We start from the raw sequence: 72,089 nt of genomic DNA, 5'->3' as shown, positions 1-72,089 counted from the left end.
TAACTGTTTATAACCTTCATGATAACTAGTCTAACTGTTTATAACCTTCATAATAACTAGTCTAACTGTTTATAACCTTCATATTAACTAGTCTAACTGTTTATAACCTTCATAATAACTGGTCTATTTATAAATGTATTTATCTATTTAAACTTTTATTTAACTAGGCAAGTCAGTTAAGAACAAATTCTTATTTACAATGACGACCTACCCCGGCCACAGCTGGACGAAGCTGGGCCAATTGTGCGTCGCCCTATGGGACTCCCAATCATGGCTGGATGTGATACAGCCTGGATTCGAACCAGGGACTGTAGTGACACCTTCTTCACTGCCTTAGACCACTGCGCCATAATAACTAGTCTAACTGTTTATAACCTTCATAATAACTAGTCTGTGTATAACCTTCATATTAACTGGTCTAACTGTTTATAACCTTCATAATAACTAGTCTGTGTATAACCTTCATATTAACTGGTCTAACTGTTTATAACCTTCATAATAACTGGTCTAACTGTTTATAACCTTCATAATAACTGGTCTAACTGTTTATAACCTTCATAATAACTAGTCTAACTGTTTATAACCTTCATAATAACTAGTCTAACTGTTTATAACCTTCATAATAACTGGTCTAACTGTTTATAACCTTCATAATAACTAGTCTAACTGTTTATAACCTTCATAATAACTAGTCTAACTGTTTATAACCTTCATATTAACTAGTCTAACTGTTTATAACCTTCATAATATCTAGTCTGTGTATAACCTTCATAATAACTAGTCTAACTGTTTATAACCTTCATAATAACTAGTCTAACTGTTTATAACCTTCATAATAACTAGTCTAACTGTTTATAACCTTCATAATAACTAGTCTAACTGTTTATAACCTTCATAATAACTAGTCTGTGTATAACCTTCATAATAACTAGTCTAACTGTTTATAACCTTCATAATAACTGGTCTAACTGTTTATAACCTTCATATTAACTAGTCTAACTGTTTATAACCTTCATAATAACTAGTCTAACTGTTTATAACCTTCATAATAACTAGTCTGTGTATAACCTTCATAATAACTAGTCTAACTGTTTATAACCTTCATATTAACTAGTCTAACTGTTTATAACCTTCATAATAACTAGTCTAACTGTTTATAACCTTCATGATAACTAGTCTAACTGTTTATAACCTTCATAATAACTAGTCTAACTGTTTATAACCTTCATAATAACTAGTCTAACTGTTTATAACCTTCATAATAACTGGTCTAACTGTTTATAACCTTCATAATAACTAGTCTGACGGTTTATAACCTTCATGATAACTAGTCTAACTGTTTATAACCTTCATAATAACTAGTCTAACTGTTTATAACCTTCATATTAACTGGTCTAACTGTTTATAACCTTCATAATAACTAGTCTAACTGTTTATAACCTTCATAATAACTAGTCTGTGTATAACCTTCATATTAACTAGTCTAACTGTTTATAACCTTCATATTAACTAGTCTAACTGTTTATAACCTTCATAATAATGTGAATCTGTTTGTTCCAGGTATAATATATCTGAGCTGCTGGTCTGGAAGGATGAAGGACTTGTATCAGTGAGGTATTTGCTCTGATCATCATCATTGTGGTCGGTATAATACATACATTACTGTTCACGTTTACATTTTGGTCAGACACTCCACGGCGACATATACTTAGTGCTATATGATGAAGTGTATCTCGTGGTTTAGACTCAGAGGTGAAACTCAGCACGAGACAGGAACAATCGCTAGAGGCTGTTATGTAGAGGCTGTTCTGTAGAGTCTGTTCTGTAGACGCTGTTCTGTAGAGGCTGTTCTGTAGAGGCTGTTCTGTAGAGGCTGTTCTGTAGACGCTGTTCTGTAGAGGCTGTTCTGTAGAGGCTGTTCTGTAGAGGCTATTCTGTAGAGGCTGTTCTGTAGAGGCTGTTCTGTAGAGGCTGTTCTGTAGACGCTGTTCTGTAGAGGCTGTTCTGTAGAGGCTGTTCTGTAGAGGCTGTTCTGTAGACGCTGTTCTGTAGAGGCTGTTATGTAGAGACTGTTCTGTAGAGGCTGTTCTGTAGAGGCTGTTCTGTAGAGGCTGTTCTGTAGAGGCTGTTCTGTAGAGGTTGTTCTGTAGAGGCTGTTCTGTAGAGGCTGTTCTGTAGAGGCTGTTCTGAGGAGGTTCTGTAGAGGCTGTTCTGTAGAGGCTGTTCTGTAGAGGCTGTTCTGTAGAGGCTGTTCTGTAGAGTCTGTTCTGTAGTGGCTGTTCTGTAGACGCTGTTCTGTAGAGGCTGTTCTGTAGAGGCTGTTCTGTAGAGGCTGTTCTGTAGAGGCTGTTATGTAGAGGCTGTTCTGTAGAGGCTGTTCTGAGGAGGTTCTGTAGAGGCTGTTCTGTAGAGGATGTTCTGTAGAGGCTGTTCTGTAGAGGCTGTTCTGAGGAGGTTCTGGCAGCCATGTTTCAAGTTCCTCAGTTTTAATGTCACGTGCAGCGAAATGCCTTTCAGTTCTAACCCCAACAACTCACTAATCAATAACAATGTAGTATAACAAGGTAGAACAAAAAACACACAATGACTACAAATAAGAAAGTAAGTAAGCTATATACAGGGACAGTTCCAGGGTCAGTAGCTATATACAGGGTCAGTTCCAGGGTCAGTAGCTATATACAGGGACAGTTCCAGGGTCAGTAGCTATATACAGGGACAGTTCCAGGGTCAGTAGCTATATACAGGGACAGTTCCAGGGTCAGTAGCTATATACAGGGACAGTTCCAGGGTCAGTAGCTATATACAGGGACAGTTCCAGGGTCAGTAGCTATATACAGGGTCAGTAGCTATATACAGGGACAGTTCCAGGGTCAGTAGCTATATACAGGGACAGTTCCAGGGTCAGTAGCTATATACAGGGACAGTTCCAGGGTCAGTAGCTATATACAGGGACAGTTCCAGGGTCAGTAGCTATATACAGGGACAGTTCCAGGGTCAGTAGCTATATACAGGGTCAGTAGCTATATACAGGGACAGTTCCAGGGTCAGTAGCTATATACAGGGACAGTTCCAGGGTCAGTAGCTATATACAGGGACAGTTCCAGGGTCAGTAGCTATATACAGGGACAGTTTCCAGGGTCAGTAGCTATATACAGGGACAGATTCCAGGGTCAGTAGCTATATACAGGGACAGTGTCCAGGGTCAGTAGCTATATACAGGGACAGTTCCAGGGTCAGTAGCTATATACAGGGTCAGTAGCTATATACAGGGACAGTTCCAGGGTCAGTAGCTATATAAAGGGACAGTTCCAGGGTCAGTAGCTATATACAGGGACAGTTCCAGGGTCAGTAGCTATATACAGGGACAGTTCCAGGGTCAGTAGCTATATACAGGGACAGTTCCAGGGTCAGTAGCTATATACAGGGACAGTTCCAGGGTCAGTAGCTATATACAGGGACAGTAGCTATATACAGGTCAGTAGCTATATACAGGGACAGTTCCAGGGTCAGTAGCTATATACAGGGACAGTAGCTATATACAGGGTCAGTAGCTATATACAGGGACAGTAGCTATATACAGGGTCAGTAGCTATATACAGGGACAGTTCCAGGGTCAGTAGCTATATACAGGGTCAGTAGCTATATACAGGGTCAGTAGCTATATACAGGGACAGTTCCAGGGTCAGTAGCTATATACAGGGACAGTAGCTATATACAGGGTCAGTAGCTATATACAGGGACAGTTCCAGGGTCAGTAGCTATATACAGGGACAGTTCCAGGGTCAGTAGCTATATACAGGGACAGTTCCAGGGTCAGTAACTATATACAGGGACAGTTCCAGGGACAGTAGCTATATACAGGGTCAGTAGCTATATACAGGGTCAGTAGCTATATACAGGGACAGTTCCAGGGTCAGTAGCTATATACAGGGTCAGTAGCTATATACAGGGACAGTAGCTATATACAGGGACAGTTCCAGGGTCAGTAGCTATATACAGGGTCAGTAGCTATATACAGGGTCAGTAGCTATATACAGGGTCAGTTCCAGGGTCAGTAGCTATATACAGGGTCAGTAGCTATATACAGGGACAGTAGCTATATACAGGGTCAGTAGCTATATACAGGGTCAGTAGCTATATACAGGGTCAGTAGCTATATACAGGGTCAGTAGTTATATACAGGGTCAGTTCCAGGGTTAGTAGCTATATACAGGGTCAGTAGCTATATACAGGGACAGTTCCAGGGTCAGTAGCTATATACAGGGACAGTAGCTATATACAGGGTCAGTAGCTATATACAGGGTCAGTAGCTATATACAGGGTCAGTAGTTATATACAGGGTAAGTAGCTATATACAGGGTCAGTTCCAGGGTTAGTAGCTATATACAGGGTCAGTAGCTATATACAGGGTCAGTAGCTATATACAGGGTCAGTAGCTATATACAGGGTCAGTTCCAGGGTCAGTAGCTATATACAGGGTCAGTAGCTATATACAGGGTCAGTTCCAGGGTCAGTAGCTATATACAGGGACAGTAGCTATATACAGGGACAGTAGCTATATACAGGGTCAGTTCCAGGGTCAGTAGCTATATACAGGGTCAGTAGTTATATACAGGGTCAGTTCCAGGGTCAGTAGCTATATACAGGGTCAGTAGCTATATACAGGGACAGTAGTTATATACAGGGACAGTAGCTATATACAGGGTCAGTAGCTATATACAGGGTCAGTAGCTATATACAGGGTCAGTAGTTATATACAGGGTCAGTAGTTATATACAGGGACAGTATCTATATACAGGGACAGTAGCTATATACAGGGTCAGTAGCTATATACAGGGTTAGTAGCTATATACAGGGTCAGTAGCTATATACAGGGACAGTAGCTATATACAGGGTCAGTAGCTATATACAGGGTCAGTAGCTATATACAGGGTCAGTAGCTATATACAGGGTCAGTAGCTATATACAGGGTCCGTAGCTATATACAGGGTCAGTTCAGAACCATATTAACAATGTACAGGGATACTGGAGTGATGGAGGTAGATATGTATAGGGGACAGGGATACTGTAGTGATGGAGGTCGATGTGTATAGGGAGAAGGAGACAGGGATACTGGAGTGATGGAGGTAGATATGTATAGGGGACAGGGATACTGGAGTGATGGAGGTAGATTTGTATAGGGGGAAGGGGACAGGGATACTGGAGTGATGGAGGTAGATATGTATAGGGGGAAGGAGACAGGGATACTGGAGTGATGGAGGTAGATATGTATAGGGGGAAGGGGACAGGGATACTGGAGTGATGGAGGTAGATATGTATAGGGGGGAAGGAGACAGGGATACTGGAGTGATGGAGGTAGATATGTATAGGGGAAGGGGACAGGGATACTGGAGTGATGGAGGTAGATATGTATAGGGGACAGGGATACTGGAGTGATGGAGGTAGATATGTATAGGGGGAAGGGGACAGGGATACTGGAGTGATGGAGGTAGATATGTATAGGGGACAGGGATACTGGAGTGATGGAGGTAGATATGTATAGGGGGAAGGGGACAGGGATACTGGAGTGATGGAGGTAGATATGTATAGGGGGAAGGAGACAGGGATACTGGAGTGATGGAGGTAGATATGTATAGGGGGAAGGGGACAGGGATACTGGAGTGATGGAGGTAGATATGTATAGGGGTACAGTGACTAGGCAACAGAATATAAGATAGACAGAGTAGCAGCAGCTTGTATGATGATTGTATGTGAGTGTGTGTGTGTGTGTGCCAATCCTCGTGAGAGATGCGGACTCGGTCTCAACCTTTAAGTCTCATCTCTTCAGTAGGTCCTATGATTGAGTGTAGTCTGGCCCAGGGGTGGGAATGTGAACGACAAGGCACTGGAGTGACGAACCACAATTGCTGTCTCTGTCTGACCGGTTTCCCCTCTCTCCACTGGGATTCTCTGCCTCTGACCCAATTATGGGGGTTGAGTCGCTGGCTTACTAGTGATCTTCCATCTATTCCCATCCTCGGGCTCGTTTCGGTGGAGGAGATCTTTGTGGGCTATACTCAGCCTTGTCTCAAGGTAGTAAGATGGTGGTCTGTTGATATCCCTCTAGTGGTGTGGGGTCTATACTCAGCCTGGTGGTCTGTTGATATCCCTCTAGTGGTGTGGGGTCTATACTCAGCCTGGTCTGTTGATATCCCTCTAGTGGTGTGGGGTCTATACTCAGCCTGGTCTGTTGATATCCCTCTAGTGGTGTGGGGTCTATACTCAGCCTGGTGGTCTGTTGATATCCCTCTAGTGGTGTGGGGTCTATACTCAGCCTGGTCTGTTGATATCCCTCTAGTGGTGTGGGGTCTATACTCAGCCTGGTCTGTTGATATCCCTCTAGTGGTGTGGGGTCTATACTCAGCCTGGTCTGTTGATATCCCTCTAGTGGTGTGGGGTCTATACTCAGCCTGGTCTGTTGATATCCCTCTAGTGGTGTGGGGTCTATACTCAGCCTGGTCTGTTGATATCCCTCTAGTGGTGTGGGGTCTATACTCAGCCTGGTCTGTTGATATCCCTCTAGTGGTGTGGGGTAATACTCAGCCTGGTCTGTTGATATCCCTCTAGTGGTGTGGGGTCTATACTCAGCCTGGTGGTCTGTTGATATCCCTCTAGTGGTGTGGGGTCTATACTCAGCCTGGTCTGTTGATATCCCTCTAGTGGTGTGGGGTCTATACTCAGCCTGGTGGTCTGTTGATATCCCTCTAGTGGTGTGGGGTCTATACTCAGCCTGGTGGTCTGTTGATATCCCTCTAGTGGTGTGGGGTCTATACTCAGCCTGGTCTGTTGATATCCCTCTAGTGGTGTGGGGTCTATACTCAGCCTGGTCTGTTGATATCCCTCTAGTGGTGTGGGGTCTATACTCAGCCTGGTCTGTTGATATCCCTCTAGCGGTGTGGGGTCTATACTCAGCCTGGTCTGTTGATATCCCTCTAGTGGTGTGGGGTAATACTCAGCCTGGTCTGTTGATATCCCTCTAGTGGTGTGGGGTCTATACTCAGCCTGGTCTGTTGATATCCCTCTAGTGGTGTGGGGTCTATACTCAGCCTGGTCTGTTGATATCCCTCTAGTGGTGTGGGGTCTATACTCAGCCTGGTCTGTTGATATCCCTCTAGTGGTGTGGGGTCTATACTCAGCCTGGTGGTCTGTTGATATCCCTCTAGTGGTGTGGGGTCTATACTCAGCCTGGTCTGTTGATATCCCTCTAGTGGTGTGGGGTCTATACTCAGCCTGGTCAGTTGATATCCCTCTAGTGGTGTGGGGTCTATACTCAGCCTGGTCTGTTGATATCCCTCTAGTGGTGTGGGGTCTATACTCAGCCTGGTCTGTTGATATCCCTCTAGTGGTGTGGGGTCTATACTCAGCCTGGTCTGTTGATATCCCTCTAGTGGTGTGGGGTCTATACTCAGCCTGGTGGTCTGTTGTTATCCCTCTAGTGGTGTGGGGTCTATACTCAGCCTGGTCTGTTGATATCCCTCTAGTGGTGTGGGGTCTGTACTCAGCCTGGTCTGTTGATATCCCTCTAGTGGTGTGGGGTCTATACTCAGCCTGGTCTGTTGATATCCCTCTAGTGGTGTGGGGTCTATACTCAGCCTGGTCTGTTGATATCCCTCTAGTGGTGTGGGGTCTATACTCAGCCTGGTGGTCTGTTGATATCCCTCTAGTGGTGTGGGGTCTATACTCAGCCTGGTGGTCTGTTGATATCCCTCTAGTGGTGTGGGGTCTATACTCAGCCTGGTGGTCTGTTGATATCCCTCTAGTGGTGTGGGGTCTATACTCAGCCTGGTGGTCTGTTGATATCCCTCTAGTGGTGTGGGGGGCTATACTCAGCCTGGTCTGTTGATATCCCTCTAGTGGTGTGGGGTCTATACTCAGCCTGGTCTGTTGATATCCCTCTAGTGGTGTGGGGTCTATACTCAGCCTGGTGGTCTGTTGATATCCCTCTAGTGGTGTGGGGTCTATACTCAGCCTGGTCTGTTGATATCCCTCTAGTGGTGTGGTTCTATACTCAGCCTGGTGGTCTGTTGATATCCCTCTAGTGGTGTGGGGTCTATACTCAGCCTGGTGGTCTGTTGATATCCCTCTAGTGGTGTGGGGTCTATACTCAGCCTGGTGGTCTGTTGATATCCCTCTAGTGGTGTGGGGTCTATACTCAGCCTGGTGGTCTGTTGATATCCCTCTAGTGGTGTGGGGTCTATGCTCAGCCTGGTCTGTTGATATCCCTCTAGTGGTGTGGGGTCTATGCTCAGCCTGGTCTGTTGATATCCCTCTAGTGGTGTGGGGTCTATACTCAGCCTGGTGGTCTGTTGATATCCCTCTAGTGGTGTGGGGTCTATACTCAGCCTGGTCTGTTGATATCCCTCTAGTGGTGTGGGGTCTATACTCAGCCTGGTCTGTTGATATCCCTCTAGTGGTGTGGTTCTATACTCAGCCTGGTGGTCTGTTGATATCCCTCTAGTGGTGTGGGGTCTATGCTCAGCCTGGTCTGTTGATATCCCTCTAGTGGTGTGGGGTCTATGCTCAGCCTGGTCTGTTGATATCCCTCTAGTGGTGTGGGGTCTATACTCAGCCTGGTGGTCTGTTGATATCCCTCTAGTGGTGTGGGGTCTATACTCAGCCTGGTCTGTTGATATCCCTCTAGTGGTGTGGGGTCTATACTCAGCCTGGTCTGTTGATATCCCTCTAGTGGTGTGGGGTCTATACTCAGCCTGGTGGTCTGTTGATATCCCTCTAGTGGTGTGGGGTCTATACTCAGCCTGGTGGTCTGTTGATATCCCTCTAGTGGTGTGGGGTCTATACTCAGCCTGGTCTGTTGATATCCCTCTAGTGGTGTGGGGTCTATACTCAGCCTGGTCTGTTGATATCCCTCTAGTGGTGTGGGGTCTATACTCAGCCTGGTCTGTTGATATCCCTCTAGTGGTGTGGGGTCTATACTCAGCCTGGTCTGTTGATATCCCTCTAGTGGTGTGGGGTCTATACTCAGCCTGGTGGTCTGTTGTTATCCCTCTAGTGGTGTGCGGTCTATACTCAGCCTGGTCTGTTGATATCCCTCTAGTGGTGTGGGGTCTATACTCAGCCTGGTCTGTTGATATCCCTCTAGTGGTGTGGGGTCTATATTCAGCCTGGTCTGTTGATATCCCTCTAGTGGTGTGGGGTCTATACTCAGCCTGGTCTGTTGATATCCCTCTAGTGGTGTGGGGTCTATACTCAGCCTGGTCTGTTGATATCCCTCTAGTGGTGTGGGGTCTATACTCAGCCTGGTGGTCTGTTGATATCCCTCTAGTGGTGTGGGGTCTATGCTCAGCCTGGTCTGTTGATATCCCTCTAGTGGTGTGGGGTCTATACTCAGCCTGGTCTGTTGATATCCCTCTAGTGGTGTGGGGTCTATACTCAGCCTGGTGGTCTGTTGATATCCCTCTAGTGGTGTGGGGTCTATACTCAGCCTGGTGGTCTGTTGATATCCCTCTAGTGGTGTGGGGTCTATACTCAGCCTGGTGGTCTGTTGATATCCCTCTAGTGGTGTGGGGTCTATACTCAGCCTGGTCTGTTGATATCCCTCTAGTGGTGTGGGGTCTATACTCAGCCTGGTGGTCTGTTGATATCCCTCTAGTGGTGTGGGGTCTATACTCAGCCTGGTGGTCTGTTGATATCCCTCTAGTGGTGTGGGGTCTATACTCAGCCTGGTCTGTTGATATCCCTCTAGTGGTGTGGGGTCTATACTCAGCCTGGTGGTCTGTTGATATCCCTCTAGTGGTGTGGGGTCTATACTCAGCCTGGTCTGTTGATATCCCTCTAGTGGTGTGGGGTCTATACTCAGCCTGGTCTGTTGATATCCCTCTAGTGGTGTGGGGTCTATACTCAGCCTGGTCTGTTGATATCCCTCTAGTGGTGTGGGGTCTATACTCAGCCTGGTCTGTTGATATCCCTCTAGTGGTGTGGGGTCTATACTCAGCCTGGTCTGTTGATATCCCTCTAGTGGTGTGGGGTCTATACTCAGCCTGGTGGTCTGTTGTTATCCCTCTAGTGGTGTGGGGTCTATACTCAGCCTGGTCTGTTGATATCCCTCTAGTGGTGTGGGGTCTATACTCAGCCTGGTCTGTTGATATCCCTCTAGTGGTGTGGGGTCTATACTCAGCCTGGTGGTCTGTTGTTATCCCTCTAGTGGTGTGCGGTCTATACTCAGCCTGGTCTGTTGATATCCCTCTAGTGGTGTGGGGTCTATACTCAGCCTGGTCTGTTGATATCCCTCTAGTGGTGTGGGGTCTATACTCAGCCTGGTTGTCTGTTGATATCCCTCTAGCGGTGTGGGGTCTATACTCAGCCTGGTCTGTTGATATCCCTCTAGTGGTGTGGGGTCTATACTCAGCCTGGTTGTCTGTTGATATCCCTCTAGCGGTGTGGGGTCTATACTCAGCCTGGTCTGTTGATATCCCTCTAGTGGTGTGGGGTCTATACTCAGCCTGGTCTGTTGATATCCCTCTAGTGGTGTGGGGTCTATACTCAGCCTGGTGGTCTGTTGATATCCCTCTAGCGGTGTGGGGTCTATACTCAGCCTGGTCTGTTGATATCCCTCTAGTGGTGTGGGGTCTATACTCAGCCTGGTCTGTTGATATCCCTCTAGTGGTGTGGGGTCTATGCTCAGCCTGGTCTGTTGATATCCCTCTAGTGGTGTGGGGTCTATACTCAGCCTGGTCTGTTGATATCCCTCTAGTGGTGTGGGGTCTATACTCAGCCTGGTCTGTTGATATCCCTCTAGTGGTGTGGGGTCTATACTCAGCCTGGTGGTCTGTTGATATCCCTCTAGTGGTGTGGGGTCTATACTCAGCCTGGTGGTCTGTTGATATCCCTCTAGTGGTGTGGGGTCTATACTCAGACTGGTCTGTTGATATCCCTCTATTGGTGTGGGGTCTATGCTTTGGCATGTAGAGTCCTGTCAGTGTGTAGAGAAGCTGTTCAGGAGACTTTGTGCACCGGTACCGCTTGCCGTGCGGAAGCACAGAGAACAATCTATAGTCTATGGTTTTGGTGGCTGGATTCTAATGATTTTTCCAGGCCTTCCTTGCCTGATATAGAGGTCCTGGATGGCAAGGAGCTCAACCCATTTTTACATTACATTTTAGTCATTTAGCAGACGCTCTTATCCAGAGTGACTTACAGTAGTGAATGCATACATTTCATACATTTTTTTTTTTTTTGTGCTGGCCCCCCCGTGGGAATCGAACCCACAACCCTGGCGTTGCAAACACCATGCTCTACCAACTGAGCCACAGGGAAGGTAACCCCAGTGATGTACTGCGCCGTACGCACTACCCTTTGTAGCGCTATGCAATCGAGGTCGGTGCTGTTGCCATACCAAGCAACTTTTTGAAGATTTGAGTGCCCATGCCAAACTTTTTTCAACCTCCTGAAAGGGGTGAGAGGCACTGTTGCGCCTTCTTCACGACTGTGCGTGCGCGTGTGTGGACCATTTTAAAGTCCTTAGTGATTTGGACACCGAGGAAGTTGAAGCTCTCGACCAGCTCTCGTCCAGTGTGCCCATGACCATATAGAATGTTGGATCTATGCTTGGATCTATGTTGTGAACCTTTTCTCAGTGCTCGATACTTAACAATGGTATCACTATTGTCACGTCATGACCATGGTAAGCTGTTATTTTCTATTGTAGAGTAGGTCAGGGCGTGACGGGGGGAGGGGTTTATTCTATGTGTTCTATTTCTATGTTCTTAGAGTCTAGTTTTTGTATTTCTATGTTGGTTTGTTTGGGGATGATCTCCAATTAGAGGCAGCTGGTCCTCGTTGTCTCTAATTGGAGATCATACTTAAGTAGGGTTTTTTTCTTCCTGGGTTTTATGGGTGATTATTTTTGAGTAGTGTTTTGTTTCTCCTCTGCTTCACGGTTTGTTGTTTTGTCGATTCAGTTTATTTATATTTATTGCAAAGTTTTCACAGATTAAATAAAATGTGGAACTACACACATGCAGCACTCTGGTCTTCTACTCCTTTCGACAGCCGCGACAACAATTACTCAACCATATTTAATGAATCTCTAACACCAGTGATCTGAGGGGGACTCTGTGTCTATAGCAGGTCGGATTCAATGGGGAAATACTTCCACATACACAGCCTATCATTGGCCCCAGGCTCTGAGTGACACCTGGGTTGGCCAATAAGGGCCTCTCTAGCCTCGGCTGTCCCCGCCTCTCTGGCAAATGCTGACCTTTCACTTCCTGACGCAGCAGTTGTATTTAACACAGCCACGTGCCCCCCTCCACGACCTCACTCTCTCTCTCACTCTCTCTCACACACACACACGCACGCACACACACACACACACACGCACGCACGCACGCACGCACACACACACACACACACACACACACACACACACACACACACACACACACATACACACACACACATACACATACACACAAACACACATACACACACACACACACACACAAACAGGTACGGACACATGCCTGAGCTGTAGAATCAGGTGATGGTGTATTGTAGAATCAGGTGATGGTGTATTGTAGAATCAGGTGATGGTGTATTGTAGAATCAGGTGATGATGTATTGTAGAATCAGGTGATGGTGTATTGTAGAATCAGGTGATGATGTATTGTAGAATCAGGTGATGGTGTTGTATTGTAGAATCAGGTGATGATGTATTGTAGAATCAGGTGATGGTGTATTGTAGAATCAGGTGATGGTGTATTGTAGAATCAGGTGATGGTGTATTGTAGAATCAGGTGATGGTGTATTGTAGAATCAGGTGATGGTGTATTGTAGAATCAGGTGATGGTGTATTGTAGAATCAGGTGATGGTGTATTGTAGAATCAGGTGATGGTGTATTGTAGAATCAGGTGATGATGTATTGTAGAATCAGGTGATGGTGTATTGTAGAATCAGGTGATGGTGTATTGTAGAATCAGGTGATGATGTATTGTAGAATCAGGTGATGGTGTATTGTAGAATCAGGTGATGATGTATTGTAGAATCAGGTGATGGTGTATTGTAGAATCAGGTGATGGTGTATTGTAGAATCAGGTGATGGTGTATTGTAGAATCAGGTGATGGTGGTATATTGTAGAATCAGGTGATGGTGTATTGTAGAATCAGGTGATGGTGTATTGTAGAATCAGGTGATGGTGTATTGTAGAATCAGGTGATGGTGTATTGTAGAATCAGGTGATGGTGTATTGTAGAATCAGGTGATGGTGGTGTATTGTAGAATCAGGTGATGGTGTATTGTAGAATCAGGTGATGGTTTTGTATTGTAGAATCAGGTGATGGTGTATTGTAGAATCAGGTGATGGTGGTGTATTGTAGAATCAGGTGATGGTGTATTGTAGAATCTGGTGATGGTGTATTGTAGAATCAGGTGATGGTGTATTGTAGAATCAGGTGATGATGTATTGTAGAATCAGGTGATGGTGTATTGTAGAATCAGGTGATGGTGTATTGTAGAATCAGGTGATGATGTATTGTAGAATCAGGTGATGGTGTATTGTAGAATCAGGTGATGATGTATTGTAGAATCAGGTGATGTTGTATTGTAGAATCAGGTGATGGTATATTGTAGAATCAGGTGATGGTGTATTGTAGAATCAGGTGATGGTGTATTGTAGAATCAGGTGATGGTGTTGTATTGTAGAATCAGGTGATGGTGTATTGTAGAATCAGGTGATGATGTATTGTAGAATCAGGTGATGGTGTATTGTAGAATCAGGTGATGGTGGTGTATTGTAGAATCAGGTGATGGTGTATTGTAGAATCAGGTGATGGTGTATTGTAGAATCAGTTGATGGTGTATTGTAGAATCAGGTGATGATGTATTGTAGAATCAGGTGATGGTGGTGTATTGTAGAATCAGGTGATGGTGTATTGTAGAATCAGGTGATGGTGTATTGTAGAATCAGGTGATGGTGTTGTATTGTAGAATCAGGTGATGGTGTATTGTAGAATCAGGTGATGGTGTTGTATTGTAGAATCAGGTGATGGTGTATTGTAGAATCAGGTGATGGTGTTGTGTTGTAGAATCAGGTGATGGTGTATTGTAGAATCAGGTGATGGTGTATTGTAGAATCAGGTGATGGTGTATTGTAGAATCAGGTGATGGTGTATTGTAGAATCAGGTGATGATGTATTGTAGAATCAGGTGATGGTGTATTGTAGAATCAGGTGATGGTGTATTGTAGAATCAGGTGATGGTGTATTGTAGAATCAGGTGATGGTGTATTGTAGAATCAGGTGATGGTGTTGTATTGTAGAATCAGGTGATGGTGTATTGTAGAATCAGGTGATGGTGTATTGTAGAATCAGGTGATGGTGTATTGTAGAATCAGGTGATGGTGTATTGTAGAATCAGGTGATGGTGTATTGTAGAATCAGGTGATGGTGTATTGTAGAATCAGGTGATGGTGTATTGTAGAATCAGGTGATGGTGTATTGTAGAATCAGGTGATGGTGTGTATTGTAGAATCAGGTGATGGTGTATTGTAGAATCAGGTGATGGTGTATTGTAGAATCAGGTGATGGTGTATTGTAGAATCAGGTGATGGTGTATTGTAGAATCAGGTGATGGTGTATTGTAGAATCAGGTGATGGTGTATTGTAGAATCAGGTGATGGTGTATTGTAGAATCAGGTGATGGTGTATTGTAGAATCAGGTGATGGTGTATTGTAGAATCAGGTGATGGTGTATTGTAGAATCAGGTGATGGTGTATTGTAGAATCAGGTGATGGTGTATTGTAGAATCAGGTGATGGTGTATTGTAGAATCAGGTGATGATGTATTGTAGAATCAGGTGATGGTGTATTGTAGAATCAGGTGATGGTGTATTGTAGAATCAGGTGATGGTGTATTGTAGAATCAGGTGATGGTGTATTGTAGAATCAGGTGATGGTGTATTGTAGAATCAGGTGATGGTGTATTGTAGAATCAGGTGATGGTGTATTGTAGAATCAGGTGATGGTGTATTGTAGAATCAGGTGATGGTGGTGTATTGTAGAATCAGGTGATGGTGATGTATTGTAGAATCAGGTGATGATGTATTGTAGAATCAGGTGATGGTGTATTGTAGAATCAGGTGATGGTGTATTGTAGAATCAGGTGATGGTGTATTGTAGAATCAGGTGATGGTGTATTGTAGAATCAGGTGATGGTGTATTGTAGAATCAGGTGATGGTGGTGTATTGTAGAATCAGGTGATGGTGTATTGTAGAATCAGGTGATGGTGTATTGTAGAATCAGGTGATGGTGTATTGTAGAATCAGGTGATGGTGTTGTATTGTAGAATCAGGTGATGGTGTATTGTAGAATCAGGTGATGGTGTATTGTAGAATCAGGTGGTGTTGTATTGTAGAATCAGGTGATGGTGTATTGTAGAATCAGGTGATGGTGTTGTATTGTAGAATCAGGTGGTGTTGTATTGTAGAATCAGGTGATGGTGTATTGTAGAATCAGGTGATGGTGTTGTATTGTAGAATCAGGTGATGGTGTATTGTAGAATCAGGTGATGGTGTATTGTAGAATCAGGTGATGTTGTATTGCAGAATCAGGTGATGGTGTATTGTAGAATCAGGTGGTGTTGTATTGTAGAATCAGGTGATGGTGTATTGTAGAATCAGGGGTGATGGTCAATTTTAAATAGCCCGGTGGCCATTTGAGTAATTGTTCAGCAGTTTTAGGGCTTTGGGGTAGAAGCTATTTTTGGACCTAGACTCGGCGCTCCGGTACCGCTTGCCGTGCGGTAGCAGAGAGAACAGTCTATGACTAAGGTGGCTGGAGTCTTTGACAATGTTTTGGACCTTCCTCTGACACCGCCTGGTATAGAGGTGCCCGGTTTGCAGGAAGCTTGGCCCCGGTGATGTACTGGACACAGAGACAAAACAAACGCTACTCACAAGACCTCAACTTTCAGCTTTTATTTCAAAATAATGTTTTTCCCCCAGGCAGGCTGGAACTCTGTCTGGAAGCCACAGCGTTCCAGAACAGAAACACCACTTGTTATTGCTATGCCACAGTTTCAAACACAGGAGTGACAATTCTCAAACTTTTCTACGTCTGCTTATTAAAAAAGCCGCAAATATTCTCCGTGGCAACGCCTCAGGTCAGGTTCAAAGGTCCCCTGTGATGTCATAGGAGCCTCGTTTGACCCCCGGGTCTCTGATGTCATAGGTGGGAGATCGAATTAATTTACAGTGATGTCATCAAAAAGAGCTATCGTAGCAGAGAGGATATGACATCATAATTTAGAAAGGACGTGAGACGCATGACCGTGGTGACCCTGTGAAGGCTCCTCCCACTGCCAGAGGAAGAATAGTTGCAGACATTTTTTATTTTTTTTAAACATGTCACTTTATTCTGTCTTTCAAGAAAAGGAAGAGGAGAAAGAGAGGGAGAGAGAGAGAGAGAGAGAGAGAGAGAGAGAGAGAGAGAGAGAGAGGGAGAGAGACAGAGAGAGAGACAGAGAGAGAGACAGAGAGAGAGAGAGAGAGAGAGAGAGAGAGAGAGAGAGAGAGAGAGAGAGAGAGAGACAGAGAGAGAGAGAGAGACAGAGAGAGAGAGAGAGACAGAGAGAGAGAGAGAGACAGAGAGAGAGAGAGAGAGAGAGAGAGAGAGAGAGAGAGAGAGAGAGAGAGAGAGAGAGAGAGAGAGAGAGAGAGAGAGAGAGAGAGACAGAGAGAGAGAGAGAGAGAGAGAGAGAGAGAGAGAGAGAGAGAGAGAGAGAGAGAGAGAGAGAGAGAGAGAGAGACAGAGAGAGAGAGAGACAGAGAGAGAGACAGAGAGAGAGAGAGAGAGAGAGAGAGAGAGAGAGAGAGAGAGAGAGAGAGAGAGAGAGAGAGAGAGAGAGAGAGAGAGAGAGAGAGAGAGAGAGAGAGAGAGAGAGAGAGAGAGAGAGAGTGATAGAACTGCAAGGAGTGTGGACGTGGGGTATTAAGTTTATCTTCGTTAATATCACAGGACCCCCCCCAAAAAAAACAATTCTGCATTTTACAAAATCCTCGTAAAAAAAGATCCTTTCTTCGTTTCCATGGTACCGGTTTGGGAGAAGTCAGAGAAAGACACACCCCCAATTTCCTCATTCCTTCTCCTCGTCAGACCCCGCCCCCACGGCATCAGTCTCCTGCAGACAGACACAAACACATAGAATTAGGAGTCAGAATACTAGAATGGACATGAACCTTCTTATGATGGAGTAAAGGTCAGGGAATTGGTCAAGCATGGTTTGCCAGTGCTGTGATAAGATAATGTAAGATAATGAAGAATGTAAGATAATGAAGAATGTATCTGTACTGTATGTTTGTTAGCTAGCTAGCCAGACAGTTTTAAAAGAATGAATACATTTTATTTTTTGGTTAACTGCCAATATGCCAAAGGACTCCCGAGTGGCGCAGTGGTCATAAGGCACTACATCTCAGTGTAAGAGGCGTCACTACAGTCCCTCGTTCGAATACAGGCTGTATCACATCCGGCCGTGATTGGGGAGTCCCATAGGGCGGCGCACAATTGGCCCAGCTTCGTCCGGGTTTGGCCGGGTTAGGCCGTCATTGTAAATAAGAATTTGTTCTTAAATGACTTGCCTAGTTAATAAAAGGTTAAATAAATAAAAATTATAAAAATATGCCAACATTCCATTCAAGCCCATTCATATGCAGTCAAACCACAGCAATACATTGGCTGATACCAGTTGATGATAAGACTTTGATAACAAGTACTGATATTGTATCATATAACAACTGTCACGTCCTGACCAGAAAAGGGGTAATTTTGTTATTGTACTTTGTTTTGTGTGTTTCGTTTTTTTGGGGGGGTTATGTTCTATGTTAATATATTTCTATGTTCGTTCTAGTTCTTATATTTCTATGTTAGTTTATTGGGCTGACCTTTTATTGGGCTGACCGTTGCCTCTAATTGAAGGTCCTATTTAGTAGGGGTGTTTTTCCATGGGTTTTGTGGGTAGTTGTTCTAATCCTGTATGCTGATTGGTTAAAAATCGCATTCCAGGCGGTGTCTATTCCACAAGTTACCACCGGTTAAATCTATTACGTTGAAATGCCTATTTACTCTGTTCCATCTGACCGCGCAATCCACTGTCTCAGCCCAGCCAGGCAATTTATAAACTTGATCTCGCACTGTAAAAAGCATCTAGACATTATCTACCATTTCCTTTAGACTAACATTTAGTTTCCAACAGCGGTGATTTGTATAAACCTTGCTGTCTGTCTCTCCGACACTTGCAACATTGTTTCAATATTCAAATTAGATCTCCAGCTGTCCAATAGTAATGAACGTGTCTGGAGTCGGGACGAGAGAGACAGACAGACAGACAGACAGACAGACAGACAGACAGACAGACAGACAGACAGACAGACAGACAGACAGGCAGCGTTTCTCAGCCAGTCGAAATCATGAATCAGCTGGCATCATGTTTTATGGATATATACAAAGAAATGTGAAGTGCAGCTAGTTTGCAGTCTTTCCAGCTTCACTTTGAAGTGTGTTACTGTAGCTGTGTTGTAGCTCCTCTGAGAGAGCACATTTCCTCTGCCAGGCGAAATCGCGCCTCATTAGCTCTTTGTTATGGATGTATCCAAATCAACGTCACTAGAAAACATCTTAAACAAATACAAATGCAGCTACTTTTCTGTTATTCTGGCTGCACTTTTTGACTTCTTGACTGTAAATTAGCTGTAGTTGGCTAGCTAGCAAGGGATAATAACGTTGCCATCCAGTATGGCAGTGGAACATTTAGAACGAACGACTGGGTCGCGTCCATAGATACAGAACGACTGGGTCGGGTCCATAGATACAGAACGACTGGGTCGCGTCCATAGATACAGAACAACTGGGTCGCGTCCATAGATACAGAACGACTGGGTCCATAGATACAGAACGACTGGGTCCATAGATACTGAACAACTGGGTCGCGTCCATAGATACTGAACGACTGGGTCGGGTCCATAGATACAGAACGACTGGGTCGCGTCCATAGATACTGAACGACTGGGTCCATAGATACTGAACGACTGGGTCCATAGATACTGAACGACTGGGTTGGGTCCATAGATGCTGAACGACTGGGTCCATAGATACTGAACAACTGGGTCGCGTCCATAGATACTGAACGACTGGGTCGGGTCCATAGATACAGAACGACTGGGTCCATAGATACTGAACAACTGGGTCGCGTCCATAGATACTGAACGACTGGGTCGGGTCCATAGATACAGAACGACTGGGTCCATAGATACTGAACGACTGGGTCGCGTCCATAGATACTGAACGACTGGGTCCATAGATACAGAACGACTGGGTCCATAGATACTGAACAACTGGGTCGCGTCCATAGATACAGAACGACTGGGTCGGGTCCATAGATACAGAATGACTGGGTCGTGTCAATAGATACAGAACGACTGGGTCCCGTCCATAGATACTGAACGACTGGGTCCATAGATACTGAACAACTGGGTCGCGTCCATAGATACTGAACGACTGGGTCGGGTCCATAGATACAGAACGACTGGGTCGCGTCCATAGATACTGAACGACTGGGTCCATAGATACTGAACGACTGGGTCCATAGATACAGAACGACTGGGTCGCGTCCATAGATACTGAACGACTGGGTCGGGTCCATAGATACAGAACGACTGGGTCGGCGTCCATAGATACTGAACGACTGGGTCCATAGATACTGAACGACTGGGTCCATAGATACAGAACGACTGGGTCGCGTCCATAGATACTGAACGACTGGGTCGGGTCCATAGATACAGAACGACTGGGTCGGCGTCCATAGATACTGAACGACTGGGTCCATAGATACAGAACGACTGGGTCCATAGATACTGAACAACTGGGTCGCGTCCATAGATACTGAACGACTGGGTCGGGTCCATAGATACAGAACGACAGGGTCGCGTCCATAGATACCGAACGACTGGGTCCATAGATACTGAACGACTGGGTCCATAGATACTGAACGACTGGGTCGGGTCCATAGATGCTGAACGACTGGGTCCATAGATACTGAAAGACTGGGTTGCGTCCATAGATACTGAACGACTGGGTCGCGTCCCGAGATACAGAACGACTGGGTCCATAGATACTGAACAACTGGGTCGCGTCCATAGATACTGAACGACTGGGTCGGGTCCATAGATACAGAACGACTGGGTCCATAGATACTGAACGACTGGGTCGCGTCCATAGATACTGAACGACTGGGTCCATAGATACAGAACGACTGGGTCCATAGATACTGAACAACTGGGTCGCGTCCATAGATACAGAACGACTGGGTCGGGTCCATAGATACAGAACGACTGGGTCGTGTCAATAGATACAGAACGACTGGGTCCCGTCCATAGATACTGAACGACTGGGTCCATAGATACTGAACAACTGGGTCGCGTCCATAGATACTGAACGACTGGGTCGGGTCCATAGATACAGAACGACTGGGTCGCGTCCATAGATACTGAACGACTGGGTCGCGTCCATAGATACAGAACGACTGGGTCGCGTCAATAGATACAGAACGACTGGGTCCCGTCCATAGATACTGAACGACTGGGTCCATAGATACTGAACGACTGGGTCGCGTCCATAGATACTGAACGACTGGGTCCATAGATACAGAACGACTGGGTCGCCTCCATAGATACAGAACGACTGGGTCCATAGATACAGAACGACTGGGTCGCGTCCGAGATACAGAACGACTGGGTCGGGTCCATAGATGCTGAACGACTGGGTCGAGTCTATAGATGCTGAACGACTGGGTCGCGTCCATAGATACTGAACGACTGGGTCCATAGATACTGAACGAATGGGTCGGGTCCATAGATACAGAACGACTGGGTCGGGTCCATAGATACAGAACGACTGGGTCGCGTCCATAGATACAGAACGACTGGGTCGCGTCCATAGATACAGAACGACTGGGTCGGGTCCATAGATACAGAACGACTGGGTCCATAGATACTGAACGACTGGGTCTGGTCCATAGATGCTGAACGACTGGGTCGCGTCCCGAGATACAGAACGACTGGGTCAATAGATACAGAACGACTGGGTCCATAGATACAGAACAACTGGGTCCATAGATACTGAACGACTGGGTCCATAGATACCGAACGACTGGGTCGCGTCAATAGATACAGAACGACTGGGTCGGGTCCATAGATACAGAATGACTGGGTCCATAGATACCGAACGGCTGGGTCGCGTCCATAGATACAGAACGACTGGGTCACGTCCAGAGATACAGAACAACTGGGTCGGGTCCATAGATGCTGAACGACTGGGTCGCGTCCATAGATACTGAACGACTGGGTCCATAGATACTGAACGACTGGGTCGCGTCCATAGATACAGAACGACTGGGTCGGGTCCATAGATACTGAACGACTGGGTCGCGTCCATAGATACTGAACGACTGGGTCCATAGATACAGAACGACTGGGTCCATAGATACTGAATGACTGGGTCGCGTCCATAGATACAGAACGACTGGGTCGCGTCCATAGATACAGAACGACTGGGTCGCATCCCGAGATACAGAACGACTGGGTCGGGTCCATAGATGCTGAACGACTGGGTCCATAGATACTGAACGACTGGGTCGCGTCCATAGATACTGAACGACTGGGTCCATAGATACTGAACGACTGGGTCCATAGATACTGAACGACTGGGTCGGGTCCATAGATACAGAACGACTGGGTCGGGTCCATAGATACAGAACGACTGGGTCGCGTCCATAGATACTGAACGACTGGGTCGCGTCCATAGATACTGAACGACTGGGTCGGCGTCCATAGATACTGAACGACTGGGTCGCGTCCATAGATACTGAACGACTGGGTCGCGTCCATAGATACAGAACGACTGGGTCGCGTCCCGAGATACAGAACGACTGGGTCGGGTCCATAGATACAGAACGACTGGGTCGCGTCCATAGATACTGAACGACTGGGTCGGGTCCATAGATGCTGAACGACTGGGTCGCGTCCATAGATACTGAACGACTGGGTCGCGTCCATAGATAATGAACGACTGGGTCCATAGATACTGAACGACTGGGTCGCGTCCCGAGATACAGAACGACTGGGTCGGGTCCATAGATACAGAACGACTGGGTCGCGTCCCGAGATACAGAAAGACTGGGTCGCGTCCATAGATACTGAACGACTGGGTCCATAGATGCTGAACGACTGGGTCGCGTCCATAGATACTGAACAACTGGGTCGCGTCCATAGATACAGAATGACTGGGTCGCGTCCATAGATACAGAACGACTGGGTCGCGTCCATAGATACTGAACGACTGGGTCCATAGATACTGAACGACTGGGTCGCGTCCCGAGATACAGAACGACTGGGTGGCGTCCATAGATACTGAACGACTGGGTCGCGTCCATAGATACTGAACGACTGGGTCGCGTCCATAGATACAGAACGACTGGGTCCATAGATACTGAACGACTGGGTCGCGTCCATAGATACAGAACGACTGGGTCGGGTCCATAGATGCTGAACGACTGGGTCCATAGATACTGAACGACTGGGTCCATAGATACTGAAACGACTTGGTCGCGTCCATAGATACAGAACGACTGGGTCGGGTCCATAGATACAGAACGACTGGGTCCATAGATACAGAACGACTGGGTCCATAGATACTGAACGACTGGGTTGCGTCCCGAGATACAGAAACGACTGGGTCGCGTCCATAGATGCTGAACGACTGGGTCGCATCCATAGATGCTGAACGACTGGGTCCATAGATACTGAACGACTGGGTCCATAGATACTGAACGACTGGGTCCATAGATGCTGAACGACTGGGTCCATAGATACAGAACGACTGGGTCGCGTCCATAGATACAGAACGACTGGGTCCATAGATACTGAACGACTGGGTCCATAGATGCTGAAACGACTGGGTCCATAGATACTGAACGACTGGGTCGCGTCCATAGATACTGAACGACTGGGTCCATAGATACTGAACGACTGGGTCGCGTCCATAGATACAGAACGACTGGGTCGCGTCCATAGATACAGAACGACTGGGTCCATAGATACTGAACGACTGGGTCGGCGTCCATAGATACAGAACGGCTGGGTCGCGTCCATAGATACAGAAACGACTGGGTCCATAGATACAGAACGACTGGGTCGCGTCCATAGATACAGAACGACTGGGTCGGGTCCATAGATACAGAACGACTGGGTCGCGTCCATAGATACAGAACGACTGGGTCCATAGATACAGAACGACTGGGTCGGGTCCATAGATACTGAACGACTGGGTCCATAGATACAGAACGACTGGGTCCATAGATACAGAACGACTGGGTCCATAGATACTGAACGACTGGGTCGCGTCCATAGATACAGAACGACTGGGTCGGGTCCATAGATACCGAACGACTGGGTCGGGTCCATAGATACCGAACGACTGGGTCGGGTCCATAGATACCGAACGACTGGGTCCATAGATACTGAATGACTGGGTCGCGTCCATAGATACAGAACGACTGGGTCGGGTCCATCGATACAGAAACGACTGGGTCGCCTCCATAGATACAGAACGACTGGGTCGGGTCCATAGATACAGAACGACTGGGTCGCGTCCATAGATACTGAACGACTGGGTCCATAGATACAGAACGACTGGGTCGCATCCATAGATGCTGAACGACTGGGTCCATAGATACTGAACGACTGGGTCCATAGATACTGAACGACTGGGTCCATAGATGCTGAACGACTGGGTCCATAGATACAGAACGACTGGGTCGCGTCCATAGATACAGAACGACTGGGTCCATAGATACTGAACGACTGGGTCCATAGATGCTGAACGACTGGGTCCATAGATACTGAACGACTGGGTCGCGTCCATAGATACTGAACGACTGGGTCCATAGATACTGAACGACTGGGTCGCGTCCATAGATACAGAACGACTGGGTCGCGTCCATAGATACAGAACGACTGGGTCCATAGATACTGAACGACTGGGTCGCGTCCATAGATACAGAACGGCTGGGTCGCGTCCATAGATACAGAACGACTGGGTCCATAGATACAGAAACGACTGGGTCGCGTCCATAGATACAGAACGACTGGGTCGGGTCCATAGATACAGAACGACTGGGTCGCGTCCATAGATACAGAACGACTGGGTCCATAGATACAGAACGACTGGGTCGGGTCCATAGATACTGAACGACTGGGTCCATAGATACAGAAACGACTGGGTCCATAGATACAGAACGACTGGGTCCATAGATACTGAACGACTGGGTCGCGTCCATAGATACAGAACGACTGGGTCGGGTCCATAGATACAGAACGACTGGGTCCATAGATACTGAACAACTGGGTCGCGTCCATAGATACAGAACGACTGGGTCGCGTCCCGAGATACAGAACGACTGGGTCGGGTCCATAGATACTGAACAACTGGGTCGCGTCCATAGATACTGAACGACTGGGTCGGGTCCATAGATACAGAACGACTGGGTCCATAGATACTGAACAACTGGGTCGCGTCCATAGATACTGAACGACTGGGTCGGGTCCATAGATACAGAACGACTGGGTCCATAGATACTGAACGACTGGGTCGCGTCCATAGATACTGAACGACTGGGTCCATAGATACAGAACGACTGGGTCCATAGATACTGAACAACTGGGTCGCGTCCATAGATACAGAACGACTGGGTCGGGTCCATAGATACAGAATGACTGGGTCGTGTCAATAGATACAGAACGACTGGGTCCCGTCCATAGATACTGAACGACTGGGTCCATAGATACTGAACAACTGGGTCGCGTCCATAGATACTGAACGACTGGGTCCATAGATACTGAACGACTGGGTCCATAGATACAGAACGACTGGGTCGCGTCCATAGATACTGAACGACTGGGTCGGGTCCATAGATACAGAACGACTGGGTCGCGTCCATAGATACTGAACGACTGGGTCCATAGATACTGAACGACTGGGTCCATAGATACAGAACGACTGGGTCGCGTCCATAGATACTGAACGACTGGGTCGGGTCCATAGATACAGAACGACTGGGTCGCGTCCATAGATACTGAACGACTGGGTCCATAGATACAGAACGACTGGGTCCATAGATACTGAACAACTGGGTCGCGTCCATAGATACTGAACGACTGGGTCGGGTCCATAGATACAGAACGACAGGGTCGCGTCCATAGATACTGAACGACTGGGTCCATAGATACTGAACGACTGGGTCCATAGATACTGAACGACTGGGTTGGGTCCATAGATGCTGAACGACTGGGTCCATAGATACTGAACAACTGGGTCGCGTCCATAGATACTGAACGACTGGGTCGGGTCCATAGATACAGAACGACTGGGTCCATAGATACTGAACAACTGGGTCGCGTCCATAGATACTGAACGACTGGGTCGGGTCCATAGATACAGAACGACTGGGTCCATAGATACTGAACGACTGGGTCGCGTCCATAGATACTGAACGACTGGGTCCATAGATACAGAACGACTGGGTCCATAGATACTGAACAACTGGGTCGCGTCCATAGATACAGAACGACTGGGTCGGGTCCATAGATACAGAACGACTGGGTCGTGTCAATAGATACAGAACGACTGGGTCCCGTCCATAGATACTGAACGACTGGGTCCATAGATACTGAACAACTGGGTCGCGTCCATAGATACTGAACGACTGGGTCGGGTCCATAGATACAGAACGACTGGGTCGCGTCCATAGATACTGAACGACTGGGTCGCGTCCATAGATACAGAACGACTGGGTCGCGTCAATAGATACAGAACGACTGGGTCCCGTCCATAGATACTGAACGACTGGGTCCATAGATACTGAACGACTGGGTCGCGTCCATAGATACTGAACGACTGGGTCCATAGATACAGAACGACTGGGTCGCCTCCATAGATACAGAACGACTGGGTCCATAGATACAGAACGACTGGGTCGCGTCCCGAGATACAGAACGACTGGGTCGGGTCCATAGATGCTGAACGACTGGGTCGAGTCTATAGATGCTGAACGACTGGGTCGCGTCCATAGATACTGAACGACTGGGTCCATAGATACTGAACGAATGGGTCGGGTCCATAGATACAGAACGACTGGGTCGGGTCCATAGATACAGAACGACTGGGTCGCGTCCATAGATACAGAACGACTGGGTCGCGTCCATAGATACAGAACGACTGGGTCGGGTCCATAGATACAGAACGACTGGGTCCATAGATACTGAACGACTGGGTCTGGTCCATAGATGCTGAACGACTGGGTCGCGTCCCGAGATACAGAACGACTGGGTCAATAGATACAGAACGACTGGGTCCATAGATACAGAACAACTGGGTCCATAGATACTGAACGACTGGGTCCATAGATACCGAACGACTGGGTCGCGTCCATAGATACAGAACGACTGGGTCGGGTCCATAGATACAGAATGACTGGGTCCATAGATACCGAACGGCTGGGTCGCGTCCATAGATACAGAACGACTGGGTCACGTCCAGAGATACAGAACAACTGGGTCGGGTCCATAGATGCTGAACGACTGGGTCGCGTCCATAGATACTGAACGACTGGGTCCATAGATACTGAACGACTGGGTCGCGTCCATAGATACAGAACGACTGGGTCGGGTCCATAGATACTGAACGACTGGGTCGCGTCCATAGATACTGAACGACTGGGTCCATAGATACAGAACGACTGGGTCCATAGATACTGAATGACTGGGTCGCGTCCATAGATACAGAACGACTGGGTCGCGTCCATAGATACAGAACGACTGGGTCGGGTCCATAGATACAGAACGACTGGGTCGGGTCCATAGATGCTGAACGACTGGGTCCATAGATACTGAACGACTGGGTCGCGTCCATAGATACTGAACGACTGGGTCCATAGATACTGAACGACTGGGTCCATAGATACTGAACGACTGGGTCGGGTCCATAGATACAGAACGACTGGGTCGGGTCCATAGATACAGAACGACTGGGTCGCGTCCATAGATACTGAACGACTGGGTCGCGTCCATAGATACTGAACGACTGGGTCGCGTCCATAGATACTGAACGACTGGGTCGCGTCCATAGATACTGAACGACTGGGTCGCGTCCATAGATACAGAACGACTGGGTCGCGTCCCGAGATACAGAACGACTGGGTCGGGTCCATAGATACAGAACGACTGGGTCGCGTCCATAGATACTGAACGACTGGGTCGGGTCCATAGATGCTGAACGACTGGGTCGCGTCCATAGATACTGAACGACTGGGTCGCGTCCATAGATAATGAACGACTGGGTCCATAGATACTGAACGACTGGGTCGCGTCCCGAGATACAGAACGACTGGGTCGGGTCCATAGATACAGAACGACTGGGTCGCGTCCGAGATACAGAAAGACTGGGTCGCGTCCATAGATACTGAACGACTGGGTCCATAGATGCTGAACGACTGGGTCGGCGTCCATAGATACTGAACAACTGGGTCGGCGTCCATAGATACAGAATGACTGGGTCGCGTCCATAGATACAGAACGACTGGGTCGCGTCCATAGATACTGAACGACTGGGTCCATAGATACTGAACGACTGGGTCGCGTCCCGAGATACAGAACGACTGGGTGGCGTCCATAGATACTGAACGACTGGGTCGCGTCCATAGATACTGAACGACTGGGTCGCGTCCATAGATACAGAACGACTGGGTCCATAGATACTGAACGACTGGGTCGCGTCCATAGATACAGAACGACTGGGTCTGGTCCATAGATGCTGAACGACTGGGTCCATAGATACTGAACGACTGGGTCCATAGATACTGAACGACTTGGTCGCGTCCATAGATACAGAACGACTGGGTCGGGTCCATAGATACAGAACGACTGGGTCCATAGATACAGAACGACTGGGTCCATAGATACTGAACGACTGGGTTGCGTCCCGAGATACAGAACGACTGGGTCGCGTCCATAGATGCTGAACGACTGGGTCGCATCCATAGATGCTGAACGACTGGGTCCATAGATACTGAACGACTGGGTCCATAGATACTGAACGACTGGGTCCATAGATGCTGAACGACTGGGTCCATAGATACAGAACGACTGGGTCGCGTCCATAGATACAGAACGACTGGGTCCATAGATACTGAACGACTGGGTCCATAGATGCTGAACGACTGGGTCCATAGATACTGAACGACTGGGTCGCGTCCATAGATACTGAACGACTGGGTCCATAGATACTGAACGACTGGGTCGCGTCCATAGATACAGAACGACTGGGTCGCGTCCATAGATACAGAACGACTGGGTCCATAGATACTGAACGACTGGGTCGCGTCCATAGATACAGAACGGCTGGGTCGCGTCCATAGATACAGAACGACTGGGTCCATAGATACAGAACGACTGGGTCGCGTCCATAGATACAGAACGACTGGGTCGGGTCCATAGATACAGAACGACTGGGTCGCGTCCATAGATACAGAACGACTGGGTCCATAGATACAGAACGACTGGGTCGGGTCCATAGATACTGAACGACTGGGTCCATAGATACAGAACGACTGGGTCCATAGATACAGAACGACTGGGTCCATAGATACTGAACGACTGGGTCGCGTCCATAGATACAGAACGACTGGGTCGGGTCCATAGATACCGAACGACTGGGTCGGGTCCATAGATACCGAACGACTGGGTCGGGTCCATAGATACCGAACGACTGGGTCCATAGATACTGAATGACTGGGTCGCGTCCATAGATACAGAACGACTGGGTCGGGTCCATCGATACAGAACGACTGGGTCGCCTCCATAGATACAGAACGACTGGGTCGGGTCCATAGATACAGAACGACTGGGTCGCGTCCATAGATACTGAACGACTGGGTCCATAGATACAGAACGACTGGGTCGCATCCATAGATGCTGAACGACTGGGTCCATAGATACCGAACGACTGGGTCCATAGATACTGAACGACTGGGTCCATAGATGCTGAACGACTGGGTCCATAGATACAGAACGACTGGGTCGCGTCCATAGATACAGAACGACTGGGTCCATAGATACCGAACGACTGGGTCCATAGATGCTGAACGACTGGGTCCATAGATACTGAACGACTGGGTCGCGTCCATAGATACTGAACGACTGGGTCCATAGATACTGAACGACTGGGTCGGCGTCCATAGATACAGAACGACTGGGTCGCGTCCATAGATACAGAACGACTGGGTCCATAGATACTGAACGACTGGGTCGCGTCCATAGATACAGAACGGCTGGGTCGCGTCCATAGATACAGAACGACTGGGTCCATAGATACAGAACGACTGGGTCGCGTCCATAGATACAGAACGACTGGGTCGGGTCCATAGATACAGAACGACTGGGTCGCGTCCATAGATACAGAACGACTGGGTCCATAGATACAGAACGACTGGGTCGGGTCCATAGATACTGAACGACTGGGTCCATAGATACAGAACGACTGGGTCCATAGATACAGAACGACTGGGTCCATAGATACTGAACGACTGGGTCGCGTCCATAGATACAGAACGACTGGGTCGGGTCCATAGATACCGAACGACTGGGTCGGGTCCATAGATACCGAACGACTGGGTCCATAGATACTGAATGACTGGGTCGCGTCCATAGATACAGAACGACTGGGTCGGGTCCATCGATACAGAACGACTGGGTCGCCTCCATAGATACAGAACGACTGGGTCGGGTCCATAGATACAGAACGACTGGGTCGCGTCCATAGATACTGAACGACTGGGTCCATAGATACAGAACGACTGGGTGGCGTCCATAGATACAGAACGACTGGGTCCATAGATACAGAACGACTGGGTCGCGTCCATAGATACAGAACGACTGGGTCGCGTCCATAGATACAGAACGACTGGGTCCATAGATACAGAACGACTGGGTCCATAGATACAGAACGACTGGGTCCATAGATACAGAACGACTGGGTCCATAGATACTGAACGACTGGGTCGCGTCCATAGATACAGAACGACTGGGTCGGGTCCATAGATACAGAACGACTGGGTCGGGTCCATAGATACAGTACGACTGGGTCCATAGATACTGAACGACTGGGTCGCGTCCATAGATACTGAACGACTGGGTCGCGTCCATAGATACAGAACGACTGGGTCGCGTCCATAGATACTGAACGACTGGGTCGGGTCCATAGATACCGAACGACTGGGTCCATAGATACTGAACGACTGGGTCCATAGATACAGAACGACTGGGTCGCGTCCATAGATACTGAACGACTGGGTCGCGTCCATAGATACTGAACGACTGGGTCCATAGATACAGAACGACTGGGTCCATAGATACTGAACGACTGGGTCCATAGATACTGAACGACTGGGTCCATAGATACTGAACGACTGGGTCGCGTCCATAGATACTGAACGACTGGGTTGGGTCCATAGATGCTGAACGACTGGGTCCATAGATACAGAACGACTGGGTCGGGTCCATAGATACAGAACGACTGGGTCGGGTCCATAGATACAGAACGACTGGGTCCATAGATACAGAACGACTGGGTCCATAGATACAGAACGACTGGGTCGCGTCCATAGATACTGAACGACTGGGTCGGGTCCATAGATACTGAACGACTGGGTCCATAGATACAGAACGACTGGGTCGGGTCCATAGATACAGAACGACTGGGTCCATAGATACTGAACGACTGGGTCGGGTCCATAGATACAGAACGACTGGGTCAGGTCCATAGATACAGAACGACTGGGTCCATAGATACAGAACGACTGGGTCCATAGATACAGAACGACTGGGTCGGGTCCATAGATACAGAACGACTGGGTCCATAGATACAGAACGACTGGGTCCATAGATACAGAACGACTGGGTCCACAGATACTGAACGACTGGGTCGCGTCTCTGGCATCCGAACCCGATAGAACAAATGTCCAGCCGGCTCGGGTAGCAACCCTAGATTCGTGTCGGGACTATGTCTGGTGGCAGGATGAAATGTTATGAAGAACTTCCATCAAAATAACTTTTTAATTAAAATATGTCAATCATTATTTGAATATGTTAGTAACCCATTGTATAAAAGGGATAAGGCCCACGAAGATAGTGTTTGGAGTATATCTATATATATATATATATCTTGGCAAGGTTTTCCTTCTCGGGCCAAACACCAGTGCCAATATATCCTCCAAACACCGGCTTACCACCGACACTATACTTAAATATTTTAGAGGCTATTTATACAGAAAAATTTATATAAAACCTGTATCAACTGTATTCATAATTATCTGACAATATTTTAGGTTGACAATTCACACAATTAAGAAATAAGGCCTGAGGAGGTGTGGTATATGGCCAATATACCACGGCTAAGGGCTGTTCTTATGCACGACGCAAAGTGTCTGGATACAGCCCTTAGCCGTGGTATATTGGCAATATACCACAAAACCCCCTGAGGTGCTTTATTGCTATTATAAACTGGTTACCAATGTAATTAGAAAAGTAATAAAATAAATGTTTTTGTCAATTCGCGTGGGTGTACCGTTCGATATACCACGGCTGTCAGCCAATCAGCAATCGGGGCTCAAACCACCCAGTTTTATAATTTCTGATATATCACATGTCTTACTTTTATTAAGTAAAATCAAGATTATAACTCTACTCCCATTCATTCCAATTAGACCGGCTTGTATTTCTCCCTGACCAATATGGCTGCCATAGACCTTCTAGTTATTTAATAGGATCTCTATGCATAAACGCACCATAATGTCACAAAGGGACCAGGGGAGTACCCATCCATGGTTCCATGGTCGTCACTAGTTACCACAGCCACAAAGTCATCATTATGGCTAAACCCCGCCTATTTATACAAATTATCCAATTAAAATCTGATTTTAAACCTAACCCTAACTACACTGCTAACTGCATGCCTAACACTAACCTTAAATTAAGACCAAAAAGCAAATTTTTTTTTTCATGAATTTTTACGATATTGTCCGTATGACTGACCCAGTAAAACATCACATTACACTGTGATATTATTTATTATTATTATTATTATATTATTATTCATTCTTATTAACTATTGACAACCGAGTTCCAAGGCCGAGGAATAGACGGCTAGTCCTACTGGCTAGTTAGCAGTATCACTAGTAGTCCTGATGTGTTAACATACTGAAGGCTGGTCCTGCTAGCTAGTTAGTAGTATCACTAGTAGTCCTGACACTGTATATACTGAAGGGTGGTCCTGCTAGCTAGTTAGCAGTATCACTAGTAGTCCTGATGTGTTAACACACTGTACATACTGAAGGGATGAGCACACACACACACACATTTCATACAATTACTGTGTAGTAACACAATGTTAGTTCCCACACACTCAGTGGTTAAATCACACACTCAGTGGTTAAATCACACACTCATCACACACTCAGTGGTTAAATCACACACTCATCACACACTCAGTGGTTATATCACACACTCAGTGGTTATATCACACACTCATCACACACTCAGTGGTTATATCACACACTCGGTGGTTAAATCACACACTCATCACGCACTCAGTGGTTAAATCACACAAACTGCATCCCAAATCGCACTCTATTCCCTAGGTCTATGGCTAGGTCTATGGCTAGGTCTATGGCTGGGTCTATGGCTGGGTCTATGGCTGGGTCTATGGCTGGGTCTATGGCTAGGTCTATGGCTAGGTCTATGGCTGGGTCTATGGCTAGGTCTATGGCTAGGTCTATGGCTAGGTCTATGGCTGGGTCTATGGCTGGGTCTATGGCTGGGTCTATGGCTGGGTCTATGGCTGGGTCTATGGCTGGGTCTATGGCTGGGTCTATGGCTGGGTCTATGGCTAGGTCTATGGCTAGGTCTATGGTTAGGTCTATGGCTAGGTCTATGGCTAGGTCTATGGCTGGGTCTATGGCTGGGTCTATGGCTGGGTCTATGGCTGGGTCTATGGCTAGGTCTATGGCTGGGTCTATGGCTGGGTCTATGGCTGGGTCTATGGCTAGGTCTATGGCTAGGTCTATGGCTGGGTCTATGGCTGGGTCTATGGCTGGGTCTATGGCTGGGTCTATGGCTGGGTCTATGGCTGGGTCTATGGCTGGGTCTATGGCTAGGTCTATGGCTAGGTCTATGGCTAGGTCTATGGCTAGGTCTATGGCTGGGTCTATGGCTGGGTCTATGGCTGGGTCTATGGCTGGGTCTATGGCTGGGTCTATGGCTGGGTCTATGGCTGGGTCTATGGCTAGGTCTATGGCTAGGTCTATGGCTGGGTCTATGGCTGGGTCTATGGCTGGGTCTATGGCTGGGTCTATGGCTAGGTCTATGGCTAGGTCTATGGCTGGGTCTATGGCTGGGTCTATGGCTGGGTCTATGGCTGGGTCTATGGCTGGGTCTATGGCTGGGTCTATGGCTAGGTCTATGGCTAGGTCTATGGTTAGGTCTATGGCTGGGTCTATGGCTAGGTCTATGGCTGGGTCTATGGCTGGGTCTATGGCTGGGTCTATGGCTAGGTCTATGGCTAGGTCTATGGCTAGGTCTATGGCTGGGTCTATGGCTGGGTCTATGGCTGGGTCTATGGCTGGGTCTATGGCTGGGTCTATGGCTGGGTCTATGGCTAGGTCTATGGCTAGGTCTGTGGCTGGGTCTGTGGCTAGGTCTATGGCTAGGTCTATGGCTGGGTCTATGGCTGGGTCTATGGCTGGGTCTATGGCTAGGTCTATGGCTAGGTCTATGGCTGGGTCTATGGCTGGGTCTATGGCTAGGTCTATGGCTGGGTCTATGGCTAGGTCTATGGCTAGGTCTATGGCTGGGTCTATGGCTGGGTCTATGGCTAGGTCTATGGCTGGGTCTATGGCTAGGTCTATGGCTGGGTCTATGGCTAGGTCTATGGCTAGGTCTATGGCTGGGTCTATGGCTGGGTCTATGGCTGGGTCTATGGCTAGGTCTATGGCTGGGTCTATGGCTAGGTCTATGGCTAGGTCTATGGCTGGGTCTATGGCTAGGTCTATGGCTAGGTCTATGGCTGGGTAATGCACGGAGGGAATAGAGTGCCATTTGGGAGACCCCCTAACAACTCTGGTTCAAATCCACAGCACTCTGTCGGTCGGTCTGTCATACCGTTCACTCGGACTGTCTCACTCTGTCCTCTGACAGACATGGAGTAGGGAGCAAGACTTCTGTAGTAGGTCACACTGACACTGGAACGAGACACACAGATCTGTGTGTGTGTGTGTGTGTGTGTGTGTGTGTGTGTGTGTGAGAGAGAGAGAGACAGATATTGAGACAGGGAGAACATTGAAGGAAGACATGTTAGATGATTATAATCCCACCACCAGCCCCCCCTACTCCTTCTCTCCTCTCCTTCTACATTCTCTCCATCCTCTGACGGAGGTGCGACCTGACGTACCTCCTCTCCTTCTACATTCTCTCCATCCTCTGACGGAGGTGCGACCTGACGTACCTCTGTCATGGTCTGTCGGTTATGGGAGGGGCCATCTTCCCTCTTCACCTTAGCTCCTCCTTTCTTTCCCTTCACGTCCTTGTCCACCGGCTTCTAGGCAGACAGAGCCAATCAGAACACAGCATAAAAAACAGAGACTACCAATCCCAACAGAGGACAAGAAACAACCAATAAAAACCAGCTCTGAGAACATTCAAATGGACAAAAAATTTTGAGACTTTAATAAAACAAACACAATATGCATTTATGGACAGTTTGTGTGAATGCTCGATGGCATTACCTTGGCGATAGCCTTCTTAGGCTTGACCTCAACCGGTTTGGGAGGAGCTGGTTTCTGTAGGTCAGAGAGAGAGAGAGAGCCATTAGCTTTAGCATTAGCCTAGCTTAAAGAGTGGGGAAACGCTATAGAACTAGTTTAGCTTAGCCTAGCACAGAGAGTGGGAAACACCATGCAATTATCTTAGTTTAGAATGGGGCATTTCTATAGAATTAGCTTAGCTGAGTGAATTGGACATTTCAATGGAATTAGCTTAGCTGAGTGAATGGGGCATTTCTATAAACTTAGCTTAGCAAAGACAATGGGAAAATACCATAGAAATAGCTTAGCATAGGAATATATGTATAACCTGAACAATAGTGTATTGTGGGCTATAGGTGAGGCCACACACACTAGTAGAGGGCAACACCTCAGCTGAACGGACGTACACACAGCTTAATCAATGCAAACTTAAAAGTATATTTAACATATTTAACTTAACAGTATATTTAACATGTATCTTTAAATCCTCATTATGTAAACAGGGAAGGCAATCACTGGATCCATTCTTTATTAAAATTCTTTATTAAAATGACTGAAATAGAGCCGTGAGAACCTGTGGGTTAATAATATGAGAATAATAATAATAATAACGTAATCACATAATAATGTGTTATATAAACATTACTGTTCTATAAACATTACTGTAATAATGTGTTATATAAACATTACTGTAATAATGTGTTATATAAACATTACTGTTCTATAAACATTACTGTAATAATGTGTTATATAAACATTACTGTAATAATGTGTTATATAAACATTACTGTTCTATAAACATTACTGTAATAATGTGTTATATAAACATTACTGTTATATAAACATTACTGTAATAATGTGTTATATAAACATTACTGTTATATAAACATTACTGTAATAATGTGTTATATAAACATTACTGTAATAATGTGTTATATAAACATTACTGTAATAATGTGTTAAATAAACAATGACTGTAATAATGTGTTATATAAACATTACTGTAATAATGTGTTATATAAACATGACTGTAATAATGTGTTATAGGCATATAAACATTACTGTAATAATGTGTTATTTAAACATTACTGTAATAATGTATTATATAAACATTACTGTTATATAAACATTACTGTAATAATGTATTATATAAACATTACTGTTATATAAACATTACTGTAATAATGTGTTATATAAACATTACTGTAATAATGTGTTATATAAACATGACTGTAATAATGTGTTATAGGCATATAAACATTACTGTAATAATGTGTTATATAAACATGTAATAATGTGTTATATAAACATTACTGTAATAATGTGTTATATAAACATGACTGTAATAATGTGTTATATAAACATTACTGTAATAATGTGTTATATAAACATGACTGTAATAATGTGTTATATAAACATTAATGTAATAATGTGGTATATAAAAATTACTGTAATAATGTGTTATATAAACATTACTGTAATAATGTGTTATATAAACATTACTGTAATAATGTGTTATATAAACATTACTGTAATAATGTGTTATATAAACATTACTGTAATAATGTGTTATAGGCATATAAACATTACTGTAATAATGTGTTATATAAACATGGCTGTAATAATGTGTTAAAGGCATATAAACATTACTGTAATAATGTGTTATTGGCATATAAACACTACTGTAATAATGTGTTATATAAACATGACTGTAAAAATGTGTTAAAGGCATGTAAACATTACTGTAATAATGTGTTATATAAACATTACTGTAATAATGTGTTATATAAACATTACTGTAATAATGTGTTATATAAATATGGCTGTAATAATGTGTTATAGGCATATAAACATTACTGTAATAATGTGTTATATAAACATTACTGTAATAATGTGTTATATAAATATGGCTGTAATAATGTGTTATAGGCATATAAACATGATAATAATAAAGTGCTAACGTTTACAACAAGCTGAAGTTACCTTGACAATGTGTCCCAAATGAAACACTATTCATTATGGGGTCAAAAATAGTGCACTACTAAGGGAATATGGTGCAGTTTGAGATCCAGAACTTGTGTGCCATGCTTGAAGACAGTGAAATCACGACAGACAGAGGATGAACAGAACAAATAGACATCAGGTCTTGTAAAGGAAATGAGGACGAGAGAGAGAAAAAAGCAAGCGCAGGACCAGTAGGAACCTGCAGGGACCTTTTCCCACCACCACCTTTAGAACACTGAATTCTGTCATGGTACCCTGACGAAGACAGCTTGCTGTCCAAACCTTGGTGAATAAATTATAGCGAGAAGATTTTCCCTATTATTTTAGAATGCTCCTTTATAACACAGTCTGAATAGAACGCTCCTTTATAACAGTCTGAATAGAACGCTCCTTTATAACACAGTCTGAATAGAACGCTCCTTTATAACAGTATGAATAGAACGCTCCTTTATAACACAGTCTGAATAGAACGCTCCTTTACAACAGTCTGAATAGAACGCTCCTTTACAACAGTCTGAATAGAACGCTCCTTTATAACAGTCTGAATAGAACGCTCCTTTATAACACAGTCTGAATAGAACGCTCCTTTATAACAGTCTGAATAGAACGCTCCTTTATAACACAGTCTGAATAGAACGCTCCTTTACAACAGTCTGAATAGAACGCTCCTTTATAACACAGTCTGAATAGAACGCTCCTTTATAACAGTCTGAAAAGAACGCTCCTTTATAACACAGTCTGAATAGAACGCTCCTTTACAACAGTCTGAATAGAACGCTCCTTTATAACACAGTCTGAATAGAACGCTCCTTTATAACAGTCTGAATAGAACGCTCCTTTATAACACAGTCTGAATAGAACGCTCCTTTACAACAGTCTGAATAGAACGCTCCTTTATAACAGTCTGAATAGAACACTCCTTTATAACAGTCTGAATAGAACGCTCCTTTATAACACAGTCTGAATAGAACGCTCCTTTATAACAGTCTGAATAGAACGCTCCTTTATAACACAGTCTGAATAGAACGCTCCTTTATAACAGTCTGAATAGAACGCTCCTTTACAACAGTCTGAATAGAACGCTCCTTTATAACACAGTCTGAATAGAACGCTCCTTTATAACAGTCTGAATAGAACGCTCCTTTACAACAGTCTGAATAGAACCCTCCTTTATAACAGTCTGAATAGAACGCTCCTTTATAACAGTCTGAATAGAACGCTCCTTTATAACAGTCTGAATAGAACGCTCCTTTACAACAGTCTGAATAGAATGCTGCTTTATAACAGTCTGAATAGAACGCTCCTTTACAACAGTCTGAATAGAACGCTCCTTTATAACAGTCTGAATAGAACGCTCCTTTACAACAGTCTGAATAGAATGCTGCTTTATAACAGTCTGAATAGAACGCTCCTTTACAACAGTCTGAATAGAACGCTCCTTTATAACAGTCTGAATAGAACGCTCCTTTATAACAGTCTGAATAGAACCCTCCTTTATAACAGTCTGAATAGAACGCTCCTTTATAACAGTCTGAATAGAACGCTCCTTTATAACAGTCTGAATATCTACTGACTATAACACTGTAGTAGTTATGATTTCAGATCCTAATATCATATCTGGTGGCAGTGAGAAACTATGACCCACAGACTGCTTCTGGTGGAGCAACGACGAGAGAGAGAGGGAGGAAGGAGAGGAGAAGAGGGAGGAAGGAGAGGAGAGGAGGGAGGAAGGAAGGAGAGGAGAGGAGGGAGGAAGGAGAGGAGGGAGGAAGAGGGGATGATTAAACTTACCGATGACAACCTCTCTGACCGTCTGGTGGGCTACAGAGAGAGAGAGGGGGAGAGAGGGAGGGGGAGAGAGAGACACAGAAAGGGGGAGAGAGAGAGGGGGAGAGAGAGGGAGAGAGAGAGACAGAAAGAGAGCGGGGGAGAGAGAGAGGGGGAGAGAGAGAGTGAGAGACGGGGAGAGAGAGAGGGGAGAGAGAGAGAGAGAGAGAGAGAGAGTGAGAGACGGGGAGAGAGAGAGGGAGAGAGAGAGAGAGTGAGAGACAGGGGAGAGAGAGAGAGTGAGAGACGGGGGAGAGAGAGAGGGGAGAGAGGGGGGAGAGGAGGAGAGGGGACAGGGGGCATATCAGTTGTGTGCTGAGGGTCTGATAGTATATTAGGGGTAGTATATTAGGGGTAGTGTACTAGGGGTAGTGTATTAGGGGTAGTATACTAGGGGTAGTATACTAGGGGTAGTGTACTAGGGGTAGTATACTAGGGGTAGTGTACTAGGGGTAGTATACTAGGGGTAGTGTACTAGGGGTAGTGTACTAGGGGTAGTATATTAGGGGTAGTGTACTAGGGGTAGTTTACTAGGGGTAGTATATTAGGGGTAGTGTACTAGGGGTAGTGTACTAGGGGTAGTGTACTAGGGGTAGTGTACTAGGGGTACTGTACTAGGGGTAGTGTACTAGGGGTAGTATACTAGGTGTAGAATACTAGGGGTAGTGCACTAGGGGTAGTGTACTAGGGGTAGTGTACTAGGGGTAGTGTGCTAGGGGTAGTGTACTAGGGGTAGTATACTAGGGGTAGTGTACTAGGGGTAGTGTACTAGGGGTAGTATACTAGGGGTACTGTACTAGGGGTAGTGTACTAGGGGTAGTGTACTAGGGGAAGTATACTAGGGGTAGTGTACTAGGGGTAGTGTACTAGGAGTAGTGTACTAGGAGTAGTGTACTAGGGGTAGTGTACTAGGGGTAGTGTACTAGGGGTAGTGTACTAGGGGTAGTGTACTAGGGGTAGTATATTAGGGGTAGTGTACTAGGGGTAGTGTACTAGGGGTAGTATACTAGGGGTAGTGTTCTAGGGGTAGTGTACTAGGGGTAGTGTACTAGGGGTAGTGTACTAGGGGTAGTGTACTAGTTGTAGTATACTAGGGGTAGTGTACTAGGGGTAGTGTACTAGGGGTAGTGTACTAGGTGCAGTGTACTAGGGGCAGTGTACTGGGGTAGTATACTAGGGGTAGTATACTAGGGGTAGTGTACTAGGGGTAGTATACTAGGGGTAGTGTACTAGGGGTAGTATACTAGGGGTAGTGTACTAGGGGTAGTGTACTAGGGGTAGTATATTAGGGGTAGTGTACTAGGGGTAGTTTACTAGGGGTAGTATATTAGGGGTAGTGTACTAGGGGTAGTGTACTAGGGGTAGTGTACTAGGGGTAGTGTACTAGGGGTAGTGTACTAGGGGTAGTATACTAGGGGTAGAATACTAGGGGTAGTGCACTAGGGGTAGTGTACTAGGGGTAGTGTACTAGGGGTAGTGTGCTAGGGGTAGTGTACTAGGGGTAGTATACTAGGGGTAGTGTACTAGGGGTAGTGTACTAGGGGTAGTATACTAGGGGTACTGTACTAGGGGTAGTGTACTAGGGGTAGTGTACTAGGGGAAGTATACTAGGGGTAGTGTACTAGGGGTAGTGTACTAGGGGTACTGTACTAGGAGTAGTGTACTAGGGGTAGTGTACTAGGGGTAGTGTACTAGGGGTAGTGTACTAGGGGTAGTGTACTAGGGGTAGTATATTAGGGGTAGTGTACTAGGGGTAGTGTACTAGGGGTAGTATACTAGGGGTAGTGTTCTAGGGGTAGTGTACTAGGGGTAGTGTACTAGGGGTAGTGTACTAGGGGTAGTGTACTAGTTGTAGTATACTAGGGGTAGTGTACTAGGGGTAGTGTACTAGGGGTAGTGTACTAGGTGCAGTGTACTAGGGGCAGTGTACTAGGGGTAGTATACTAGGGGTAGTATACTAGGGGTAGTGTACTAGGGGTTGTATACTAGGGGTTGTATACTAGGGGTAGTGTACTAGGGGTAGTGTACTAGGGGTAGTATACTAGGGGTAGTGTACTAGGGGTACTGTACTAGGGGTAGTGTACTAGGGGTAGTGTACTAGGGGTAGTGTACTAGGGGTAGTATACTAGGGGTACTATACTAGGGGTAGTGTACTAGGGGTAGTGTACTAGGGGTAGTGTACTAGGGGTAGTATACTAGGGGTAGTGTACTAGGGGTAGTGTGGATAGAGTGTGTGTGTGTGTGTGTGTGTGTGTGTGTGTGTGTGTGTGTGTGTGTGTGTGGTGACTGCGGTACATAATGAGCGTGTTTGCGGTTGTGTAAAACACACACACACTGCACACACACACACTGCACACACTACACACTGCACACTCACACACACTGCACACACACACAGAGCACCTACCTCCTGCTTAGCGACCTCCTGCTTAGCGACCTCCTGCTTAGCGACCTCCTGCTTAGCGACCTCCTGCTTAGTCACTTTCGAGGCGTCCTTGGTACCGGCCCCTTCGGCAGACTAGAAGCAACCGAGAGAAGAGTGAAAACACAACACACCTGGTAAATCCACGGCTAATGAAAGGCTGAGATGTCTGTTTATACAGTCAAGATCACTTTCACAGTCAGAAAACCAGCCGAGATCTATTGCTCAGATTTAATTTTAATCACGACTTAAAACATGAAGCTAATATAAACAGTTGTGTAGAAATGAGGTTTTGTGCAGTAGACCTAATACATTATTAACTCATATTGGCTATATGCCTGGTCTGCCAATATCAATAAACTCAGAAAATATTATATTTCAACACTCAAGCTTTGATAACAAAATAGATCAGTTGGTGTAGCAATTGCGAGGCACAGCTGAGCATAAATCGAGGTAATAATTGTATTTTTTATTTTACTGGACTGATGGTATGTGACATCTGCATGATGGTGCTTTCAAGACAACTGGGAACTCTGGGGGGAAAAAAACGAGGTCAAATCATGACGTCAGAGTTTCCGACTTGGTATTTCCGAGTTAGATGACCGTTCAAAACTATTTTTCCTAGTAGGATCTCGTTTTTTTTCTCCTTAGTTTCCCAGTTCTTGAACGCACTGAAGTCTGAGATTTCCCGAGTTCCCAGTTGCTTTGAACACAGCATTAGTCTCAGCGGAGGGAGGGAGGGAGGGATGGAGGGAGGGAGGGAGGGAGAGAGGGAGAGAGGGAGAGAGAGAGAGAGGGAGGGAGGGAGAGAGAGAGAGAGAGAGAGAGAGAGGGAGGGAGGGAGGGAGGGAGGGAGGGAGGGAGGGAGGGAGGGAGGGAGGGAGGGAGGGAGGGAGGGAGGGAGGGAGGGAGGGAGGGAGGGAGGGAGGCGAAACTCGAGTCGCACCACATCTCCCTCATGCACAAATTCATGTTGTACCTTATGACCTGAGAAAAGTGAAATATTCCTCTATATTTAAATAGACACGACGAACTGCTAATAATAACAATAAAACCGCTGGGCACAGGAGGTCGGTGGCACATTAATACCCATCATGAGGTTGCTACAACCTGGCCTACGAATGGAAGTTTACGGAGTAGGTGTACAGGTCGAGAGAATTGAACAATCAAGGTGACAGACAGCGAAACAGCATCTAGCTGATCTAGTGTGTAAATCATTAGTCCCAACAAATTAGAGTTTCTATTGGACAAAATTAATTCATGTTTATCCTCGTTTCGTTTTTTTTTTTTTTGCTTACGTTTAAGAAACGTTTTTCAACAGAATCGTCGCAATGAATACACTCCTAATCACAGGCAAACAGTTCACTTTCATAGCAGACACATACAAACAGCATGATCACTTTGCTCGTTGTATATATATATAATTCCTTCTCGCATCTATCTAGTGTACTGCTCTCCTACTCTCACCTTTTTCCCTTCGCTTGTGGACGTCAGCGCACAACACAACAGCTGTCTGTGTGTCGCGGCTGTCGTAGGAGAGAGAGGACCAAGGCGCAGCGGGTTGCGTGCTCATCATTATTATTATTTATTAAAATGTGAACACGGAAAAACAATAAACAAAGAACGACAGGTGACAATAATCACTAGCAGTGCGAAATACAACTACCCACAAATCCCCAGGTGAAAACACGCAACTAATATATGACTCCCAATCAGGAACAACGACGTACAGCTGTTCCTGATCGGGAGCCACACAGAAATAGACAAACTAGAAAACCCCTAGACAACCAAAAACCAGAACATACACCCAAACCCCGGAACACATAAATATAACACCCCTCTAACACTACACATAACCCCCGGACCACATAAAACAAATACCCTTCTGCCAAGTCCTGACCAAATAGTAATACAATTACTCCCTCTGCTGGTCAGGACGTGACACTGTGGCCAGAGGGATAAAAAAAAACGTTCCAAGCCAAACCTTCATATCATGACCGCGAATCACAGCCTACGTCGATTGTCAGTCATAGTCAAGAAAGAACTAACACGTTATTAAACCCGCTACAATCATGCAGTACATTTGAGCGGTTACACTCGCGGGCCCCGGTGGCAATAAATTAATAAAACCAGAAGCCTACCTTGGAAGAGTTCCTGTGTTGGATAGTCAGCCATAGCCAGCTAGCTAATATAGAATCTCTCTCTGAGCTAGGTGTTTTTATTTTTGATTTAACCTTTATTTACAATGACGGCCTACCAGGGAACAGTGGGGTTAACTGTCTTGTTCAGGGGCAGAACAACAGATTTTTACCTTGTCCGCTCGGGGATTCGATCCAGCAACCTTTCGGTTACTGGCCCAACGCTCTAACCTGCCGCGTAGACTAAACTAGCTAGCTGCATTTGACACCAGCTAAGTAAGTGAAAGTAAATATATAAATATTCTATGATAGCTCTCCCTCTCTCTGCTTCTCCTTAATTTTGGAAGAAATTAAGTTGTTGAAAACTGTTTAACTATTGCCGTTCTCTCTTTAATCAACTACTCACCACGTTTTATACACTGCAGTGCTATCCTAGCTGTAGCTTATGCTTTCAGTACTAGATTCATTCTCTGATCCTTTGATTTGGTTGGACAACATGTCAGTTCACGCTGCAAGACCTCTGATATGTTAGAGTACGTCCTCCGGACGTTCTCATAATTATTGTGTAAGTCTATGGAAGTGGGTGAGAACCATGAGCCTCCTAGGTTTTGTATTGTAGTCAATGTACCCAGAGGAGGACGGAAGCAAGCTGTCCTCCGGCTTCTCCATGGTGCTAACCTACAGAGTGATGTTGAGGCTACTGTAAACCTTCATTACAAAACAGTGTGTTTTAATTAATTATTTGGTTACATGTGAATATATTTAGTATAGTTTTTATCTAAAAAAGGATAACTTTTTTAATGTTTCACTATTTACATTTGTTCTGAAATTTACTGAGGAGGATGGTCCTACCCTTCTTCCTCTGACGAGCCTCCACCGGTGTATGAGTGTGTTTGTGTGTTGATTAAATCGGTCGACCCCAGATCGCTCAAGGACCTCCAAACCTCCATTTGATCATAGAACACTAATGAAAATGAACGAAATCTCTCAGAAACACAAACCTCACTAAGACACCAGACACAGAATACTATAAAACCTCGTCCTGGACGAAACAACACTTTACAAGGACAATCTCAATACAACGCTATTGAAATATAGAAATGTACTCTTAAGATTGAGACTACCTGGCAGTCACATCATTTTGTGAAAATATACATTTTAGGAGGGGGTGGGGGGGTTAGAGTGCACTGGCAAAGACTTAAAGCAAAATGTTTAACTGATTCGCTGTACTTAATGTGTTCCTCATATTTAGGATTAAAAGGTTTAAAAAGGACTGCTAAAATCTAACAGAATCTTGGCTTTATATTACCATCTTAGAGTTAGCAATATTAAATCTCTCAGAAACACCACCTCACTAAGACACCAGACACAGATTACTATAAAACCTCGTCCTGGACGAAACAACACTTTACAAGGACAATCTCAGGAGTTTTTTTTTTACTCCAGGACTTAATCTGTGGACCTGAAGAATCAGGAAGTTTCATGACTAATAGTAATTATGACTGGAGAGGAGATGAGTGGACTAGAGATCATGACAATCAGCAGATACTATCTCTCAGCCTCAGGGACAGTGCCACCAGAGGTCTCTTCACAGTCCCCAAGTCCAGAACAGACTATGGGAGGAGCACAGTACTACATAGAGCCATGACTACATGGAACTCTATTCCACATCAGGTAACTGATGCAGCAGGAGAATCAGATTTTAAAAAACAGGTACAAATACACCTTCTGGATCAGCGGAGACTGTGAAGAGACACACACATAGACACATGCAAACACACACAAGATAACATACACACAATACACACATGTATTCAGTACTGTAGATATGTGGTAGTGGTGGAGTAGGGGCCTGAGGGCACACAGTGTGTTGTGAAATCTGTGAATGTATTGTAATGTTTTTAAAATTGTATAAACTGCCTTAATTTTGCTGGACCCCAGGAAGAGTAGCTGCTGCCTTGGCAGGAACTAATGGGGATCCATAATAAACCCCAGGAAGAGTAGCTGCTGCCTTGGCAGGAACTAATGGGGATCCATAATAAACCCCAGGAAGAGTAGCTGCTGCCTTGGCAGGAACTAATGGGGATCCATAATAAACCCCAGGAAGAGTAGCTGCTGCCTTGGCAGGAACTAATGGGGATCCATAATAAACCCCAGGAAGAGTAGCTGCTGCCTTGGCAGGAACTAATGGGGATCCATAATAAACCCCAGGAAGAGTAGCTGCTGCCTTGGCAGGAACTAATGGGGATCCATAATAAACCCCAGGAAGAGTAGCTGCTGCCTTGGCAGGAACTAATGGGGATCCATAATAAACCCCAGGAAGAGTAGCTGCTGCCTTGACAGGAACTAACGGGGATCCATAATAAACCCCAGGAAGAGTAGCTGCTGCCTTGGCAGGAACTAATGGGGATCCATAATAAACCCCAGGAAGAGTAGCTGCTGCCTTGACAGGAACTAATGGGGATCCATAATAAACCCCAGGAAGAGTAGCTGCTGCCTTGGCAGGAACTAATGGGGATCCATAATAAACCCCAGGAAGAGTAGCTGCTGCCTTGACAGGAACTAACGGGGATCCATAATAAACCCCAGGAAGAGTAGCTGCTGCCTTGGCAGGAACTAATGGGGATCCATAATAAACCCCAGGAAGAGTAGCTGCTGCCTTGACAGGAACTAATGGGGATCCATAATAAACCCCAGGAAGAGTAGCTGCTGCCTTGACAGGAACTAATGGGGATCCATAATAAACCCCAGGAAGAGTAGCCGCTGCCTTGGCAGGAACTAATGGGGATCCATAATAAACCCCAGGAAGAGTAGCTGCTGCCTTGGCAGGAACTAATGGGGATCCATAATAAACAGTAGGCAGGTAGACAGGCTGGTAGGTAGACAGGTAGGCAGGTAGACGGGTAGGCAGGTAAGACAGGTAGACAGGTAGATAGGTGGGTGTTTAGCTAGCCTATCTAGGGTCTTCCTCTAAAACAGGCTGGTAGGTAGACAGGTAGACAGGTAGATAGGTGGGTGTTTAGCTAGCCTATCTAGGGTCTTCCTCTAAAACAGGCTGGTAGGTAGACAGGTAGACAGGTAGACAGGTAGATAGGTGGGTGTTTAGCTAGCCTATCTAGGGTCTTCCTCTAAAACAGGCTGGTAGGTAGACAGGTAGGCAGGTAGACAGGTAGACAGGTAGATAGGTGGGTGTTTAGCTAGCCTATCTAGGGTCTTCCTCTAAAACAGGCTGGTAGGTAGACAGGTAGACAGGTAGACAGGTAGATAGGTGGGTGTTTAGCTAGCCTATCTAGGGTCTTCCTCTAAAACAGGCTGGTAGGTAGACAGGTAGACAGGTAGACAGGTAGATAGGTGGGTGTTTAGCTAGCCTATCTAGGGTCTTCCTCTAAAACAGGCTGGTAGGTAGACAGGTAGACAGGTAGACAGGCAGACAGGTAGACAGGTAGATAGGTGGGTGTTTAGCTAGCCTATCTAGGGTCTTCCTCTAAAACAGGCTGGTAGGTAGACAGGTAGACAGGTAGATAGGTGGGTGTTTAGCTAGCCTATCTAGGGTCTTCCTCTAAAACAGGCTGGTAGGTAGACAGGTAGACAGGTAGACAGGCAGACAGGTAGACAGGTAGATAGGTGGGTGTTTAGCTAGCCTATCTAGGGTCTTCCTCTAAAACAGGCAAACACCCTGATGGTTTAGCCAGAGGACATAATTTACATAGCAACAACCTCTCTCTCTCTTCACTCTCCATGCCCCCTCCTCTCTCTCTCTCTCTCTCTGCCTCTCTCCATGCCCCCTCCTCTCTCGCTCTCTTCACTCTCCATGCCCACTCCTCTCTCTTTCTCCATGCCCCCTCCTCTCTCTCTCTTTCTCTCTCTCCATGCCCCCTCCTCTCTCTCTCTCTCTGCCTCTCTCTCCATGCCCCCTCCTCTCTCTCCATGCCCCCTCCTCTCTCTCTCTCTCCATGCCCCCTCCTCTCTCGCTCTCTTCACTCTCCATGCCCACTCCTCTCTCTCTCTCTCCATGCCCCCTCCTCTTCTTTCCTTCCTCCATGCCCCCTCCTCTCTCTCTCTCTCTGCCTCTCTCTCCATGCCCCCTCCTCTCTCTCTCTCTCTGCCTTCTCTATGACCCTGCCTCTCTGCCTCTCTCTCCATGCCCCCTATCTCTCTCTGCCTCACTCTCTATCCCCCCTTCTCTGCATGCCCCCCACCCTCTCTATCTCTGTTCTCTGCCTCACTTTCCATGCCCCTCTCTCTCTGCCTCACTTTCCATGCCCTCTCTCTCTCTGCCTCACTTTCCATGCCCCCTCTCTCTCTGCCTCTCTCTTCATACGCCCCCTCCCTCTCAATTCAATTTAAGGGCTTTACATGTTTACATTGCCAAAGCAAGTGATGTAGATAATAAACTATAGTGAAATAAACAATATAAAATTAACAGTAAACATTACACTCACAAAAATTTCAAAAGAATAAAGACATTACAAATGTTGTATTATGTGCAAATAGTTAAAGTACAAAAGGTAAAATAAATAAACATAAATATGGGTTGTATTTATAATGGTGTTTGTTCTTCACTGGTTGCCCTTTTCTTGTGGCAACAGGTCACACATCTTGCTGCTGTGATGGAACACTGTGGTATTTCACCCAGTAGATATGGGAGTTTATCAAAATTGGGTTTGTTTTTGAATTCTTTGTGTATCTGTGTAATCTGAGGGAAATATGTGTCTCTAATATGGTCATACATTGGGCAGGAGGTTAGGAAGTGCAGCTCAGTTTCCACCTCGTATTGTGGGCAGTGTTGCACATAGCCTGTCTTCTCTTGAGAGCCAGGTCTGCCTACGGTGGCCTTTCTCAATAGCAAGGCTACGCTCACTGAGTCTGTATATAGTCAAAGCTTTCCTTAAGTTTGGGTCAGTCACAGTGGTCTGCTATTCTGCCACTGTGTACTCTCTGTTTAGGGACAAATAGTATTCTAGTTTGCTCTGTTTTTTTTGTTAATTCTTTCCAATGTGTCAAGTAATTATCTTTTTTGTTTTCTCATGATTTGGTTGGGTCTAATTGTGTTGCTGTCCTGGGTCTCTGTGGGGTCTGTTTGTGTTGCTGTCCTGGGGCTCTGTGGGGTCTGTTTGTGTTTGTGAACAGAGCCCCAGGACCAGCTTGCTTAGGGGACTCTTCTCCAGGTTCATCTCTCTGTAGGTGATGGCTTTGTTATGGAAGGTTTGGGAATCGCTTCCTTTTAGGGGGTTATAGAATTTAACAGCTCTTTTCTGGATTTTGATAATTAGCGGGTATCGGCCTAATTCTGCTCAGTATGGATTATTTGGTGTTTTACGTTGTACACAGAGGATATTGTTGCAGAAATCACCATGCGGAGCTTCAGTTTGGTGTTTGTCCCATTTAGTGTCTTCTTGGTTGGTGAGCGGACCCCAGACCTCACAACCATAAAGGGCAATGGGTTATATAGCTGATTAGAGTATTTTTAGCCAGATCCTAATTGGGATGTCAGATTTTATGTTCCTTTTGATGGCATAGAAGGCCCTTCTTGCCTTGTCTCTCAGCTCGTTCACAGCTTTGTGGAAGTTACCTATAGAGCTGATGTTTAGGCCGAGGTATGTATAGTTTTTTGTGTGCTCTAGGGCAACGGTGTCTAGATGGAATTTGTATTTGTGGTCCTGGCGACTGGACCTTTTTTGGAACACCATTATTTTTGTCTTACTGAGATTTACTGTCAGGGCCCAGGTCTGTCAGGGCCCAGGTCTGTCAGGGCCCAGGTCTGTCAGGGTCCAGGTCTGACAGAATCTGTGCAGAAGATCTAGGTGCTGCTGTAGGCCCTCCTTGGTTGGGGACAGAAGCACCAGATCATCAGCAAACAGTAGACATTTGACTTCAGATTCTAGTAGGGTGAGGCAGGGTGCTGCGGACTGCTCTAGTGCCCTCGCCAATTCATTGATATATATGTTGAAGAGGGTGGGGCTCAAGCTGCATCCCTGTCTGACCCCACGGCCCTGTGGGAAGAAATGTGTGCGTTTTTTGGCCATTTTAACCGCACACCTGTTGTTTGTGTACATGGATTTAATAATGTCATATGTTTTCCCCCCAACAGCACTTTCCATCAATGTGTATAGCAGACCCTCAGACCCTCAGACCCTCAGGCCAAATTGAGTCAAAATCTTTTTTTTAAATCAACAAAGCATGAGAAGACTTTGCCTTTGTTTTGGTTTGTTTGTTTGTTAATTAGGGTGTGCAGGGTGAATACGTGGTCTGTCGTACGGTAACTTGCTAAAAAGCTAATTTGACATTTGCTCAGTACATTGTTTTCACAGAGGAAATGTACGAGTCTGCTGTTAATGATAATGCAGAGGATTTTCCCAAGGTTGCTGTTGACTCATATCCCACAGTAGTTATTGGGGTCAAATTTGTCTCCACTTTTGTGGATTGGGGTGATCAGTCCTTGGTTCCTCATATTGGGGAAGATGCCAGAGCTGAGGATGATGTTAATCAGTTTAAGTATAGCTTATTGGAATTTGTGTATTTGTATATTTTATCATTTCATTGAGGATACAATCAACACGTTTTTGCTGTTTGTTCTTTGTTATAGTTCCAAAAAGATTGGAGAAGTGGTTTACCCGAATAGCGGGCAGAGGAAGCTAAATCGCGATAGCTTTGCATCGCAGTTAGCCACTGATTCCTTCCAAACCCACTCATTGTTCAATTTGTGATTTCCGACTTGTTGTGTAACATCCAATGGTCGATGAGCACCGATACGTTATATTTCTAATTTCTCTGAATACGACAAGGATTGAAAAGGATTTGCCAGTAGAACGTTAACGTGATTCATGATAATGACAGTTTAGTCTAGCTAGCTAGCTTGTTAGCCAAGCTTTTTAAAGTATGCTGTTGACATGATCAATCCAATTAAAGCTACGGTAGAAATAACGTGATTTAAGGTAATTTTATCTGTGGCCAATGATCTTGAGCCTTCTTGGACAGGTACTTCTAAGGTAGTATTCCCTGTGGCTCAGTTGGTAGAGCATGGTGTTTGCAACGCCAGGGTTGTGGGTTCGATTCCCACAGAGGGGCCAGTGTTTAAAAAAAAAAAAAAAAATGCATGAAATGAAATGTATGCATTCACTACTGTAAGTCGCTCTGGATAAGAGCGTCTGCTAAATGACTAAAATGTAAATCTATGGCAGCACCCTAAAGGGGCTTGAAGTGCCTTGCTCTCCCTGGAGATTCTGCGGTGACAGTGTCCCCATGAGTGACGGAACACTGAGCCAATCACCACATAGGAAGAGAGAATGACCAACGCCTATGCTTGTTGCCTCGCTGGCTGCTCCTCCACCCATCCACCACAGAAAGCACTGTGCGGGGCTCAAACGCCTGCTGCCTTACCCAACAGAACAGGCTTCTATGCATCTTTATCAACTCAAGGATCACATTTATTTATTGTTTGCAAACGGATCTTTTTTAATTTTTAGGGCAAACAAAATGAGAGAGAGAGAGAGAGAGAGGAAGAGGAAGAGGCTGTCCTTCTAGAGGGAGAAAAAAAATCTGAAATCCTTCTTCCATCGACAGATTTAAATCCCTACCGGTAGACAGGTCGGCACACTAACACGTTAAAATACACCAAAGGCACAATAATCTCCAAGCAGTCACGACGGGGATAAAGCGGCCACTTCAAACCGCCAGCGGGCGGTAATCTTACCGGGCGGCATTCCGGAGCGCGATCTGTGCACTGCGTGGTGACAGACAGTCCGGTATGGGTGAACAGGGAAGACACACCGGCCATGAAGAGACACACAGAGAGAGAGAGAGAGAGAGAGAGCAGGGGCTTCGACAGAAAACACACCAAATAACATGCAGGACCGCTGACATGTCCCGTACATCCCCTCTAGACTCCCATCAGACCGAAAAGGTCCCAGCTGAACCGTTCTAACAGGCGGTGCTCCGGTTTGGAAACTTTCGCATCAGCTCACCTGCTAGGAGACACGCACCGTTTATCCTGTCTCCTCTCACAGATACGACGGGTTTAGATCTTTATATATTTTTTTAAAACAGAGCGACTCACCTTCCTTTTAGGCATGTTGTTACAGAGATACTATTCCCGTCACAAAGGATCAGATAGTCCACCCTGCAGGTCCACAGCGCGAGTTTAGAAGTAACCTACCCAGCAGATACTGGATCGATACTAAACACCTTCTATAACCACATGGTAATCATATGCAGACCTTTATCTCTGCATCCCGCACGCCCATTGGCCAGAACACGCAAAACCCAGCTCCTGTAGTGACAAGGGATTGGTCAAGCCCCCTGTATGCAAATATCACCGCTACGCACATTGGTTGAAGCTTGAGAATAGGGATCCTATGGCTCGTCTGATTGGCTACGCACTCTTTGTAAGCAAATCATGGCCTCTCTCCATGGTGATGGCCAGATGTGTAGGTTGAAAGAAAGAGAGAACAGAGAAGAGAAGAGAAGAGAAGAGAAGAGAAGAGAAGAGAAGAGAAGAGAAGAGAAGAGAAGAGAAGAGAAGAGAAGAGAAGAGAAGAGAAGAGAAGAGAAGAGAAGAGGAGAGGAGAGAAGAGAAGAGAAGAGAAGAGGAGAAGGGAAGGGAAGAGAGGAAGAGAAGAGAAGAGAAGAGAAGAGAAGAGAAGAGAAGAGAAGAGAAGAGAAGAGAAGAGAAGAGAAGAGAAGAGGAGAGGAGAGAAGAGAAGAGAAGAGAGGAGAAGGGAGGAAGAGAAGAGAAGAGAAGAGAAGAGAAGAGAAGAGAAGAGAGGAGAAGGGAGGAAGAGAAGAGAAGAGAAGAGAAGAGAAGAGAAGAGAAGAGAAGAGAAGAGAAGAGGAGAGGAGAGAAGAGGAGAGAAGAGAAGAGAAGAGAAGAGAAGAGAAGAGAAGAGAAGAGAAGAGAAGAGAAGAGAAGAGAAGAGAAGAGAAGAGAAGAGAAGAGAAGAGAAGGGAAGAGAGACCAATAGAAAGGTGATAGGGTTTTAAGTTGTTCTGGGTCTATGCTGAAAGTAAAGGTCTTTACGGGTCTGCGTGGACCCAGTATACTCGAGGCCCGACCTGGGCACAATTTGCTTTCGGGTCTGAAATTGTAATTTGACCCTCAGGTCCGGGTTGGGTTCTGTTTGATTGTCATCGAGTCTATATAACTACAGTTAGGACCTAAATGGACCAGACCAGATATTTATTTTAAGCTAATAAGATGAATTTATTGACTTATAGAAGTCCTAGCCAACATATAAGGACCCATTTGTTAACCAGAAGAGCAACTTGGCTGATCTATATATTTTTTTGTCACTCGGGTCTAATCAGGTCTGGTCTGGACCTGGACCTATTAGGATATGGGTTGGGTCTAGGTTGAGTAGTCTTCGGGTCCATTTGGGTCGGGTCTGACTGTCCTCGGGTTTCGAGTCCAACTTTTTTCCAGCTGGCAGGGAACAGGCCAGAAGAATGAGACTTATAGCAGTCTAAATGGAAGTTCAAACACTATCAATCATTATCAATCAATAAGGGCTGTGTTATAAACACAATATCAATCATTATCAATCAATAAGGCAAACATTGATAGAGCAGCTATATTCAACAATCAATATTGCCACATCTTCCACAGTATGATCAAAAGTCAATAAAGCGGTGTTATTTCTCACACACTGTCTATGTTATCACTTTACATGAAATATGTCAAAGGCCAGGACTGAACAATACAAACATTCACCCATTACTTACTTTAGCCACTTATTCACCACAACTCGTTTGAGTATCCCCAAATATAAATGTACATTTTGTCATGTTTTTCCACTTGTATTTTTAACTTGAATGTTTTTATTGTCTATTTATCAATGCAATATCCATGTATTTATAGTATATATATATATATATGACTGCCAAGTTGAAACACAGATTCATTGATTATATAATGTTAAGTTAGGCCCTGATATACTGTATATGATATAATGTAAAATTAGGCCTTTATACTGTATATTATATAGTGTAAAGTAAGGCCCTGATATATCATATAAGATATAGTGTAAAGTTAGGTCTTTATACTTTATACTATATAGTGTAAAGTAAGGCCCTGATCCATAATATAGCAGCATTAGCCTACTCAACACATTTATCCACACAACAACTTAGAAGTCCAGGGAAACTCTGGAATGAATGAATGAATGAATGAATGAATGAATGAATGATGATATTTTCCAGAGCAGCTGTAGACTATAGGCACTAAGGCTACTATGACACGTGACAACAGAACTCAGCCCAGCTCACACAACCATTCTACTCCACTATGACGTCATAATGGGTTGGATCTCACACAACATTCTACGGAAGCATCACAATGGAGCAACATTCTACGGAAGCATTCACAATGGAACTCACTTCACACAACATTCTACAGAAAGAACCCTCCCAACAACAATGGCCGTTGGCCGTCCATCGCAACGTTCTACAGTGACATCACAATGGGGGGAAAAAAACCACAGCACAGCACAATAGGCTACAATACATACACACACAATACACACACACACAACAAACCCCCTCTCATCTAGGCTAACTGCACGTGTAGACCAGAACCATACAATAGCTTTTCAGGAACTAGAACACTCAAATTCTCTTTGGCATAGAGGAGTAGGTTTGATCTCACAAGCACTCAAGCTAACTTGACTAAAGTTGGCTAGCTACTTCTAGACACAAATACGAGAATACCTCAATCTGATTATTTTACTCGACCTAGCAGAGCTGGTCAGGCAGATTTTTTATGTGATCTAGAGCGCTGGTGACTGTAATTGTGCTGCTGGCAGGAATTTAATAACGTTTTTTTTTTGTTGTTGCCAAAGTTTATTGACTCAGGTCATATTCAACAGGTGTTGCACATTCTGAAATTCCTCCTCAGTTATTCTGTGCTCTGGCACACTCAGACAAGAGTGCTCTGAAATCGGAGTATATGGCCAGAGTGAATTTACAAACGCACCCTATATAACTAACGAATAAGGCTTGAGGTGAAGTGGTATATGGCCAATATACCACGGCTAAAGGCTGCTCATATGTAAGATGCAACGCCGCACAGCCCGGATACAACCCTTAGCCGTGGTATATTGGCCATATACCACAAACCCCAGAGGTAGGTGCCTTATTGCTATTATAAACTGGTTACCCATGTAATTACTTTACACAATATAATACACAGTATATACACTATAAAATATACAGTATATCAGGGCCTTACTTTACACAATATAATACACAGTATATACACTATAAAATATACAGTATATCAAGGCCTTACTTTACACAATATAATACACAGTATATACACTATAAAATATACAGTATATCAGGGCCTTACTTTACACAATATAATACACAGTATATACACTATAAAATATACAGTATATCAGGGCCTTACTTTACACAATATAATACACAGTATATAGACTATAAAATATACAGTATATCAGGGCCTTACTTTACAGTATATAATATACAGTATATCAGGGCCTTACTTTACACTATATAATATACAGTATATCAGGGCCTAACTTTACACAATATAATACACAGTATATACACTATAAAATATACAGTATATCAGGGCCTTACTTTACACAATATAATACACAGTATATACACTATAAAATATACAGTATATCAGGGCCTTACTTTACACAATATAATATACAGTATATCAGGGCCTTACTTTACACAATATGATACACAGTATATACACTATAAAATATACAGTATATCAGGGCCTTACTTTACACTATATAATATACAGTATATCAGGGCCTTACTTTACACAATATAATACACAGTATATACACTATAAAATATACAGTATATCTGGGCCTTACTTTACACTATATAATATACAGTATATCAGGGCCTTACTTTACACTATATAATATACAGTATATCAGGGCCTTACTTTACACTATATAATACACAGTATATACACTATAAAATATACAGTATATCAGGGCCTTACTTTACACTATATAATATACAGTATATCAGGGCCTTACTTTACACAATATAATACACAGTATATACACTATAAAATATACAGTATATCTGGGCCTTACTTTACACTATATAATATACAGTATATCAGGGCCTTACTTTACACTATATAATACACAGTATATACACTATAAAATATACAGTATATCTGGGCCTTACTTTACACTATATAATATACAGTATATCAGGGCCTTACTTTACACTATATAATATACAGTATATCAGGGCCTTACTTTACACTATATAATACACAGTATATACACTATAAAATATACAGTATAAAGACCTAACTTACAATTTTATAATATACAGTATATAAGGGCCTAATTTTACATGCTACAATATACATTATACACTTGGTGGTTCAAGCCCTAAATGCTGATTGGCTGACAGCCGTGGTATATCAGACCATATACCATGGATATGACAAAACATTTATTTTTATTGCTCTAATTACATTGGTAACCAGTTTATACTAGCAATAAGGCACCTCTGGGGTTTGTGATATATGGCCAATATACGACTGCTAAGGGCTGTATCCAGGCACTCCGCGTTGCGTCGTGCATTGGAACAGCACTTTGCCATGGTATATTAGCCATTTACCACACCCTCCTCGGGCCTTATTGCTTAACAGGGCCTAACTTTACACAATAAAATATATCAAGGCCTAACTTTACACTATATAATATACAGTATATCAGGGCCTAATTTTACACTATATAATATACAGTACATCAGGGCCTTACTTTACACTATATAATATACAGTATAAAGGCCTAACTTTACATGATATCATATACAGTATATCAGGACCTAACTTTACATTATATAATATACAATATATCAGGGCCTAACTTTACACTATATAATATACAGTACATCAGGGCCTTACTTTACACTATATAATATACAGTACATCAGGGCCTTACTTTACACTATATAGTATACAGTATAAAGACCTAACTTTACACTATATCTTATATGATATATCAGGGCCTTACTTTACACTATATAATATACAGTATAAAGGCCTAACTTTACATGATATCATATACAGTATATCAGGGCCTAACTTAACATTATATAATATACAATATATCAGGGCCTAACTTTACACTATATAATATACAGTATATCAGAGCCTTACTTTACACAATATAATATACAGTATAAAGTCCTAACTCTACATTATATAATATACAATATATAACTTTACATGTTGTGTTTATATTTTTGTTCAGTGTGTAAAGTGTTGGTCCAACGTTTCATGAGTTGAAATAAAAGATCACAGAAATGTTCCATATGCGCTAAAAGCTGATTTCAATCAAATTTTGTGCACAAATTTGTTTACATCCCTGTCAGTGAGCATTTCTCCTTTGCCAAGATCATCCATCCAACTGAGAGGTGTGGCATATCAAGAAGCTGATTAAACAGGATGACCATTACAGAGGTGCACCTTGTGCTGGGGGGCAATAAAAAGCAACTCTAAAATATGCAGTTCTGTCACACAACACAAAGCCACAGATGTCATACTTTTTGAGGGAGCGTGGAATTGGCATTCTGACTGCTGGAATGTCCAGCAGAGCTGTTGCCAGATAATTTAATGTTAATTTCTCTACCATATGCCGCCTCCAACATCGTTTTAGAGAATTTGTCAGTCCGTCCAACCAGCCTCACAACCGCAGTTTGCTGATGTCAACGTTGTGAATAGAGTGTTCCAATGCTGGCGGTGGTGTTATGGCATGGTCAGGCATAAGCTACGGACAACGAACACAATGGGCATTTTATTGATTGGCAATTTGAATGCACAAAAAATACCGTAAAGAGATCCTGAGGCCCATTTTTTTTTAAAGGTACCTGTGACCAACAGATGCATATCTGTATTCCCAGTCATGTGAAATCCATAGATTGAAGCCTAATTAATTTATTTCAATTGACTGATCTCCTCATATGAACTTTAACTCAGTCAAATCTTTTAATTGTTGCATGTTGTGTTTATATTTTTGTTCAGTATAATATATATGAAATCAGGGCCTTACTTTACACTGTATAATATCCAGTATAAATACCTTACTTTACACTATATAATATACAGTATAAAGGCCAAACTTTACACTATATAGTATACAGTATATCAGGGAATAACTTTATGCTATATAATATACAGTATAAAGGCCAAACTTTACACTATATAATATACAGTGTATCAGGGCCTTACTTTACACTGTATAATATCCAGTATAAAAACCTCACTTTACACTATATAATATGCAGTATAAAGGCCAAACTTTACACTATATAATATACAGTATATCAGGGCCTAACTTTACACTATATAATATACAGTATATCAGGGCCTTACTTTACACTGTATAATATACAGTATATCAGGGCCTTACTTTACGCTATATAATATACAGTATATCAGGGCATAACTTTATGCTATATAATATACAGTATATCAGGGCATAACTTTACGCTATATAATATACAGTATATCAGGGCGTTACTTTACACTATATAATATACAATATTTCAGAGCCTTACTTTACACTATATAATATAAAGTATATCAGGGCTTTACTTTACACTATATAATATACAGTATTTCAATGCCTTAATTTACACTATATAATATACAGTATTTCACTGCCTTACTTTACACTATATAATATACAGTATTTCACTGCCTTACTTTACACTATATAATATACAGTATATCAGGGCTTTACTTTACACCATATAATATATAGTATATCAGGGCTTTACTTTACACTATATCATATACTGTATATCAGGGCCTTACTTTGCACTATATAATATCAGACCTGGGTTCAAACACATGTGTATTTGAATATCTAGTATTTAAAATACTTTGTGTATTTTAGTATTTTTTAAATATACACAACCAAAAATAAGTAATTTTATTTGATTATTTGAATAGCTATTAGTCTGCCAAATTGTATTTCAAATACACTGACTCAAATACACTCCAATGCATTTAACCCAGGTATTTGAAAATAATATTTGAAATAAGTATTTGAAAATACTGTCAAATACTTTTCAAGTGTATTTCCAAATACATTAAAATATTCAACTACTTTTTGTCTTTTCAAATAAAATATATCAGAATACTTACTTTGAATGTATGTGAAAGTAATTGAAATATGTAAAACAGTATTTTAACCAAGGTCTGTATAATACATTGAGAGCTGCTTTACAAATGTACTCTCTCTTTAGGTAGTATTATTTCATCGGTTTATCACTGAGGACTAGCACGGCCCAAAAAATATACATTCCCTAAATATACACGGCCCTAAATATACACGGTCCTAAATATACACGGCCCTAAATATACATTCCCTAAATATACACGGCCCAAAAAATATACATTCCCTAAATATACACGGCCCTAAATATACATTCCCTAAATATACACGGCCCTAAATATACACGGTCCTAAATATACACGGCCCTAAATATACATTCCCTAAATATACACGGCCCTAAATATACATTCCCTAAATATACACGGCCCAAAAAATATACACGGTCCTAAATATACACGGCCCTAAATATACATTCCCTAAATATACACGGCCCTAAATATACATGGTCCTAAATATACACGGCCCTAAATATACATTCCCTAAATATACACGGCCCTAAATATACATTCCCTAAATATACACGGCCCTAAATATACACGGCCCTAAATATACACGGCCCTAAATATACACGGTCCTAAATATACACGGCCCTAAATATACACGGCCCTAAATATACATTCCCTAAATATACACGGCCCTAAATATACACGGTCCTAAATATACACGGCCCTAAATATACACGGCCCTAAATATACATTCCCTAAATATACACGGCCCTAAATATACATTCCCTAAATATACACGGCCCTAAATATACATGGCCCTAAATATACACGGCCCTAAATATACACGGCCCTAAATATACATTCCCTAAATATACACGGCCCTAAGTATACACGGCCCTAAATATACACGGCCCTAAATATACACGTCCCTAAATATACACGGCCCTAAATATACACGGCCCTAAATATACACGGTCCTAAATATACACGGCCCTAAATATACACGGCCCTAAATACACACGGCCCTAAATACACACGGCCCTAAATATACACGGCCCTAAATATACACGGCCCTAAATATACATTCCCTAAATATACACGGTCCTAAATATACACGGCCCAAAATATACATTCCCTAAATATACACGGTCCTAAATATACACGGCCCTAAATATACACGGCCCTAAATATACACGGCCCTAAATATACACGGCCCTAAATACACACGGCCCTAAATATACACGGCCCTAAATATACATTCCCTAAATATACACGGCCCTAAAAATACACGGCACTAAATATACACGGCCCTAAATATACACGGCCCTAAATATACACGGCCCTAAATATACACGGCCCTAAATATACATTCCCTAAATATACACGGCCCTAAATATACACGGCCCAAAATATACACGGCCCTAAATATACACAGCCCTAAATATACATTCCCTAAGAATACATTCCCTAAGTATACACGGCTCTAAATATACACGGTCCCTAAATATACACGGCCCTAAATATACACGGCCCTAAATATACACGGCCCTAAATATACACGGCCCTAAATATACACGGCCCAAAATATACACGGCCCTAAATATACACGGCCCTAAATATACACGGCCCTAAATATACATTCCCTAAATATACATTCCCTAAGTATACACGGCCCTAAATATACACGGCCCAAAATATCCATTCCCTAAATATACATTCCCTAAATATACACGGCCCAAAATATACACGGCCCTAAATATACACGGCCCTAAATATACACGGCCCTAAATATACACGTCTCTAAATATACACGGCCCTAAATATACATTCCCTAAATATACACGGTCCTAAATATACACGGCCCTAAATATACACGGTCCTAAATATACACGGCCCTAAATATACACAGCCCTAAATATACACGGCCCTAAATATACAAGGCCCTAAATATACACGGCTCTAAATATACACGGCCCAAAATATACATTCCCTAAATATACACGACCCTAAATATACATTCCCTAAATATACACGGCCCTAAATGTACACGGCCCTAAATATACACGGTCCTAAATATACATTCCCTAAATATACACGGCCCTAAATATACACGGCCCAAAATATACATTCCCTAAATATACACGGTCCTAAATATACACGGCCCTAAATATACGCGGCCCTAAATATACACGGCCCTAAAAATACACGGCCCTAAATATACACACGTCCCTATATATACACGGCCCTAAATATACACGGCCCTAAATATACACGGCCCTAAATATACACACGTCCCTAAATATACACGGCCCTAAATATACACGGCCCTAAATATACACGGCCCTAAATATACACGGCCCTAAATATTTATTCCCTAAATATACACGGCCCTAAATATACACAGCCCTAAATATATATTCCCTAAATATACACGGCCCTAAATACACACGGTCCTAAATATACACGGTCCTAAATATACACGGTCCTAAATATACACGGCCCTAAATACACACGGCCCTAAATATACACGGCCCTAAATATACATTCCCTAAATATACATTCCCTAAATATACACGGCCCGAAATATACACGGCCCTAAATATACACGGCCCTAAATATACATTCCCTAAATATACACGGCCCTAAATATACACGGCCCTAAATATACACGGCCCTAAATTTACACGGCCCTAATTATACATTCCCTAAATATACACGGCCCTAAATATGCACGGCCCTAAATATACACGGCCCTAAATATACACGGCCCTAAATATACACGGCCCTAAACATACATTCCCTAAATGTACACGGCCCTAAATATACATTCCCTAAATATACATTCCCTAAATATACACGGCCCTAAATATACACGGCCCTAAATATACATTCCCTAAATATACACGGCCCTAAATACACACGGCCCTAAATATACATTCCCTAAATATACACGGCCCTAAATATACACGGCCCTAAATATACATTCCCTTAATATACATTCCCTAAATATACACGGCCCAAAATATACACGGCCCTAAATATACATTCCCTAAATATACACGGCCCTAAATATACATTCCCTAAATACACATTCCCTAAATATACACGGCCCTAAATATACACGGCCCTAAATATACACGGCCCTAAATATACACGGCCCTAAATATACACGACCCTAAATATACACGGCCCTAAATATACACGGTCCTAAATATACACGGCCCTAAATATACATTCCCTAAATATACACGGCCCTAAATATACATTCCCTAAATATACACGGCCCTAAAAATACACGGCCCTAAATATACACGGCCCTAAATATACACGGCCCTAAATATACACGGCCCTAAATATACACGGCCCTAAATATACATTCCCTAAATATACACGGCCCTAAATATACACGGCCCTAAATATACACGGCCCTAAATATACACGGCCCTAAATATACACGGCCCTAAATATACACGGCCCTAAATATACACGGCCCTAAATATACATTCCCTAAATATACATTCCCTAAGTATACACGGCCCTAAATATACAAAGTCCCTAAATATACACGGCCCTAAATATACACGGCCCTAAATATACACGGCCCAAAAAATTTACACGGCCCTAAATATACACGGCCCTAAATATACACGGCCCTAAATATACATTCCCTAAATATACATTCCCTAAGTATACACGGCCCTAAATATACACGGCCCAAAATATACATTCCCTAAATATACATTCCCTAAATATAAACGGCCCAAAATATACACGGCCCTAAATATACACGGCCCTAAATATACACGGCCCTAAATATACACGGCCCTAAATATACACGGCCCTAAATATACATTCCCTAAATATACACGGTCCTAAATATACACGGCCCTAAATATACACGGTCCTAAATATACACGGCCCTAAATATACACAGCCCTAAATATACACGGCCCTAAATATACACGGCCCTAAATATACACGGCTCTAAATATACACGGCCCAAAATATACATTCCCTAAATATACACGACCCTAAATATACATTCCCTAAATATACACGGCCCTAAATATACACGGCCCTAAATATACACGGTCCTAAATATACATTCCCTAAATATACACGGCCCTAAATATACACGGCCCAAAATATACATTCCCTAAATATACACGGTCCTAAATATACACGGCCCTAAATATACACGGCCCTAAATATACACGGCCCTAAATATACACGGCCCTAAATATACACACGTCCCTAAATATACACGGCCCTAAATATACACGGCCCTAAATATACACGGCCCTAAATATACACACGTCCCTAAATATACACGGCCCTAAATATACACGGCCCTAAATATACACGGCCCTAAATATACACGGCCCTAAATATACACGGCCCTAAATATTTATTCCCTAAATATACACGGCCCTAAATATACACAGCCCTAAATAAACATTCCCTAAATATACACGGCCCTAAATACACACGGTCCTAAATATACACGGTCCTAAATATACACGGTCCTAAATATACACGGCCCTAAATACACACGGCCCTAAATATACACGGCCCTAAATATACATTCCCTAAATATACATTCCCTAAATATACACGGCCCGAAATATACATTCCTTATATATACACGGCCCTAAATATACATTCCCTAAATATACACGGCCCTAAATATACATTCCCTAAATACACACGGCCCTAAATATACATTCCCTAAATATACACGGCCCTAAATAAACACGGCCCTAAATATACACGGCCCTAAATATACACGGCCCTAAATATACATTCCCTAAATATACACGGCCCTAAATATGCACGGCCCTAAATATACACGGCCCTAAATATACATTCCCTAAATATACACGATCCTAAATATACACGGCCCAAAATATACATTCCCTAAATATACACGGTCCTAAATATACACGGCCCTAAAAATACACGGCCCTAAATATACACGGCCCTAAATATACACGGCCCTAAATATACACGGCCCTAAATACACACGGCCCTAAATATACACGGCCCTAAATATACATTCCCTAAATATACACGGCCCTAAAAATACACGCCCCTAAATATACACGGCCCTAAATATACACGGCCCTAAATATACACGGCCCTAAATATACACGGCCCTAAATATACACGGCCCTAAATATACATTCCCTAAATATACACGGCCCTAAATATACACGGCCCAAAATATACACGGCCCTAAATATACACGGCCCTAAATATACACGGCCCTAAATATACATTCCCTAAATATACATTCCCTAAGTATACACGGCCTTAAATATACACGGTCCCTAAATATACACGGCCCTAAATATACACGGCCCTAAATATACACGGCCCAAAATATACACGGCCCTAAATATACACGGCCCTAAATATACACGGCCCTAAATATACATTCCCTAAATATACATTCCCTAAGTATATACGGCCCTAAATATACACGGCCCAAAATATACATTCCCTAAATATACATTCCCTAAATATACACGGCCCAAAATATACACGGCCCTAAATATACACGGCCCTAAATATACACGGCCCTAAATATACACGTCCCTAAATATACACGGCCCTAAATATACATTCCCTAAATATACACGGTCCTAAATATACACGGCCCTAAATATACACGGTCCTAAATATACACGGCCCTAAATATACACAGCCCTAAATATACACGGCCCTAAATATACACGGCCCTAAATATACACGGCTCTAAATATACACGGCCCAAAATATACATTCCCTAAATATACACGACCCTAAATATACATTCCCTAAATATACACGGCCCTAAATATACACGGCCCTAAATATACACGGTCCTAAATATACATTCCCTAAATATACACGGCCCTAAATATACACGGCCCAAAATATACATTCCCTAAATATACACGGTCCTAAATATACACGGCCCAAAATATACACGGCCCTAAATATACACGGCCCTAAATATACACGGCCCTAAATATACATTCCCTAAATATACATTCCCTAAGTATACACGGCCCTAAATATACACGGCCCAAAATATACATTCCCTAAATATACACGGCCCTAAATATACACGGCCCTAAATATACACACGTCCCTAAATATACACGGCCCTAAATATACACGGCCCTAAATATACACGGCCCTAAATATACACACGTCCCTAAATATACACGGCCCTAAATATACACGGCCCTAAATATACACGGCCCTAAATATACATGGCCCTAAATATACACGGCCCTAAATATACACGGCCCTAAATATACACGGCCCTAAATATTTATTTCCTAAATATACACGGCCCTAAATATACACAGCCCTAAATATACATTCCCTAAATATACACGGCCCTAAATACACACGGTCCTAAATATACACGGTCCTAAATATACACGGTCCTAAATATACACGGCCCTAAATACACACGGCCCTAAATATACACGGCCCTAAATATACATTCCCTAAATATACATTCCCTAAATATACACGGCCCGAAATATACACGGCCCTAAATATACATTCCCTATATATACACGGCCCTAAATATACATTCCCTATATATACACGGTCCTAAATATACACGGCCCTAAATATACACGGCCCTAAATATACACGGCCCTAAATATACACGGCCCTAAATACACACGGCCCTAAATATACATTCCCTAAATATACACGGCCCTAAATATACACGGCCCTAAATATACACGGCCCTAAATATACACGGCCCTAAATATACATTCCCTAAATATACACGGCCCTAAATATACACGGCCAGCCACGGTGGTGGTGGTGTCTCTGTTCCCATAGTAATAGTCTAGGACCTGGTGGTGGTGGTGGTGGTGTCTCTGTTCCCATAGTAATAGTCTAGGACCTGGTGGTGGTGGTGGTGGTGTCTCTGTTCCCATAGTAATAGTCTAGGACCTGGTGGTGGTGGTGGTGGTGCCTCTGTTCCCATAGTAATAGTCTAGGACCTGGTGGTGGTGGTGGTGGTGTCTCTGTTCCCATAGTAATAGTCTAGGACCTGGTGGTGGTGGTGGTGGTGTCTCTGTTCCCATAGTAATAGTCTAGGACCTGGTGGTGGTGGTGGTGGTGTCTCTGTTCCCATAGTAATAGTCTAGGACCTGGTGGTGGTGGTGGTGGTGGTGCCTCTGTTCCCATAGTAATAGTCTAGGACCTGGTGGTGGTGGTGGTGGTGTCTCTGTTCCCATAGTAATAGTCTAGGACCTGGTGGTGGTGGTGGTGGTGGTGGTGGTGGTGGTGTATCTGTTCCCATGGTAATAGTCTAGGACCTGGTGGTGGTGGTGGTGGTGTCTCTGTTCCCATAGTAATAGTCTAGGACCTGGTGGTGGTGGTGGTGGTGTCTCTGTTCCCATAGTAATAGTCTAGGACCTGGTGGTGGTGGTGGTGGTGTATCTGTTCCCATAGTAATAGTCTAGGACCTGGTGGTGGTGGTGGTGGTGTCTCTGTTCCCATAGTAATAGTCTAGGACCTGGTGGTGGTGGTGGTGGTGGTGGTGGTGTATCTGTTCCCATGGTAATAGTCTAGGACCTGGTGGTGGTGGTGGTGGTGTCTCTGTTCCCATAGTAATAGTCTAGGACCTGGTGGTGGTGGTGGTGGTGTCTCTGTTCCCATAGTAATAGTCTAGGACCTGGTGGTGGTGGTGGTGGTGGTGGTGTCTCTGTTCCCATAGTAATAGTCTAGGACCTGGTGGTGGTGGTGGTGGTGTCTCTGTTCCCATAGTAATAGTCTAGGACCTGGTGGTGGTGGTGGTGGTGTCTCTGTTCCCATAGTAATAGTCTAGGACCTGGTGGTGGTGGTGGTGGTGTCTCTGTTCCCATAGTAATAGTCTAGGACCTGGTGGTGGTGGTGGTGGTGTATCTGTTCCCATAGTAATAGTCTAGGACCGGTGGTGGTGGTGGTGGTGTATCTGTTCCCATAGTAATAGTCTAGGACCTGGTGGTGGTGGTGGTGGTGGTGTCTCTGTTTCCATAGTAATAGTCTAGGACCTGGTGGTGGTGGTGGTGGTGGTGGTGTCTCTGTTCCCATAGTAATAGTCTAGGACCTGGTGGTGGTGGTGTCTCTGTTCCCATAGTAATAGTCTAGGACCTGGTGGTGGTGGTGGTGGTGTCTCTGTTCCCATAGTAATAGTCTAGGACCTGGTGGTGGTGGTGGTGGTGTCTCTGTTCCCATAGTAATAGTCTAGGACCTGGTGGTGGTGGTGGTGGTGTCTCTGTTCCCATAGTAATAGTCTAGGACCTGGTGGTGGTGGTGGTGGTGTCTCTGTTCCCATAGTAATAGTCTAGGACCTGGTGGTGGTGGTGGTGGTGTCTCTGTTCCCATAGTAATAGTCTAGGACCTGGTGGTGGTGGTGGTGGTGTCTCTGTTCCCATAGTAATAGTCTAGGACCTGGTGGTGGTGGTGGTGGTGTCTCTGTTCCCATAGTAATAGTCTAGGACCTGGTGGTGGTGGTGGTGGTGTCTCTGTTCCCATAGTAATAGTCTAGGACCTGGTGGTGGTGGTGGTGGTGTCTCTGTTCCCATAGTAATAGTCTAGGACCTGGTGGTGGTGGTGGTGGTGTCTCTGTTCCCATAGTAATAGTCTAGGACCTGGTGGTGGTGGTGGTGGTGTCTCTGTTCCCATAGTAATAGTCTAGGACCTGGTGGTGGTGGTGGTGGTGTCTCTGTTCCCATAGTAATAGTCTAGGACCTGGTGGTGGTGGTGGTGGTGTATCTGTTCCCATAGTAATAGTCTAGGACCTGGTGGTGGTGGTGGTGGTGTCTCTGTTCCCATAGTAATAGTCTAGGACCTGGTGGTGGTGGTGGTGGTGTCTCTGTTCCCATAGTAATAGTCTAGGACCTGGTGGTGGTGGTGGTGGTGTATCTGTTCCCATAGTAATAGTCTAGGACCTGGTGGTGGTGGTGGTGGTGTCTCTGTTCCCATAGTAATAGTCTAGGACCTGGTGGTGGTGGTGGTGGTGTATCTGTTCCCATAGTAATAGTCTAGGACCTGGTGGTGGTGGTGGTGGTGGTGGTGTCTCTGTTCCCATAGTAATAGTCTAGGACCTGGTGGTGGTGGTGGTGGTGTCTCTGTTCCCATAGTAATAGTCTAGGACCTGGTGGTGGTGGTGGTGGTGTCTCTGTTCCCATAGTAATAGTCTAGGACCTGGTGGTGGTGGTGGTGGTGTCTCTGTTCCCATAGTAATAGTCTAGGACCTGGTGGTGGTGGTGGTGGTGGTGTCTCTGTTTCCATAGTAATAGTCTAGGACCTGGTGGTGGTGGTGGTGTCTCTGTTCCCATAGTAATAGTCTAGGACCTGGTGGTGGTGGTGGTGGTGTATCTGTTCCCATAGTAATAGTCTAGGACCTGGTGGTGGTGGTGGTGGTGGTGGTGTCTCTGTTCCCATAGTAATAGTCTAGGACCTGGTGGTGGTGGTGGTGGTGGTGGTGTCTCTGTTCCCATAGTAATAGTCTAGGACCTGGTGGTGGTGGTGGTGGTGTATCTGTTCCCATAGTAATAGTCTAGGACCTGGTGGTGGTGGTGGTGGTGGTGGTGTATCTGATCCCATAGTAATAGTCTAGGACCTGGTGGTGGTGGTGGTGGTGTCTCTGTTTCCATAGTAATAGTCTAGGACCTGGTGGTGGTGGTGGTGGTGGTGGTGTCTCTGTTCCCATAGTAATAGTCTAGGACCTGGTGGTGGTGGTGGTGGTGGTGGTGTCTCTGTTTCCATAGTAATAGTCTAGGACCTGGTGGTGGTGGTGGTGGTGTCTCTGTTCCCATAGTAATAGTCTAGGACCTGGTGGTGGTGGTGGTGGTGTATCTGTTCCCATAGTAATAGTCTAGGACCTGGTGGTGGTGGTGGTGGTGTCTCTGTTCCCATAGTAATAGTCTAGGACCTGGTGGTGGTGGTGGTGGTGGTGTCTCTGTTCCCATAGTAATAGTCTAGGACCTGGTGGTGGTGGTGGTGGTGTCTCTGTTTCCATAGTAATAGTCTAGGACCTGGTGGTGGTGGTGGTGGTGTCTCTGTTCCCATAGTAATAGTCTAGGACCTGGTGGTGGTGGTGGTGGTGTCTCTGTTCCCATAGTAATAGTCTAGGACCTGGTGGTGGTGGTGGTGGTGTCTCTGTTCCCATAGTAATAGTCTAGGACCTGGTGGTGGTGGTGGTGGTGTCTCTGTTCCCATAGTAATAGTCTAGGACCTGGTGGTGGTGGTGGTGGTGTATCTGTTCCCATAGTAATAGTCTAGGACCTGGTGGTGGTGGTGGTGGTGTCTCTGTTCCCATAGTAATAGTCTAGGACCTGGTGGTGGTGGTGGTGGTGTCTCTGTTCCCATAGTAATAGTCTAGGACCTGGTGGTGGTGGTGGTGTCTCTGTTCCCATAGTAATAGTCTAGGACCTGGTGGTGGTGGTGGTGGTGGTGGTGTCTCTGTTCCCATAGTAATAGTCTAGGACCTGGTGGTGGTGGTGGTGGTGTGTCTGTTCCCATAGTAATAGTCTAGGACCTGGTGGTGGTGGTGGTGGTGTCTCTGTTCCCATAGTAATAGTCTAGGACCTGGTGGTGGTGGTGGTGGTGTCTCTGTTCCCATAGTAATAGTCTAGGACCTGGTGGTGGTGGTGGTGGTGTATCTGTTCCCATAGTAATAGTCTAGGACCTGGTGGTGGTGGTGGTGTCTCTGTTCCCATAGTAATAGTCTAGGACCCGGTGGTGGTGGTGGTGGTGTCTCTGTTCCCATAGTAATAGTCTAGGACCTGGTGGTGGTGGTGGTGGTGGTGTCTCTGTTCCCATAGTAATAGTCTAGGACCTGGTGGTGGTGGTGGTGGTGCCTCTGTTCCCATAGTAATAGTCTAGGACCTGGTGGTGGTGGTGGTGGTGGTGTATCTGTTCCCATAGTAATAGTCTAGGACCTGGTGGTGGTGGTGGTGGTGTATCTGTTCCCATAGTAATAGTCTAGGACCTGGTGGTGGTGGTGGTGGTGGTGCCTCTGTTCCCATAGTAATAGTCTAGGACCTGGTGGTGGTGGTGGTGGTGCCTCTGTTCCCATAGTAATAGTCTAGGACCTGGTGGTGGTGGTGGTGGTGTCTCTGTTCCCATAGTAATAGTCTAGGACCTGGTGGTGGTGGTGGTGGTGCCTCTGTTCCCATAGTAATAGTCTAGGACCTGGTGGTGGTGGTGGTGGTGTCTCTGTTCCCATAGTAATAGTCTAGGACCTGGTGGTGGTGGTGGTGGTGGTGCCTCTGTTCCCATAGTAATAGTCTAGGACCTGGTGGTGGTGGTGGTGGTGTCTCTGTTCCCATAGTAATAGTCTAGGACCTGGTGGTGGTGGTGGTGGTGTATCTGTTCCCATAGTAATAGTCTAGGACCTGGTGGTGGTGGTGGTGGTGGTGTCTCTGTTCCCATAGTAATAGTCTAGGACCTGGTGGTGGTGGTGGTGGTGTCTCTGTTCCCATAGTAATAGTCTAGGACCTGGTGGTGGTGGTGGTGGTGGTGTCTCTGTTCCCATAGTAATAGTCTAGGACCTGGTGGTGGTGGTGGTGGTGTCTCTGTTCCCATAGTAATAGTCTAGGACCTGGTGGTGGTGGTGGTGGTGTCTCTGTTCCCATAGTAATAGTCTAGGACCTGGTGGTGGTGGTGGTGGTGGTGTCTCTGTTCCCATAGTAATAGTCTAGGACCTGGTGGTGGTGGTGGTGGTGTCTCTGTTCCCATAGTAATAGTCTAGGACCTGGTGGTGGTGGTGGTGGTGGTGTCTCTGTTTCCATAGTAATAGTCTAGGACTTGGTGGTGGTGGTGGTGGTGTCTCTGTTCCCATAGTAATAGTCTAGGACCTGGTGGTGGTGGTGGTGGTGTCTCTGTTCCCATAGTAATAGTCTAGGACCTGGTGGTGGTGGTGGTGGTGCCTCTGTTCCCATAGTAATAGTCTAGGACCTGGTGGTGGTGGTGGTGGTGGTGGTGTCTCTGTTCCCATAGTAATAGTCTAGGACCTGGTGGTGGTGGTGTCTCTGTTCCCATAGTAATAGTCTAGGACCTGGTGGTGGTGGTGGTGGTGTCTCTGTTCCCATAGTAATAGTCTAGGACCTGGTGGTGGTGGTGGTGGTGTCTCTGTTCCCATAGTAATAGTCTAGGACCTGGTGGTGGTGGTGGTGGTGTCTCTGTTCCCATAGTAATAGTCTAGGACCTGGTGGTGGTGGTGGTGGTGTCTCTGTTCCCATAGTAATAGTCTAGGACCTGGTGGTGGTGGTGGTGGTGTCTCTGTTCCCATAGTAATAGTCTAGGACCTGGTGGTGGTGGTGTCTCTGTTCCCATAGTAATAGTCTAGGACCTGGTGGTGGTGGTGGTGGTGTCTCTGTTCCCATAGTAATAGTCTAGGACCTGGTGGTGGTGGTGGTGGTGTCTCTGTTCCCATAGTAATAGTCTAGGACCTGGTGGTGGTGGTGGTGTCTCTGTTTCCATAGTAATAGTCTAGGACCTGGTGGTGGTGGTGGTGGTGTCTCTGTTCCCATAGTAATAGTCTAGGACCTGGTGGTGGTGGTGGTGGTGGTGTCTCTGTTCCCATAGTAATAGTCTAGGACCTGGTGGTGGTGGTGGTGGTGGTGGTGTCTCTGTTTCCATAGTAATAGTCTAGGACCTGGTGGTGGTGGTGGTGGTGGTGTCTCTGTTCCCATAGTAATAGTCTAGGACCTGGTGGTGGTGGTGGTGGTGTCTCTGTTCCCATAGTAATAGTCTAGGACCTGGTGGTGGTGGTGGTGGTGTCTCTGTTCCCATAGTAATAGTCTAGGACCTGGTGGTGGTGGTGGTGGTGGTGGTGTCTCTGTTCCCATAGTAATAGTCTAGGACCTGGTGGTGGTGGTGGTGGTGGTGGTGTCTCTGTTCCCATAGTAATAGTCTAGGACCTGGTGGTGGTGGTGGTGGTGTATCTGTTCCCATAGTAATAGTCTAGGACCTGGTGGTGGTGGTGGTGGTGTCTCTGTTTCCATAGTAATAGTCTAGGACCTGGTGGTGGTGGTGGTGGTGGTGGTGTCTCTGTTCCCATAGTAATAGTCTAGGACCTGGTGGTGGTGGTGGTGGTGGTGGTGTCTCTGTTTCCATAGTAATAGTCTAGGACCTGGTGGTGGTGGTGTCTCTGTTCCCATAGTAATAGTCTAGGACCTGGTGGTGGTGGTGGTGGTGTCTCTGTTCCCATAGTAATAGTCTAGGACCTGGTGGTGGTGGTGGTGGTGTATCTGTTCCCATAGTAATAGTCTAGGACCTGGTGGTGGTGGTGGTGGTGTCTCTGTTCCCATAGTAATAGTCTAGGACCTGGTGGTGGTGGTGGTGGTGTCTCTGTTCCCATAGTAATAGTCTAGGACCTGGTGGTGGTGGTGGTGGTGTATCTGTTCCCATAGTAATAGCCTAGGACCTGGTGGTGGTGGTGGTGGTGTCTCTGTTCCCATAGTAATAGTCTAGGACCTGGTGGTGGTGGTGGTGGTGTCTCTGTTCCCATAGTAATAGTCTAGGACCTGGTGGTGGTGGTGGTGTCTCTGTTCCCATAGTAATAGTCTAGGACCTGGTGGTGGTGGTGGTGGTGGTGGTG

At 44.8% G+C, this 72,089-nt stretch overlaps 1 protein-coding gene across 16 annotated transcripts; it reads right to left on the bottom strand.

Moving 5' to 3' along the window:
* Nucleotides 1-16,838: 16,838 nt before the first annotated feature.
* On the bottom strand, nt 16,839-51,626 carry LOC106608381 (high mobility group nucleosome-binding domain-containing protein 3). Of its 16 annotated transcripts, none has more exons than XM_045721235.1 (7): nt 51,404-51,612; nt 41,210-41,305; nt 38,752-38,781; nt 34,939-34,992; nt 34,659-34,751; nt 34,316-34,415; nt 16,849-17,175 (listed from the first exon to the last, which is right to left on the bottom strand). In XM_045721235.1, exons 1-7 carry the CDS (start codon nt 51,416-51,418, stop codon nt 17,168-17,170), a joined length of 396 nt encoding a protein of 131 aa, XP_045577191.1. In that variant the 5' UTR covers nt 51,419-51,612; the 3' UTR covers nt 16,849-17,167. The 16 variants fall into 16 exon arrangements, with proteins under 16 accessions (XP_045577204.1, XP_045577199.1, XP_045577203.1 ...); XM_045721239.1 differs by having other exon boundaries at nt 41,240-41,305; nt 51,404-51,584; XM_045721236.1 differs by having other exon boundaries at nt 16,851-17,175; nt 34,659-34,748.
* Nucleotides 51,627-72,089: the final 20,463 nt, after the last annotated feature.

Source organism: Salmo salar, chromosome ssa06, assembly GCF_905237065.1.
Source record: "Salmo salar chromosome ssa06, Ssal_v3.1, whole genome shotgun sequence".
In the NCBI taxonomy this organism is placed as follows: domain Eukaryota; kingdom Metazoa; phylum Chordata; class Actinopteri; order Salmoniformes; family Salmonidae; genus Salmo; species Salmo salar.
The sequence above is the reverse complement of the archived record's forward strand: the minus strand, read 5'-3'. Positions and strand labels throughout refer to the sequence as shown.

Coding starts and splice junctions, on each gene's coding strand:
- LOC106608381 (XM_045721233.1), bottom strand. Junction 34,752..34,938: donor CTAAGAAGGCTATCGCCAAG/GTAATGCCATCG, acceptor CTGTCTGCCTAG/AAGCCGGTGGACAAGGACGT. Junction 34,416..34,658: donor ACCGACAGACCATGACAGAG/GTACGTCAGGTC, acceptor ACACACACACAG/ATCTGTGTGTCTCGTTCCAG.